Source organism: Tachysurus vachellii, chromosome 7 (genome assembly GCF_030014155.1).
Source record: "Tachysurus vachellii isolate PV-2020 chromosome 7, HZAU_Pvac_v1, whole genome shotgun sequence".
Lineage (NCBI taxonomy): Eukaryota > Metazoa > Chordata > Actinopteri > Siluriformes > Bagridae > Tachysurus > Tachysurus vachellii.
In genome coordinates, this window is record NC_083466.1 from 24,716,284 (window position 1) to 24,788,372 (window position 72,089).

A 72,089-nucleotide genomic window follows, 5' to 3' on the forward strand; every position below is an offset into this window, starting at 1 on the left:
TAGTTTAGTTTTTACATTAAATATATATATATATATATATATATATATATATATATATATATATATATATATATATATATATATATTTTTTTTTTTTTTTACATTATTCCACTTCACTGAGCTCTGCTGGGAATTATATAGACTTTTGTCATTTTATCTTATCAAAAATGATGCACAGTTTAAACAAAATTAAACGTTGACCAAAAGGGTTTTAGAGTCTTAACTTCTGTACTACTGTACTGCTAAAAAAAAACATATATAATATTATATACAATAATAATTAAAAAAAAATTAAATAATAATTATATAATTATAGATATAATTATGTATCTATATACATAATTATATATATAAATATTTATATGTAATTATATATATATATATAACATTTGTATATTATATATAAAAAAAGCGCTGTAGGCTGCACATATATAGCTAAATATCTTTCAGAAAATGATATATATATATATATATATATATATATATATATATATATCATTTTCTGAAAGATATTTTCATAAAAACTTGTGTTTAGAATTAGTTTTTTGTTCAAATCTAAATACTGAATGTATTTCTTATCAAAACGTGTTTTAATTGTTTTTTGTTTAGTTTAGTTTTGACATTAAACTGTTTGAAATGTTCATAATTTCCATTTAGAATTATGGAGAGGCAATGAGGACTGTGCTCTTTGTGAAGGTCAGAAATATATATATATATTTTTATTTATTTACTTTTCTTGGTCATTGAATTTAATATGTGCCATTTCCCACTCTAACTGTCTTTATATTTGTTCTAAAATACTAGAAAAAATGTAAAAAGAAAAAGAAAGTCCTTTTTAGTAGAAGTGCACAAAATTTTGATGGGAAGTATAAATTAAATCAGAAATACATGCTAGCAAAAAAAAAAAAAAAACAAGAAATAAATAAGGCAAGAAAAGCAAAGTACTCTGAAGTAACTTACTGTATGTTTTCTACATAACACTATAGCATAATGCCACTTTGATTCATTTACCCTTTCCATGTGCACAGGTCAAAAACTATAAACCCAGAGTCTTCATAACAGTTGATGTGGTGGAAAAGACCCATCGCTGAAGTCCTGAATTTGAAGTCAATGTATTCGCCTGGATCTTTCCTGGCTATGTGAATCCATGTCTGTAGCAATAAAATCATAAAACCTATCATTAACAATTAAATGTATTTCATGTATAGACTATTAACTACATACATTTCACTTTAGTTTCTGAATCATTCAATATTGCAATAGGAGTCATTCATAATAACCTCAGATTTAGGGATTAAAGGTGAAATTTTTTTATTTTTTTTAGTTTCTGTTTTGTGTGTTTATAGTGTTATAACTCTATAACGAATTTGAATGCGAGTGGTGTCGTGACATTACACTGGTAATGTGAGTTAAATAAAAAGCTAAGAAGGTAGCTGAGGATTATTTTTACAGTTAAAGGCCAGAATGGATTTTGGATCTGTTCTCATTTACTGAAGTAAACAAAATTTTTCGTCTTAAATTGGTTCCAATTTTTATGAAATATCTGGATTTCTAAGGCAACTAACAATGCAAAATAAATATGAATGCTGAGACATGTATACTTTGTCAGAGAATTTCTAGAATTCTGATTATCAAAAGATTCTCGTGGTCCTACAAGTCCATCCCAAGAGACTCATGGCACAAAGCACACACACACACACACACACACACACACACACACACAATTTACAGATTCCAATCAGCCTACAGCACTTTTTTTTTACTAGTGGAAACCAAAGTACCAGTGGAAACCTCCAGAAGATGGGAATCGAACCCCTAACTTTAACCCCCAAGCCTTTGCGTTACATTGTTTTCTTGTTCTAAATACACTAAGTACCTAAGTACTACCTGATATGTAATATTTTGAATCTAATTACTCCTTTCTGCTCGTCGGATTCAAAGCAGTCCATGTAGTTGGATCCGCGGATGGCCCAGGCACCCAGGAACTTCAGCAGATTGATTCTGATGGGAGTCTCTACAAACACAAAGTAGTTCTCCGTCATCCCGAAGCTGAACAGAAGAACACAGACACACACACACACACACACATAAACACAGGGGGGGTTGTTATTAAGAGACTTGTCTCTTTTCTATATGAAATAATCCTAATGTTTTATAGTTGTTAGATCAGGCATATAATAATAATAATAATAATAATAATAATAATAATAATAATTGTTATAATCATAATGATCATAATAATCCTAATTATTATTATTACTATTATTAATGAACTTTAATTGAATGTTAACCTGTGCACGTAGGATGGTTTAAACCTCTCAGCGCTGGGAAACTGCACCACCACCTTGGATTTCTCAATAGGGTCCGATTTATCTGTGAACACATGCGTGTGCACACACACACACACACACACACACACACACACACACACACACACACAAACCTATTAGAAGTCACAAGTTGCGCATTAAAAGCTGAGCGTTTAAGAGCCAAGAATAGATCTCAGGATTGTTAACATTTTTGATAAATCCTCTTTGCTTTAAGAAGTGTAGAAATACACAATGGTGCAGTTATTCTGCATAAATCATCATGAATAATGTCACGATGTTGCTACAGTCTGATTGTTTTGTGTCTTATTGTACACATGTCCACACCTTCATTTCACTTCACTTCACTTCATACCTTCACTTCACACCTCACTTCACACCTTCACTTCACTTCACACCTTCACTTCACTTCACTTCATACCTTCACTTCACACCTCACTTCACACCTTCACTTCACTTCACACCTTCACTTCACTTCACTTCATACCTTCACTTCACACCTTCACTTCACTTCACTTCACTGCAAACCTTCACTTCACACCTTCACTTCACTTCACTTCACTTCACTTCACTTCACTTCACTGCAAACCTTCACTTCACTTTATTTCACTTCACTTCACACCTCACTTCACACCTTCACTTCACTTCACTTCACTTCACTTCACTTCACACCTTCACTTCACACCTTCACTTCACTTCACTTCACTTCACTTCACTTCACTTCACTGCAAACCTTCACTTCACTTCACACCTTCACTTCACTTTATTTCACTTCACTTCACACCTCACTTCACACCTTCACTTCACTTCACACCTTCACTTCACTTCACTTTATGTCACACCTTCACTTCACTTCACTTTCTGCATGTGAGGTAATTCACTTCAAATTCTGTTACCATTAATGAATAATTCAGATGATGCTATTCGGAGGTCAGTATATATGAGGTCTGGGTACCTTTCTGCTTTGGTGGGATCTGGATGATGTTGTAAGCCAGAGATGCTCCTTTCCCCATGCAGTTTCCGATGTTGTAGACAGTACCGTCTCTCTCGATGTGTGGATGAGCCGTGATTCCGTTTATATTGACATATTTACACATGTCCACCTTTCATTGTAGAAAGAAACAATACCACATGATGCTCATAGTGTAGACATGTGTGTTCTGTACTGAAACCCTGCTATTATTGTAGGGATGATTTATTTCTTTGTTGATTTCATAGAATACAGAATAGAAATGTCACCCAGATAAAGATCTAATATCTTCTCAGGGACATTTTCCTTAACACCGTCTTAAGTCTCTGGCTTCCTTATATTTAGTAATAAACTGAAATTCATAAATTTAATTGAAATGTTATGAATTAATTGATGTTTTTGTTTTATTACTGCAAAGCTGACAGAGCGTCAATGTCCATTATTATAAGCACTATATGCTACATAACATTTAAATTCAATTTAAATTGAATTTACTTGATATTTTTTCTGCCCTACAACTGCAAATCAAACCGTAATATGCCTAGAGAATAAAAACTATGAGGCATAGAACTTCACAGACCTACAACACTGCAAATAATTCTCCTCCTGGGCCACACGGTGGCGCTACGGTATTAAACTATTTATTTGTTTGTTTGTTTGTTTGTTTGTTTAATTAATCGTTTATTTAATAATTCATTTATTTAATTATTTATTCATTTATTTAATTGTTTATTTATTTATCTATTTATATATTGAATCATTTAATTAATTAATTAACTGTTTATTTAATCATGTAATCATTTATTTATTCATTTATTTAATCATTTATGTATTTATTTATTTACTCACTTATTTAATAATTTATTTATTTAATTATTAGCTTATTTATTTATTTATTTATTTATTTATTTATTTATTTATTTGTTAGTTTATTTATTTGTTTCTTTGCTTATTTATTTAATCATTTACTTATTTATTTATTTGATTCTTTGTTTATTTATTTATAGAAAAATTCCCTGTACTTTTGTACAGTGTGTGTACCTGTGTACCGTTTGTCACAGATTCAGGTATTTCAAAACTTTGATTTAAGACGAAGAAACAAACAAAAAATTTCTATTTCATGTCTGACTTCGTTTCCTAATTGCTAGTAAGGGTAACAAAATATAAGCCTTTTTTTTTTTTTTTTTTTTTTTTAAATAAATGCTATTTAAATAAATGTTCTCTTCATTTGGCATAGAATCAGCCTTCATGCTTTCAATATTTAATGATGTAAATTATAACGTTCAATGAACAGAAAATCCTATTTTTATCAGACAATAATTTAGCAGAAAAATTATACTAAGTCACAGTAAAGATTTATAGTTCTGTATGTTGCTATAATAATAAAGACCTGAGGGTAGTTATACTTATTTAGCAGGGTGAGTGGGCGGGGCATGTATGGTTGGGGGCGGGGCCTGGGTAAATTCTATGACAATGCAGAAGCCAACATTCTGTTTTGCTTATTCTTCTTAAACAAAAAGTTATCAAGAGTAACTCCTCCTGCACCAAAATCGGAGATGTCGTAGACTTCGTTCTGAAGTTTGTTGCTTTTACTTTTCTAAGCGATCCGTGTTCCGGTGCTCGTGGTACCAGGTCTCAAATCGGACTTTTTTGCTATAGACACCTATTATAAACTTTAAAGGTTTCGAGATATCTTTTTACCACAAAATGGACATGTGATATATCAAAACACTCAGGCCAATGAGGGGAACTGTGTCACGGGTATTCGGATAAAGTCACATGCTCTAATCCACTTGCCTCCAAAGGTATTGACACCGTAGCAGCCCACTAGGTTTCACAAACTTTCTGTCCACTTGCCTTCAAAAGTATCACCTACCCTTATGTCCATTCGCTTCTAAAAAACACAGACCTTTTCGAATACTTGCTTTGTCAAGCCAACATCAAAGTTTGTCATGACGAACTTTACAAATCTTGTTTTTTATTATTTTTTAAGAGGCTAGTGTTGGCGCCATTATCTTTTTGTCCAACTGTTACTGAATATTGAAAAGATTTTGTAGAATGCTGTGATTTTATAATGTCCTGTAGGCACATTGTTTAACCCGTTACCTTCTTTAATGTCTCCAACGTGTCCGGGTTCACTTTAGTTATGTAGTTAGTCTCTGTGACTGCGTAGAAGTCTTCTCCAATGGGGTAAACGTTGACCAGACAGTTATCTGTTACTTCGACACCCTTGAAGTAAGAGAAAAACCTGCACAAAATACACAAGGGTACAAACAATCCATGCATGGCCTTTATACGTGACAGAGATGAACAGATAGGAGTTTTACAAATATGAGGAAAGAATAAAACCTGGAGAAGATGTTCTTGCAGGGGTCTGGATAAGCGCATGTCCCAAATTCAGTGATTACAACACGGTTCTCTGTTATGGCACGGACGTAAGCATCTGTTTTAATGAACCTGTGAGTAAAGTAAACAGTTCTCTTGGCTCAGGAAATCTCTTTACACCACTTTACAAAATCAAACAAACAATTTATTTCTAATTTATATTTTCTCTCATTTCTCTTATTGAAATGTATAGATATATAGCTTTGCATATTATGGTAAATATTTATGGAATATAACACCTGGGGTCAAAATCAAATTTGTATTAGTCTTATACACAATCACTCTCACACCAACATGCAGCGAAAAGCTTTTTACAACTGTCAGTGTTGAAAAAATAAAATAAAACAAAAATAAAATAAAAATGATAAACCATCTATCCACCCATCCATCCACCCACAGATCCATCCACCCAACCATCCATCCATCCAATCCACCCATCCACCCACCCATCCACCCATCCATCCATCCATCCATCCATCCATCCACCCAACCATCCATCCATCCATCCATCCACCCAACCATCCACCCAACCATCCATCCATCCAATCCACCCATCCACCCACCCATCCACCCATCCATCCATCCATCCATCCACCCAACCATCCATCCATCCATCCATCCATCCACCCATCCACCCATCCACCCAACCATCCATCCATCCAATCCACCCATCCACCCTCCCATCCACCCATCCATCCAATCCACCCATCCACCCATCCATCCATCCATCCATCCACCCAACCATCCATCCATCCAATCCACCCGTCCATCCACCCATCCATCCATCCATCCATCCATCCATCCACCAGTCCATCCACCCAACCATCCATCCAATCCACCCATCCACCCACCCATCCATCCATCCACCAGTCCATCCACACATCCATCCATCCATCCATCCATCCACCAGTCCATCCACCCATCCATCCATCCATCCATCCATCCACCCAACCATCCATCCATCCAATCCACCCATCCACCCACCCATCCACCCATCCATCCATCCATCCACCAGTCCATCCACCCAACCATCCATCCAATCCACCCATCCACCCACCCATCCACCCATCCATCCATCCACCAGTCCATCCACACATCCATCCATCCATCCATCCATCCATCCACCAGTCCATCCACCCATCCACCCATCCATCCATCCATCCATCCATCCACCAGTCCATCCACACATCCATCCATGCATCCTTGTTCTAGTTTAGACATGCCAATCAGCTAACAGGGAACTGGAGTACACAGAGGAAACCCCCATGTAGGAATTTGTCAATTATTGCATTTTTATTTATTAATAAACAGCATGTCACACTGGGGGGTCTTCACCCTGTGTGTGTGTGTGTGTGTGTGTGTCCTATGATGGATTAAGTCCAGTGTGTCCTTTGCCTTGTGTTCCAAGTCCTCTGGGATAGACTCCAAGTTCCCTGTTACCCTGTGTTGATTAAACGCTACAGAAAATGGACGGCCAGATGGACACTTATTTCCAATTATCTATTTAATGTTGTTTCTGTTTATTTAACAAATTATGCTTATTAGTCAACAGTCAACAGTCAAGTCAAGAAGCTTTTATTGTCATGTCAACCATATATAGCTGTTGAGGTACATAGTGAAATGTACTGCCTCAGCTCTATATGGTTGAAATGACAATAAAAGCTTTGACTAAATTGACTAATAAGCATATTTTGCTAAATTTTGTTATTAGTCAAATTCCAAATGCTTTTGCCTCATCAGTAATAGTGTATAATGCTTTATTAATTTTTGTAAAATAAAATACAATACAATACTTTGTAAAAATAAAAAAATTTCATAGAAAATTGTAAACTAACCTGCGGAAGTAAGTGACCTGACCGTTGCTGAAATCAAACTTGTGCATCAGGGCTTGACCATCGAACAGATGATAGAAAGGTTCAGACCCGACCTCGAATAGGCCCGGACCCAGCCGGAGCAAACTTCCTCTGATAAACGATGGGATTCGACCTAAACACGATACAGCACTTTAGACCTCACGAAACATAAATAGCCTTGATCCTTAGGAATCAAGAATCAGTATTAAAAAAAAAAAAAGAAAAGTTAATAATTCTATAATTATCATTATATCACAGTCAACACACCAAGCACCAAGCACAATCTCCACCAGGTATCATTAACTAAACCATAATATTGGGAGACTTTGTGGCCTAATTATTTAGGATACATTCACATAACCTGTGTAAAGTGAAACAAAATATATATTTTTTTTTGTTTCTAAATCAGCTATGAAAACATGAATGAATGGATGAATAAGAGCTGTCAAGAAAATGTAAACAAATTAAATGTAAATGTAAAATGTATATATATATATATATATATATATATATATATATATATATATATATATATACATTTTACTAACTAAATTTCAGGATTTCATTCATTCATTCATCTTCTACCGCTTATCCGAACTACCTCGGGTCACGGGGAGCCTGTGCCTATCTCAGGCGTCATCGGGCATCAAGGCAGGATACACCCTGGACGGAGTGCCAACCCATCACAGGGCACACACACACACTCTCATTCACTCACGCAATCACACACTAGGGACAATTTTCCAGAGATGCCAATCAACCTACCATGCATGTCTTTGGACCGGGGGAGGAAACCGGAGTACCCGGAGGAAACCCCCGAGGCACGGGGAGAACATGCAAACTCCACACACACAAGGTGGAGGCGGGAATCGAACCCCGACCCTGGAGGTGTGAGGTGAACGTGCTAACCACTAAGCCACCGTGCATACATATATACATATATACATATATATATGTATATATGTATATATAATGAATTTTTATGAATGCATATTTTTTTACGGCTCTGCCTTATGGGTTAGAGACTGTAGCAGTGAGGAAAAGACATGAGGAAGAGATGGAGGTAGCAGAGATGAGGATGCTGAGGTTCTCTTTAGGAGTGACGAGAATGGACAGGATTAGGAACGAGCACATCAGAGGGACGGCTCAGGTTGGCTGTTTTAGGGACAAGGACAGAGAGGACAGATTGAGATGGTTTAGACATGTACAGAGGAGAAAGATGGTTATATTGGTAGAAGGATGTTGGAGATGGACCTGACAGGTACGAGGTCAAGAGGAGATTTATGGATGTGTTAAATGAGGACATGAAGGTGATTGGTGCAAGAGTAGAGGATGATGAGGATAGAGTTAGGTGGAAACTGATGATTCGCTGTGGTGAACCTTAACGAGAAAAGACCAACATAGAAGAAGAGATGCATAATTATATTTAATATATTATAGTTTTTACTTTTTTTTAGGGGATGATTAATGATTAATGAAAGTTGAGGCTGGGCTGGAATAATCTTTTTATATTCATTTTTTTTTATCCTGAAATGAAGAACAATAGGATCATTTTGGCGTGTGCATGACGCCAAACGCTAATTTTCGCCAAATGATATTTTAATATGCTATCTGTGAATGATATTCTAATAGATACAGAGACGCATTATTTAACATAAAACAACAACAACAATAATAATCCTGTAAAAAATTGAAAATAAAAGCTGAACGTACCAGTGACGGTCGCCGGAAGGGGTTCACTGAGCTCCTCCACAGTCTCAAAGATCTTCTTATAGTCTCCAGCAGGATGTTCAAAACTAAAAAGTGAATCGTTTAAAATTTATTTTCTCATGTTTCTTTTACCAAATATGAAAACCTAGCACATAAGAGTGCTCTAAGGATAAATTCTCATGCCTTTGTGGTTTGGTAATATTTATTAATGGTAATAATTCTTACATAATTATTACCATTAATAAATATTACCAAGCCACAAAGGCATGAGAATTTATCCTTAGAGATTTCTACAGTTTTTGTTTTCCATTGTTTTTGTACTAGCCAACAATCAACAATCATTTCTAATGTTATGTGAAGTTACTTATAATATTTTAGCAAAATACCACAAATTAATATAGAGTTATATAAACCACAGTGACCCTGACCGTGAAAATGTACTGTAAACAATTCCCTTTCTATTTTAGTGTGATTTATTTCTGAGCTGTTTGTTTTAACGGTTTAAGTTGATTTTGAAAAAAAAAAAAATTGGTGACCAAATAATATCTTTTACATTTGTATATATGTTTTTTTTTTTTGTTTTTTTTATTCATCTTCATTAACCACTTTTTCCTGGTCACTGGTCACGTATCTCGTCATATCCTGAGCTTGTCCTAGGAAGATGATCACAAGCTGAGAGAATTCGCCCTGGATGGGATGCCGGTCTAGCACAGAGCACCTTACATACAAACATTCACACCAAAGGGAAGTTTATCTTCCCCTATCCACCTAGGGTATGTTTTTAAGAAGTGGGAGGAAACTGGAGAACCCAGAGGAAACCAACACAACATGGTGAGAGAAAGAGAAACTCCATATAGACTTAAGATCGTATGGTGATGTCCAAATTTTATATAAAATATTGTACTGAGGATATTTGAGTACAACTGTTGACAAAGTGTATATTTTAAACACTAGTGTACTCGCTCAAGGAACTTACACACACACACACACACACACACATTTGGCAAGCAGAACATACTATTCAAGAATTATTTCAAAGAAAGCTAAAATAAATGACAAAAAACACTAAGAACAAGGGTGAGACCTAAAAAAGGTGTCTTGATGTAGCATTACTATGTACTGTACAGTTCTCTGTCAATACAATCCAGTGATAAAGTGCTAAACATCTATTTATCAAAAGCATACACACAGACACACAGACACATCAGCCGTACAAGAGTCCCAGTGCGACGACAGAGGCAGGTCCGAGTTCGCCGGCGCTTAAAGTTGGATCGATGTACAGTATGGATCGGTGATCAGGATAAAATCATAATGTGCACAAATATTAATACAACAGCACAAAATCACAAACATGGGAACACAATGTAAAAAAAAATCTTTTATCTATTATGATTTCCATGCAGATTCTCAACCGTGACCATTTTTTATTGCTGTGTGCAGACCACAAGCTCAACACCAATCACTGTCCTGAACAAATTTGAAAAAAAAAACGTATAAAACATCTTGTCAGGTTTCAACTCACCGACTGACCATGATTCTTCCCTCAGTAACACAGTCTGTGTGGTTTGGTATGTGCTCTGTCCTTCAGGGTGCTTCTTAGACCCAACAGCGACACTCTTTATAACTGCCCCTTCTTTCACATGCTACACTTCGGCTAACTCGGACTAATTACTAGGTTGGCAGAACAACGGTTTCTTTGTATCAAGACGTTGAGCTTCTGCTCACAATACCTGTGATGTCAAAGAGGATTTGCTGCCCAAAGTTGGGTCTATAGTTCTGAGGCTGTTGAAGGCGTGCGGATAAAGATACAAACACAACGCCGGGTTACAAAACAAGCTAATCACACATTACACAAAAAAACCCACCTCATTAATACTTTTACTTAAGACGTGAAAGCCACGATTTACGTTATTGCTTTATTTAAATATCTAAAACAAAAGATCCCTTCTATTATTTATTTATTTATTTATTTATTTATTTAGCCATAACAATGTAACTGTGTTTCTCTTAATGAGTCGTATCTACTGTAACTACTCATGTCATTCTAGGTAGTTTAACAAAATCCCATCAGTATTAGGAGCTTTTAATACATTAGGTTTTATATAAATCAGATATTTTATCTACAATTTTAAAGACAAACGTGTTTAAATGTGCTTTTGCGTTTCAAGAGCACGTGCAATCTTTGGCCATGAAGGTGACCATTGTTCTTCTGAGGGATTATTATTGTTTTCAATCCTCCTGGGAACAAGACTTTACTCCGTTTCCATGTTAATTATTCTACAGATATAGCTAATTTATAGATTTTGTATGATATGGTTTAGCTTTTGAACTGAGGTGAACAATATGTTCTCCAAACTTTAACCAATGTGCTTCAACAATGCATGGATCCTTTCAGACTTTAGCTGAATGTGTCCCACGGGACTAACGCCGCTCTGAGCAGTCGACCTGACCTTGACTCTAACCTCTACTTTAGAAGAGTTACCATGGATGCTGCTGTGCAGACTCCATCTGTCTTTGACAAGATTTGCCGAACAAAAGATGTTATTGTTATTTAAGCTACACAAAGCCTATTCATGCATCCTCCTTGTGTTAAGACTTATTCCATAAAACAAAACAAACAAAAATGGCGAATAAAATTACTCGTAACTAAACTGATTTTTGCCTCAAGTGGTGTTCATCGCTACTCGTGATATATTATCTTTAACAATTACACAAACTCATGCTGGCCTAAAAACTATCCCACGATGGATGGATATATAGATGTTTGGATAGGTATTAAAATAGTTGAATATTTAAATAGAGAGATCGATGGGTCGAAGGATGGATGGATGGAATAATTGAATGGTTAAATGAAGACTTACTGTAGATGGGTTGATGGATGAATAGATCGATGGATGGATGGATGGATGGATGGATGGATGGATGGATGGATGGATGGATGGATGGATGGATGAATAGATGGATGGATGTTGAAATAGTTGAATGGTTAAATGAAGACTTAGATGGGTTGATGGATGGATGGATGAAAAGATGGATGGATGGATGGATGGATGGATGGATGGATGGATGGAATAAATGAAAGGTTAAATGAAGACTTTGATGGGTTGATGGATGAATAAATTGATAAATAGATGGATGGATGGATGAATGGATGGATGGATGTTGAAATAGTTGAATGGTTAAATGAAGACTTAGATGGGTGGATGGATGGATGGATGGATGGATGGATGGATGGATGGATGGATGGATGGATGGATGGATGGATGGATGTTGAAATAGTTGAATGGGAAAATGGAGGGATGGATGGATACACCATCCCTGTAGGGATGTTTAGCCACTGCAGTACCCTTAGAACACATGACATTAAATACACAGAATAAATAAATCATAAATCATTCAATTCCACATTCCTTCATAACTGCACTTACTGTTAAGTCTTTTAACATTAATACTGCTTCATATTACTGTCTGATAATGAACTCATATAAGCACAAGATTGAAGCAGAAACATGTTGAATGATCTTCACTTTAACTTCAAATCCATTGTTCTATGTTTTTCACTTATGCAACCACACGAGGCAGTGAAACTGAGGCCGCCACACATAAGGGCCGCTGTTCTTTGAGCTAATAAAAGGAAGGATTTGCTTTGTTTAACATTCCTCAACAGCTTTGTATTATATGGAGGGTCCTTTCACAGTCATGTCAACATAAAACTTATTACCAGTGAGGGGGAGATATATATATATATATATATATATATATATATATATATATATATATATATATATATATATATATATTTATTTATTTATTAAAATTCGCATAAGTCGTGGCCTAATGGTTAGAGAGTTTGATTCCTAACCCTAAGGTTGTGGGTTTGAGTCTCGGGCCGGCAATACCACGACTGAGGTGCCCTTGAGCAAGGCACCGAACCCCCAACTGCTCCCTGGGTGCTGCAGCATAAATGACTGCCCACTGCTCAGGGTGTGTGTTCACGGTGTGTGTGTGTGTGTGTGTGTTCACTGCTGTGTGTGTGCACTTTGTATGGGTTAAATGCAGGGAACAAATTATGGGTCACCGTACTTAGCCGTATGTCACGTCACTTTAAAGGAAAATGTTTTTATTATTCAATGTTTTGAGAGTAAATTCAACAGTGTAACTACGGTATTAGTAGTTAACCCAAATTTGGGGTATTTTTAGTGTTACATAAAGTTATTAATTTAATAATGATTCTTTGTTTTTATACATCATGAATCAAGTCACATATTCTGCAATATATACTGTATATGAGACTAGTTCAAACTGATAGGAAGTTTGTGAGGTAACTCACAGTTTTATTGAGCAGACGAGCATCTCAACGGACAAAACGATTAGTCTAATAGGACCATGTTGGTTTCCACTCATGAACAAGAATCTGAGGCTCCATGGATGGAAGGACGGATGCTTACATGAATTAATGTTTAAATGAAGAAATGGTTAAATAGTAAAATGGTTGTCTGGATGGATGGTGTAATGAATAGATTGTTACATAATTGTTTAAAATGTTTAAAACCTTCCATCCATCCATCCATAAGCCAAATGGGCTACATTAGCCACAGGCTACATTGGTTTAGAAGTCCTAATATCTGTAAACCCTCCCTTTTTGTTGTGCTGTCATAGTTAGTCTTACCAGATTCCTGTCTGCACTTTGCACATAAAGTACAATGTCTTTAACCATCACATGATTACAAGCATACCTAATATTTCTCTCTCTCTCCCTCCCTCTCTTTCTGTTGAGCTATACGTGCCACTCTCTAGCTCCCAGTATTCTGAGTATCCATTGTGACTGATTTTTCTTCTCCGGACCTCCCTAATCCATCCTGACGCCCTACTCCTGGTAGCAGTCTCGTCGCTTGGTGGTGGACTCTGCTGGGGATAGATCTGCCTGGACAGCCCATAACCCATGGGATTGCTGTGGAAAAAAACACTTGGAGACAATCACATCATCTTTGAACTGCCATTGCAACAGTCAGGTCTTCATCAGTGAATATTTGAAGACTTTGGCAGAAAGGAATTAAAGGTGGGGTCTCAGATTTTTGAAAGCCAGTGTTGACATTTGAAATCACCAAAACAAACACGTCCCTAACCCAAATGGGTCCCACCCCTGTATCGATAGCTCCGCCTACACATACATACGTAACCCAGGCAACTAATGGAAAGAAATGTCTTTATCATAGCTGAAGGGAAGAACAATACGATTGCAGATAAACAAACAAGCAAAAATGACACACAAGCATAATCATGCAAAGGACAAAGGCATATATTAGTTCTGTGTAACAAAGCAAAACCAACGTTACTCACCTATCGAGAAGGAAAAAAGCGCCTCGGCGTCTTAAGTAAAGTTGGCCACATATTCACAGATTGGAGTTTCCCGAGTCAATAACTCCTGAGCTAAATGCTGTGGCACGGGGAGAACATGCAAACTCCACACACACAAGGCGGAGACGGGAATCAAACCCCCAACCCTGGAGATGTGAGGCGAACATGCTAACCACTAAGCCACCATGCCCCCCTGTTTAATGCCTTTCTCGAAAATATTCAAAACAATGTATTAACCTCAATTTTTAAACAAGGACTGTTTACTCTTTTTTTTGTCCCATTTCCCCTTTTCTATTCATCTTGGAAGTAGAAATCCTTTCTATTTTGATTAACAAAGATAACAGCCTTGGCAAACGTAATGTTTTTGGAAGACAGATTATTATTAGTCAAATGCCACACGACACCAGTCTACTTTTAAAGGACAAACATCAAACTGATAGAGCTGTTAAATTAGTTCAATTCTTCTCTCCAAAGCATCTGGCAATCCATGGAAGTGATTTAGATTCTTTATGTTAAGACTTCCGTAAAATATTTCGGAATAACCGTCACCGAAGACGATAATTATAATATCCAAAACAACTTTATAAATACATTTCTAAAAGCAAAAACTATTCTAAATAGCTGGACCCAAAGAGATATTTCAATATTTGGAAGAATTTTATTAACCAAGATGGAATTGCTCTCTAGATTTGTATACCCAGCCTCCTCACTGTCCATCCCTCCTCATTTAATAAAGGAATATAATAACAAAATCTTTAACTTTTTCTGGAAAAATAAGCGTCACTATATTAATAAAAACTGATTTGATTCATAGCTACGATTCATAAGAAGAAGGATTGAACGTTATAGACAACATTAGAAATAATGAACCATACAAACCAATGGTGTAGATCATTTCTTCCAAATACAAATAGCTTATGGTTTATAGTCTCGTCCTAGTTGGAGTTGTCCGAACTACCTCTTAAATGATCTGCTTTTCATCAGCAAGTACTTATGTGTTGGAAATTAGCTTTTTCCCAGAACTTCAGTCCTCATAAGACTTGCATCTGGAATTGTGCACCGTAATATGTTATGAAAACTGACTCAAGTACAATATTGTTTCTTTACTGGATTTGATGGACGGTAATGGGGATATTCTCAATTATTCTATACGGTGATAAATCTAATAAATTCTCAAAGGGATTCTTTCACACTATTCTGTGACTTTCTCCTTTTCATCTCAGTGTTTAGATAACTGCGCTATTAGAGATTATAAACGTAACAGCATGCACATTAGAAGGCCCTTCGTTGATAGACTCCATCCAAATCGGATCAGACGTCTCAATATCTTAAAAAATTTTCATTCAAAGGAGTTAAAGGGGATAAGAACGAATTATATTACCTTTCAAATATTTCCCAAAGTCAAAGACACTCGAATTTTTATTTATTTATTTATTTATTTTTTGTTGCGAGAACGGTATTGAAACCCCTGATCACATATAATTTTTTTTACAATGCAACTACTCAAAACTGTTTTGGTCTGAATTGTATAGCAACATTTCCTGCGTCAATATCAATCTGAGCCCAAAATGTAGATTTCTAAAAAAAAAAAAAAAAACAACAACAAAAAATTTCGTTTTAGAAATGAACTAAAAATTCTTGCTTCATCTCTCTGAACTTTGTTCAAATAAGAAAGCTATTGCAGTAGCTAATTTTATAGAGATAAGTAATCTCTAGCCTTTTGTACCCTTTGTGGTGATAATGTATTATTTACTTATTTAGCTAATTAATTTTTTTAATTTTATTATTAATTAATGGTGCTTGCAAAGCAACATTCTTACTATCCTGCATACTCTTCCGGACAAAACTTCGGCACAATGGTTGTCCCGCAGCTTTTGTCCTAGACCCATGAATGACATGTCAAATCGACCGGCTCATTGAGGAGAGGTGTGCTATGACTTTTCTAAGCGATCTGAGTACCAGTACTTCCAGTACCGGGTCTCAAAATGGCCTTTTTCCCCCATAGACTCCCATTATAAACTTTGGAGGTTTATAACTCGCCAAGCTTTCGAACTATCTACACCAAACTCGACCAGCTCCTTTAGGGTGATACTCTGAACAAACTTTTAAACTGGTGTACCGACTGGCCTTTCGGTTGTGCCGCAGCCCCGCCCACAATATATGCAAAATCAAAAAACTTTTTACAGCATGGACATGTGACATATCAAAACACTCAGAACAATGAGGGGAACTTCCTCACGTGTATTTTGATGATGTCACGTGATGTCACGTGTAGCCCCGCCCCCAAAATAAGCGAAATCAAAAAGCTAGCACAACATGGACGTGTCATATATCAAAACACTCAGCACGATGAGGGGAACTTGCCACGTGCAAGCACCATTCACATTTTCTTCAGGAAATGTACATTCTAGTTATTTTTTTTTTTATTACTGTTCATTTGTGTTATGTTGTATCTTCTAAATTACATTATTGTTCTTTTTTTTTTTTATTTCCCTCTAATTTATTTTTGTTAATATGGTTCACTTCGTGCCTGATTTGTTTGTATACTTGTTTGAATAATAAAATAATAATAAAACAAAATAAAAATTTAAAGCGCGCGGCCCTACTGACCTGATGACGCATTTCCGGTTTGTGTAGCTGAGGGAAGCTTCCGTTGTTCTTAGAGACGGTTGATGGACGCGCTCCGGCCTGCACTGCGGAGCTCAGCGCTATTTTGAGATCAAATTTTCGTCCCAGACTTTCGTCCCTTTTCCGAGGCGGCGTTTAAGATAATCTACTATTCGGGATTGTGATTTGTTTTTCTTTCTTTGAAGATGAGTTCCGGGACGAACGTCGTGCAGGTGACTAACGTGTCCCCGAGCACCACCTCGGAGCAAATGCGCACTCTGTTCGGTTTCCTGGGAACCGTCGAAGAGCTCAAACTGTTCCCTCCAGAGTGAGTAGAAAAATCCGCGAGAGGAAAATAAACGTTTATATCGAATAATATGTAACGTCTACTTTTCAATTCTTGCTGAATTATGCGGTGAAAATGCGTCAGTAGGTACAGGAGACGAGGAGCAGGCCGCGCTTTTTAGTCTGGTTAGCTTAGCGTAGGTTAGCTTAGCGTAGGTTAGCTTAGCGTAGGTTAGCTTAGCCTAGGTTAGCTTAGCCTAGGTTAGCTTAGCCTAGGTTAGCTTAGCGTAGGTTAGCCTAGCCTAGGTTAGCTTAGCGTAGGTTAGCTTAGCGTAGGTTAGCTTAGCGTAGGTTAGCTTAGCGTAGGTTAGCTTAGCGTAGGTTAGCTTGGCTAGCATGCTTACGGCCTAGCATTTTTTTTTTTTATTTTTAATATGTTAAACAATATTAATTTCACCAGTAAAACATTTGCACAATAAGGTGTTGGTTATTTTTTTTATTTATTTATTTATTCATTTCAGATTACAAGCTTGATATTTGTTTATTAAATAAGTGTTTTAATTGACGGTCGTTTCGATACGTTTCTATTTGTTTGCGTAAAAACCGCAACGTTCGAGGCGACGATGGGTAAAATAGTGTGTAAGTAAAATAAAAGATTTGAATAAAATAAAAGGAGAAAAGGCGTGTATGTTTTATAATAAAGTAAAGGGCGATTTTCCTTTATTTTAAGGGGCTCAAAATGCTAATCGAATTAATTGAATGGACTTTTTTAAATATCTTTTTTTTTTAAAGCAGTTTAACCAGGTATGGAAATTTTTCGTCTATGATTAAATATCATAATGTTATTATTAAATTAAAATAAAGTATTTCATGATTTCAGCTATTTGAACAAATTCGGTGTATTTTAGCTTCTTAAAATGTTGGTACAGAACTAATCGTTAGTGGAAATAAGTGTGTGTGGTGGTATATGATGAATGGCTTCCCATCCAGGGTGTATTCACACTTTGTGGCCCAGTGTTCCCGGGATAGATCTGCTGTAACTTCGACCATGATATAAAGAAACATTGATAATCGTTTTACACACACATACACTATCAAGTGCTAATAAATCAGCGTACAGGGTCCTAAAAATCTAACTCTGCTTTATTTATTTACGTTTTTTTTTTTTTGCTGTTGTGATAAGTGTCTTTACGCTAACTTTCAACCTTTTTTTGTGTTGCAGTGACTCCACCATGCCAGTGACTTCGCGCGTGTGCTTCGTGAGGTTTAACGAGCAGGAGTCGGTCGGCGTTTCCCAGCACCTTACAAACACGGTCTTTGTGGACAGGGCTCTTATAGTTGTGCCCTACGCAGAAGGTTGGTATCTCCCGCTATTCCGGCTCACGTCAGTCACGTGTTTCCTTTGGCAGACTGATGTACAGACACTAGGTTCTCTTCCACCAGTTGATTGTGAAATCTGCCCATAACATAACTGATGTCTCACCACTAATTTACACGACGATGAAAGTTCACGTTTCCTGCTCGCAGCCGAGTAACAGAAGCTTGCACACTGACTCATGCACTACAAGAAAATGCCCTTATAGATCAACAACATCTACACCGATCATTTTTCTTAATGGTCCATGGTGTGTATCGAGATTGTGAGTTATGGGATTCATGCAGCTAGGAGAGGGGTGAAAGTGGGCATGGCCACGCATGCGATGTCTGTTGTGTACACGTTGGACCTCTACAGCAAAACAGTTTATTCTGGTTGAACTTAAACTCAGCTTAACTTGAACGGGGACTCATTTAAACCCTTCACCTTAAAAAACTCCATAGGTCAATAGATTCTAGCTCTGCACAATTAACACTATCCTTTCTGAATTTGCTTCAAGAGCATGTCTGTCCTGTAACGATATAACTTATTAATATATACCATTAAAGTAAAATAGACATTTCCCTGTCAAGGATCTTCTACATTTTCCCCCCACAGAATATCCTGCATTTGATTTAGCTGTAACTTGTAATTTCTCTTTTCCTGTCAGCGAAACACAAATGTAATCACCCCGTCAGTTCAGTGTTAATAGCAGATTCATTCGCCATGTAAACACAGAAGAGCATATTTCGGTGTGCCGGACTCTTACCCTTTTTTTTTTTTTAAACAGTCGCATTGTTTTTTATACATACCTGGACAGAGGGACAGGATGTATACACTTGTAAACACCCCATTCTGCGGACGTGCTTTCGTGGGATCTTTACTGCTCTAACACATTCAGATCAATATGTGTGTGTATATATAAAGGGTTATTAAAGTTGCCAGTGTATCAGCAGGTCTACACCAGGATCTTGAACTTAAACTGACCAGGTACAAAAAAGGTACGAGGGGTCAAAACGGACAAACGCGCTCATGTTCATTATCCTGCTCATGTTTTTACGTCCCCCTCCCCACCACCACCAGTTCATCATTTTAGACTGTCTCCTATTAAAAATGTTCTCTTGTTTGTTTGTGTGTGGTTTTTGTAGTGGAGAAGGCAAACGCAGAGCCCCCTCCCTGAAGGCTGAAAGTGGTCCTCTCCCTGCCAACAGGCGACTGTAGGCAATTACAATACGCCAGCCGCCACACCTTTTTGCCCTCCCCCTTTTCTCTTCATGTTTCTTTCTCTTTAACTCTCTCTCTCTTTCTCTCTCTCTCTCTCTCGTTCTCTCTCACTCTCTCTCCTAGGTATATTATAATATGTACATTGTGCGTAGTTTGCCAACATCCACTATGCATAGCTCTCCGCATAAAACATTGTGGTTCTGTCAAACATTTCCTTTTTTCTTTAATTTATCTAGTAATATTATTATAAAAACCACTCAGGTGACTCCATATGGCTTGATTCAGACATTGTACATATAAAATATTAAGCTGTTTATTTTCTTTTTTTTTTCTTTCTTTCATCTTTCATATCAAATATACACATTATGGTAGGATTGGGTTTCCCTCAGGAATGAGATTAGCCTAAATAAATCGTTTTCACAGTTAGTGAAATGATGTGCTTTGTGATTTCACTAGGTGGACTCCACATAATGTAAAAGTCGGGTGTGATTTTCTTTCCTCTCTTTAACAGTGGTCTCTTGTTTTTGTTGTTGTGTTTTACAGTTCTTTTTCCTGGCTCTGCCAGTCCTGTTTACCAGGCCGTGCCCGAAAATGAAAATCGAAAATACAGCCCTACAGTTTTGTCTCCTGCAGCAATCTTTTCTAATGTGCTTGTTTTTTTTATTATTATTATCATTATTATTATAATTTTTGTTGTTGTGTTTTTTTTTTTTCTTTTTTTTTTTTTTGCTTGTCTGTTTTAAATGTGATCTCCTGTCAAGATTATTATTTTTTTCTACAAGTTCATTCATGTATAATGAAAAACATTGTGACTTATCCCCCCTGCGCGCACACAAATATTTCAGGCTTTTGTTGGGACTGTAGTTTATTTAAAAAATCTCTAAAGTATTTGCGTGTGTTATTGATGTAAGAGCACGTTAGCCTTGTGTGCTGTGGTCAGGCTAGCGTTCCAGTGAGATACCAGGTAAGGAAAGTCACCAGCAAAAGCCCACCACCCCCCAAAAAAAAAAGAAATCGTGACGTGCAATTGAATGTGTAGCCGTAACTCTTTATTTCTGTCAGTTATTCAGTCAAAAAAAATGACTTTGAAGCATTATTTACTGTTCATCGCCACAATCTCTGAAAGTGTTTTTGTGTTGTGTATCTCGATCTTTCTCTGTGTGCTTTTAGCGAAGCTGCCAACGTGAGTCGATTGTTCATAAAACGTCTATATGAAAAGTTGAAAGCACATCACCCGGAGAAGCCACTGTGCTCGCTCACGTTTGGTTCATGACTTAAATTACACGCGTCCAGGTGATAACATCTTGGCAGTAATAACTGCAGTAGTGTGTCTTTTTTTTTTTTTTTTTTTTTTTTTTTTTTTTTCTTTTTTTTTTTTTTAAATGAAATTTTCCCATCTTAGTTATAAGGGACAGCAATTTAAAAAAAAAAATCTAAAGATACCTAAAACGAGAAGAGACACAGGTGGTAATGCCATTTTGGAGGCGAGTATATTTATTGTCTGAATGCTCTGTATGTCTCTGTCTCTCCCCTTCTTGAGCTTGTCAGCCGTTTTTGTTTTGGGTTTTAATTCAAGCTTTCTTGATCTTGAAGGTGTGATCCCCGATGAGTCAAAAGCTTTGTCGCTGATGGCGCCTGCGAACGCCGTCGCCGGGCTTCTTCCAGGGGGAGGACTGCTGCCGACACCCAACCCTCTAGCATCGGTAACCTGCACTTTTTATTCGTACCCTGCGTAACGTTAGCTGAAGGATAAGGTTTTATATATCCGCTGTAACTTACACGTGATCAAAGGTTTGTGCTCCTTTGTCAACTGTGGAGATATTCCCACTTTGCTCCTCTAATAAGCTCCACTCTTGTGGGAAGGTTTTCCATTAGATGTTGGAGTGTGTTGCTGTGGGGATTTGTGTTCATTCAGCTGCATGAGCATTAGTGAGATCAGTCACTGATGCATATCTAAACATTACATAAGTCTGTAATAACTCCCTGGAAATCTGTTTCCCAGCTGGGTTTCTCAGTCCTGAACCACGTAATTGTGTTTTATATATCTATCAAGTTCTTTAAATCTTCCAGTTTCTTTGTACAAGTTAGGACAATATTTGGTATTTTAAGTCATTGTAATGTATTGACTTGTGTCCAGCGTCGCATGAGGACAACAATGAAGGCGTTTACTGTTTTTTGATTTGTTATTCCTCGCTCGTGCGTCTGTAAATATACACTAAGCCCTATGATGCTGGACTCGTGCGCCGTCCTGTATATTTATAGGCACGGTTGTCATTTTTACAACACCAAAGAGACCTCTGTTTTTGTTCTAGATGGGAGGCGGAGTTCTGGGTGCTCTCGGTGGTCCAGCCATGTTACCTGGAGCCGGCATGAACCCCCAGGTGAGTGCGGATCACTTCCCATTACCGTTCATTCATTTCATTTAGTCATACTTTCCTTTGTGTTTGCATCATGACTGAGGTTTTGGAGTTTTTATTTATTTATTTTTTTAATAGGCGCTCTCTGCCGATCAGATTCTGAAGCTGATGACCTCAGTGGATCCAAAGTAAGTCTGACTTGCTCGTTAGAGATCAGTCCACAAAGTAAACATGTAAACATGTGAGCTTTATCTCAGTGCGTTGTTACAGGATGAACCCGATGGCGGCAGGCATGGGTCTGAAGGCAGACGCTTCCAACAAGGAAATCGAGGAAGCCATGAAGAGAGTCCGAGAGGCCCAGTCCCTCATCTCTGCTGCGATTGAGCCCAGTAGTGAGTCTACGAGCCTCAAGCATAAAGGTTTTTTTCCCTGCGTTTGCTCAAGTGTAGAAATGGAAGTTATTCAAATTTGTTTTCCAGGTAAAAAAGACAGCAAGCGCAAGCATTCTCGCTCCAGATCCAGGTCTAGATCCCGACGCAGGAGATCCCGCTCTCGCTCCCGACACAGGTACACCTTAAATATGGAGTTTGTGTGGGCCATGTAACACATCCATGCATTTCTGTACTACATAATACATACGATATACTGTATATATTCATAAGCTTTCAGCAAGTGTCAATTAACTATTCATAAACAAGCTTTTATGGTTATATTTAAAGTTTTTATTTCTAAAAGTGCTCAATTAAATAATTTTGTCTGATTTGATCATTTTAAAGATTAAGTACAAATTTAAGATCAGCTGCTTTTTTTTTAGTCAGTTTGTAATTATTAGAGAAAATATTTGCAGTAACTCTGATTTCTCAGATACGAGTCAGTTCATCACAATATCAACATTTCCTCTGTTTTCCATGTTAAGGCTCTTAAAATGGGCCACTGTTCCTATATGTTGCATGTTTAGTTTTACATGAGGAGACGCTGCTTCTACATACCTGAAGTGATGTAAACGTTAAGCGAAACAATGAAATAATGTTCATCAAATCCAAACGTTAGCAGAAGAACAGAAGCAGTGTGTTTCTTCACGAGGCTGCTCGTCGAACGGCTTTTTGACTTTGAGACTTTAACTCCACAGGAGGTCCACCAGCAGGACTCGGAAACGCTCCCGGTCCCGCAGCCGCAGACGCTCCCGAAGCCCCAGGAGGAGGAGATCCCGCTCCAGAGACCGTGGCCGCCGCTCCGCCAGCAGATCCAGGTTAGAGCGCCACGCTACTAAACACATAGTGGTTTACTGATTTATACAAAGGCAAGATTGCCACGTGAAGGGAACTGATTTACTGAAGCACTAGAAATCGTCACTGATACATGACGTTTTTAACCTTCATAAAAGAGGCTTGTGTAAAAATGTAACACCGGCGCTGATCGTGTTCAGGACGTACACACGTCTTCAGCCTTGTTCAAAAATCCAGACAGCTATAAAAGAGGTAGTGAGTTGCTATCGGATGGTATTTATCATCATTCCAGATGTTTTAGTTATTAAATATCCGAGTTAGTCATTATTTATAGACAAGATGATGTTAGTCTTGTGAGACTATAAAGTAATACTCTATTAGAGAGGCTCCTTTAGTCGTCCTGCCTGCGGGATCTCGCTTTCCTGTTTGTTTGTCGCCCATGTCAGCATTGATCTCTGCTCTCGTCTGAGGAAACGACAAGCCAAATAAATGAATAACTGACTGATTCACAGGCTGCTGTCTGATCTTTTTGTTCAGAGCTTTACCTCTCAGATCGATTAATCTTCTACTAAAGCTTCTGCTTTTCACTTGGCGAAGCGTTAAGTATCCGGAGCAGAGTCGCTGCTTTGCTTCCTCCGACCCTTAAATACAGCAAGCAGCAGCAGCAGCTTTCAACATGAGGCGGCGTCTTTATTTGGGAGGCATCAGACATGTGCGTCAATAATAAAAAGATCAGAAACTCCTGCCTTGATACAGTATAAAGGATTTAATGTTGTAAATATAAGGAGTGCTTTTATTTTCTTTAGTCTGGATGCAGGGCTGTTTTTATTTTGCTTGTTGAGGCCTTTTCAAGGACTGGATTTATTGTTGCTAGGTAACATGACAGGAAGGAAGCTTCGAAAGAACAATTTTGCACATTTCCTGTCAGGGATTTCAGTTAGAACATGAAAGTGCTGCATTTAATAACGTACTGTATTAGCACGGGCCTCTCATCGCTCTGAAACACACCTGACTAATACCAACGTAAGGGTTTTAAAAACGAAGGTGACGCAGAGGGAACTGGCCTCACGGTCCTCACGCTTAAGACTTGGTAAAGTCAGTTATAAAGATCACAATGAAAAAGTGAAAGTGATTCTCTCTCATTCCCAGGGACAGAAAAAAAGAGGACAAAGACAAGAAACGCTCTAAAACACCTCCAAAGAGCTACAGCACCGCCAGGAGATCTAGAAGCACGAGCCGGTAAATGTTTTAACCTTAACAATCTCCTCATATTTTCCATTGCTTCATGCTTAGCTTTAATGCTCTACAGGTCAGACTCGCGCCAAGCTCATCTGTCTCACTGATCTGTTTTGTTTATTATTTGGTTTTAAAACATTACAGTCAGTGTTGTTCAGATGTGAAAGGGTGTGTAGAGATGTGTAGCTCATGTGTACATCATAACTCCTAAACCTCTACTCCATCTGGACCATGTTTCTAGTATTATCAGAAGTAGCAGCGTTTATCGCCACTGCCGTTTCACGTCCGTGTCTGCTCTGTTTTTATTCACCGTAGGAGACGAAAGAGGAGCGTTAGCCGATCTCCTCGAAGATCTCCCAAGAGAAGATCCAGGACACCGTCGCCAAGGCGGTGAGATTCATTCACACCATTATATCGTTTTCCTTTTCTTTATTGTTTGTGTTTAACTTTAAAAATTCTCATTAATTTAACCCTGCCTCGTGTGAGCGTGGCTTACAGTAACGTTTCAAAATATTTGCCTCTCGCCCCATCTTTGATATTCCTAATATTTCCTCATGTAAACTGTATCTCATGGTTGCTTTCTCACACAGACACAAGAAGGAGAAGAAGAGAGACCGGGAACGAGAGAAGGACCGAGAGCGTGATCGCGACAGGAGGTCTGACCACCGAGAGCGGGATCGCGACGAGTCCGAGCGCTCCTCTAACAAGAAGAAAAAGAGCAAAGATAAGGAGAGAGAGCGGACGTCCGATAGCGAGAAGCGAGACGTGAAGGTACGGTCACGACCCTCTCTGGTTACTGTACAAATCTGATGCAATGCAACGTTCAGAGACTGCTGTAAGACACCGTACCAGTCCGTCCGATTGAACTACTGTGCTGAGTACCGAGGATTCGATGATGAGGTCCGATAGATGATCATCGGATCAGATGAAACTAGTCGTTCGCTCGGCAAAAGAAAAAAAATATAACCAGAAATGAAGTAGTGTGTAGTTTGTACAGATGCACCGTGTCTGATTTGTGTTTAACTAGACAGTGGATGATGTACAGCAGTTTAAGCTCAGGGTGATGCCTGGGGTGAGCGAACCGAGCTGCTGTGATTAGCCTGAACTGCGTAGATCCAACAGTTTCCTCTAAGCAGGATGTTCTTGCTGATGCCTGACTGTTCTCATTAGAGCAAAAACAAGCGTTGTTACTCTGTGCAAGTGTATGTGAGCTGTAAGTGAGGAATAAGTGTTGTACTCGTGTAAACGTCGGTCGCTGCTTTAACCGTTGCAGGTGACTCGAGACTATGACGAGGAGGAACAGGGATACGACAGCGAGAAGGAACGCGAGGCAAAGTATTCCGACGATTCTGGTTCCTCTCCCGCACGCTACGAAGGCGACAGCGCCAAGCACACGCCTAAACAGGCCAAGCAGAACGGAGACGACCACAACGAAGAACAGGACATGGACGTGAGCGACTGAGAGCCACGAAGACACCCGACGAACTTTGAACGAACCGTATCATGATTTGCTTTACCCTCGTGGTCGTCTCTCCTTCTTTAATAACCTCAGAGTTTAACATTTAACTGTTTCTCCTCTTCATCAGCCACGTGAGCGTTTAATGCGATTTGGGTTCAATAACACAAAGTAGCCTGTGTTTCCTTTCCATCCTGTTTTGCTCTTTAAAAGGGAAGGATCGTTCATTTGTCGCTGTTTGTTTTCGGTCTCTTCGTTGCTTCCCTTTTGGCTCAGCAATTGACAAATAGCTATTTTTTGTTGTTGTTTTTTTCTTTCTTAATACCATGTCTACAAGACTGTTTAACGTCCACGGATCTCTTGGAGAAAGTTTTTGCCCCCCTCCCCTTTTCCATTTATCATTTTGATACCGATCTTTGCCGTAATTGTCATTTTAAATAGAACATGTACATGATTAGTGCTTTATATTCCTAGACTTCATATTCAGTAGATGATCATCCTGGAGTTGGAATTTTTTATACTGTAAATAAACTCGCTTGAGTCAAACATGTTTCAGACTTATTTTTTTTTTCCTTCAGCCGTCCATTTTATTCACGTCAAAGGGAACACGGCGTAAAAACATTTTACTGTTTGTATGGTGTGACATTTGAGCGTTACATACCCAAAATTTTGATCTAGACAGATTCGAACTAACCAAGTTAGACAATTTAAATGTTTGTGGGAAGAAAACATGAACGTGAATGAAAACCACGTGTGTGTGAGGAGAAATGTGTCCACCCAAACACTCGTGCTCAGGATTGAACATAAAACTGAAACATAATGGACTTCAACCTTTCAGCCAAATGCCCAGGGTTTCCAGGAGAGGTTCCTCATCCATCCACCACAACCCTGATCAGTCACTGCAGATAATAAATAAATAAATAAATAAATACACTCCTGACCAGAATTATAAGACTGGGTGAAACATCCCAAGTATTTGCATTTCGCGCTGGTCCCTTGGTCAAGAGGGAGGCTCCATCATGATCTTGACATGCTTTTTCCTTCAATGGGGAAAAAGCACCCCCAGATCATGATGGAGCCTCCTCTACTGTGCCGGGTAGAAAACACCTCCAGAGGGATCTCCTTGTCATGTCAGTATCTTTGGAAGCCATCACGACCATCCAGGTTAAATTTTTTCTTGTCCGAGAATAAAACTTTCTTCCATTTTTTTTTTTTTGTGTCCCATGTTTGGTGCTCTCTTGCAAATGCCAAACAGTTATGGTTATCGGGCTGCAGTCAGCATCAGTAAGGGCTTCATTTGGGTCAAGGATCGGCCTTTGTCTTTACAGGACGCCAGTCGGATCCTCCGGCTCAGTGCAGGTGACATTTTTTGGGGTTTACCACTTGATTATTTTGTCCCATAACTCTCAGTATCTTTTAAGAAATTTAAAATGACTGTCTTACTGCGTCCAACTTCGGCAGCGACGGCGCGTTGCGAGAGCCGTTGCTCGTTGCAGCTCAACAATCCACATACGTTCGAAAACAGAAAGCCTTTTTGCATTTGCCATCAGGAGATCATGACAGTGTGTCTGACCGTATCACAATGACATTAAAGCCATATTTTAACTTTTGATAAGCTGATTGATGACCAGCCTGTTTGAGTTAAATGCAGTTTTCAATAAGTAAGTAAGTAAAGTTTATTTCTATAGCACATTTATCACAGCAGAGCTGACCAAAGTGCTGAACAAAGTCAAAATCTAAACATAAAAATAAACAAAACAGATGATACAATAAAACAATAGAACATAGACAAAATCCGATTAAAATGCCCGGGAATAAAAATATGTTTTCAACTTCACTTTAAAAGTTGTACTTGAAGGTGCAAGGCGATTGTCCAGTGGAAGTTGGTTCCAGAGACGGGGGGCCGCAATAGAAAAAGCCCTATCACCCTTCGTTTTTAAGCGTGAACGAGGGACAACCAAGAGAGCTCTATCGATAAATTTCCTACTCTATTTTTTGTCTCTTTTGGCATTTTGAAGAATAAATTACAACCTGGTTACGATCCACCAGTGTGAAGTGTGAGTACATGTAATATTTTACCTGGTCTTAAGATTTTGTTCAGGAGTGTATATTGTGTATGTGCTGCACCTCCCCAACAATGTTTTCTTTTATTGATTTTCCAATAAAACTAACCATAACCAATAACCAAATAACAAGAATTGTATCACCAAAAGGAGAATAAATGACAAAAACCTTCCAAATATGTTGATCAAAACAGCAGTAATTAAAATAAAACAAAACCTTATTACATGCATCCTCTTATTTCTTAAGGAAATCATTTAAAGGTGCCCACATCTCTTCAAATTGCCGTACTTTACGCCTTGTAATGTACGTTAACGTCTCTAAAGTAACACGCATTGCCATCTCCTTGATCCAAGAGTATGCGGAAGATATTTCAGTCTCTCTCCAACTCAAAGCAATCATCCTCCTGGCCTGCAGAAGGCCAAAGTCAATAAGAGACCTCTGACTGTTATTGACAGAAAGATGATCTGGGTATAATATCCCCAGAATACAAAGTTTTGCAATGCACGGTATTTGAGTTTTTGTGATGTTACTTAGGATACTGACAACCATTTTCCAAAAATGTACCAATTTAGGGCACTCCCATACACAATGAATTAAAGTTCCCTTCTCAATGAAACATTTCACACGTGTCTGGAATGTCCGGGGACCGTTTGTTAAGCGTTTCAGGGGTTATATATGTCCTATATGTCCTCATCAACCATTTATGTTGCAATAACTTCATTCTTGTATTAATCGTTTGTATTTCAGCTTTTAATCATGCTTGTGACCACTCAGTTTCCTCGATATCCTCTTTAATATCCAAACTCCAAGCCCTCATTCTATCTTTACTGGATTCCTTTTGATATGAGATAAGTGTAGCATATAATATAGAAATTTGGTGCTTCCCATGTTCATGTTTAATCATAATATTCTCCAAACAAGACAGCGGCGTTTCCCGAAGGGCATCACAATGCTTTGATGAAATAAAATGTTTCAATTGTAAGAACTTAAAAAAAATGTTTATGAGGTATTGAATATTTCAGGGGGGGCACGGGGGCTTAGTGGTTAGCACGTTCGCCTCACACCTCCAGGGTTGGGGGTTCGATTCCCGCCTCCACCTTGTGTGTGTGGAGTTTGCATGTTCTCCCCGTGCCTCGGGGGTTTCCTCTGGGTACTCCGGTTTCCTGCCCGGTCCAAAGACATGCATGGTAGGTTGATTGTCATCTCTGGAAAATTGTCCGTAGTGTGTGATTGCGTGAGTGAATGAGAGTGTGTGTGTGTGTGCCCTGTGATGGGTTGGCACTCCGTCCAGGGTGTATCCTGCCTTGATGCCCGATGACGCCTGAGATAGGCACAGGCTCCCCGTGACCCGAGGTAGTTCGGATAAGCGGTAGAAAATGAGTGTGTGAGAGAGTGAATATCTCAGACTCAGGTCATTAAATGTTAACAGAATGCCTTTGTCATATAAATCTCCATTTTTTTGCACACCTCTACCAGCCCAAACCTTATATGTGATGCACCTTATTAAAAACACTACACTAATACTTTTTACTCTTAAACCATCTACAATTCTTCATGGCATGGATTCAACAAGATGTTACAAACATTTCTTTGAGATTCTGATTCATATTGAAAATCTATGATGAGGGAGAACCTGCAGATTTTGAAGGAGCCCTTTCATGTTGTGAAGCTCCCGGTCTACCACATCCCACAGGTGTTCTCCCGAGGCAGATTGTACCAGCTCCAGTTGTGTTCCACGTCCATTTCCACACTCCATGTGGTGTTTAAGGACAACAAGCTCCTAATCAATACACAATTATCAGACTGTATCTGACTGTGGAAAGGACATTATTCATAACAACACTCTGGTGTTTATAACAGGTTATAATCACACCCTTCAGTGTCACCTAAATGAGGATGAGGTTCACTTTTGAGTCTGGTTCCTCTCGAGGTTTCTTCCTCTTCCATCTAAGGGAGTTTTATCTCACCACAGTCCAAACCAGACTGTTTTCCAGTCCAGTTTCAGAGAGTCTGTACTGAGTCCATTCTCAGAGTGATGTTCCATACAGACAAACAGACAGACAGATAGATAGATAGATAGATAGATAGATAGATAGATAGATAGATAGATAGATAGATAGATAGATAGATAGAGACATACAGGCAGATTGATAGATAGATAGATAGATAGATAGATAGATAGATAGATAGATAGATAGATAGATAGATAGATAGATAGATAGACAGGTAGAGACAGACAGGCAGATTGATAGAGACATACAGACAGACATACATACAGACAGACAGACAGATAGATAGATAGATAGATAGATAGATAGATAGATAGATAGATAGACAGGTAGAGACAGACAGGCAGATTGATAGAGACATACAGACAGACAGACAGACAGACAGACAGATAGCTAGATAGACAGACAGACAGACAGACAGACAGACAGACAGACAGACAGACAGATAGCTAGATAGACAGCCAGCCAGCCAGATAGAGACAGACAGGCAGGCAGATTGATAGATAGAGACAGATAGACAGACAAGATAGATAGATGGTCGGATGAGGACTTTTATTTTGAAAACGAAAAACAAAACGCAAAAAAATGAAATATTATTAAGGGGAAAAACGACTTAAATATATGATTAAAAATTAAGTGTAGCCTTGAAATATTCTTAATTGTATTTTTCTATTACATGACATTTATTATCACCAGTAAACCGGTCTCGGTGACATAATAACATAATTTAGACTCTTAACGTAAAATATCTTTTTTTTTATTAAAAGAAAATAAATAAATAAAAGAGCTATGAATGTAATTAATTAAATACCCCAACAAAAGCCAACAGTTTCTGCCCGCGCACTAATAAATAAATAAATAAATAAATAAATAAAATCAACAACAACAAAACGAAACCCGAATCAGACCTCGGCGTCTGAAAGTGACGTCACTTCCCTGCGCCCACAGCCTAAGAGCGAGCTGGATGTTAGTTAGCGACGATATTTTGGAGCTAACGCTTTAAGTCATGGCGTCTAAAGCAGCGAAAGGTAAAAAGGTGGTGAATCAGGATGAACTGCGGCGGCTGATGAGGGAGAAGCAGAAGCAGAAGCAGGGCGAGAGACAGAAACGTGTGGAGTCTCCGTACGCTAAGTACAACAGCCTGGGACACCTGAGCTGTGTGCTGTGTAACATACAGGTCAGGGGACACATCCTGTGGCAGGCTCATGTCCTCAGTAAACAGCACAAAGACAAAGTCTCAGAGCTCAAGGGCTCTCACAACAACCCACAAACATCCACACTGAAGAGGAAAGCTGCAGAAGCAGAAGTGCATGATGGGAAAAAGCCTAAAGCATCAGGGGCTGATGTTGTTGTCCAGGGTAAGACTGCTGGACCAGGACCAGGGCTCGTACTTCTGGCTGGACAATACGATGACAAAGACGACGACGACGATCAATCAGCTAATTCAAGTAAAGGTCCAGCTGATGTAAAGCAGCCGGATCCTGCATCTGATGGACAACTTCCTGCTGATTTCTTCGACAGCAGCGTCCCCGAGATCCCGTCCGTCCCGTCCGCGTCTCACTCGGGATCGATCTCCAAAGCCGAGGTTGAGAAACCCGTAGAGAAGAAGGACAGCATGGCGGAGACGATTCCCGAAGGCTTCTTCGACGATCCGGTCCGAGACGCCAAGGTGCGAAACGTCGACACTCCGAAAGACCATTTGGACAAGGAGTGGGAGGAGTTTCAGAAGGAAATGCGCGCGGTGAGCAACGTCTCCGAGGCCATCGTGGCCGAAGAGGACGAGGAAGGGCGCCTGGAGAGGCAGATCGACGAAATCGACGAGCAGATCGAGTGCCTGCGCAGAGTCGAGGTGTTGCGCACCAAACGGGAAGCCGTCAAGGACAAGATGATGACGAAAGAGCGTCGTCTTTCAGGAAGTGGTGGTGGTGATGGAGAAGAGGAGGAGGAAGATGAGGAAGAACTGATGAACGTGTTGGGCAGAGACTGGAGAGCCAAAGGAGCGCTCGCGTAGCGTCAGGTCTCTCCGCACTGCTCTGATTTGTCTCAGTGATGTGATTTAGAGCTCAGGTTGTTCTTACTGTCTGACTCTTGGCTTACAGTTCGATATTAAATATTGTGGCTTCACATTATGGGAATTTTCACAGTGTAGACGACAGACATGATTGTAGCATCACAGCAGTTTCAGTTTTCCAGCTCAGAGCGAGTGTGTAAGTAAGTTGTGATGAGTAAAAGCTCAACAGTAACCTGATTTTACCCTCTGGATGAATTTCTGTAGTAACAACTCAAAAACGAAAAAAAAAGAAAATCTGTGATAAACTACATCTATGTTGTCTTTTGTAAAATAAATATTTTCACTCTATTGACTCCTCAATTCACCTCAGCGCTGTAACTCTGTGAGCTACTCGTTCCGTATCCCTGCTGCACTACACACGTCTGCTGAGGCTCGAGCTTACTTAACGTGGAACGTAGTATAAACACACGACGGACGAACTACTGTAAAATATTTATTACCGTATCCTGACGTTTTATTGAGGACGTGTGATCGTGAGCGTGTTTACGTCTCTCACATACGTACGTCGGCGTGAACGTGTGACGACAAGAATCGGTCGTTTATTAACGCAACATAAAAGTCCAGCCTGAGCCTCAGCCCACAGACAGGAGGCACCCGTACACCTTCACAGTGTGATTCATACACTACGAATGCATGTAGTATGGCAAACTAGCTATGTTTACAATCTTATAAGCCTTTCATAATATTCAGACTCAACTAGAATCGAGAGCTAAGATCGGAGACTCCTTTCTAAAGCTGGTTTATGTGAATGGTCTGCTGTGGAAGTCCATGTATAAGATGTTACTATAGAAACAAGTTTTAATATATACTGTAGCTGTGATTTGTCTTGCAGCTGGAACTGCTCTCAGACCTTCAGTTATAGAAAATGAATCCTTTTGACTCCTGTTCGTCGCTCATTATAAAACACAAACACCAGAAAAGCACAGAAGAGAAAAGAAAAGACGACAAGCTTGTTTGGATAAATTAGGCCTTTATACATGTTACGTTCAAAAGCAACATGCCGAGCATAAGTGCGTTCATTCGTTCATTATGCTGAATATTTTACACCAGCAGGTTCCCTGAACCAGTCCTTCACATAATCATTTATTAACACAGGAAACGGATAAAAGTCCAGCCTGAGCGTCGGCTCACGTTCAGGACGTACCTGTACTGCACCTTTACCGCGTGAAACGGTTCTGCGGCTGTGATGCTGACGCTCGGGCGACTACATGATTCATACGCTATATTTACATTACTAAACGAGGGGTGTACAAACTTTTGTATATTGAGCTCCAGATAGAGAAATAATAATAATAATAATAATAATAATAATAATAATAATAAAAGTCCTGCTCTCCTCTCACTCAATAGTCCTGTTCCTTCATTAGAACCGGTGACTCTGGCTATGTGCGGTGTGTGTGTCTTTGTGATGAACACAATTTTTAAACATTGTAAAACCACTGATCTGCAATACGACCATGCTACAGATTTACACATCTATATTTCAGGGGTCTTCTGATGATGATGATGATGATGATGATGACAGACACAGAGCACATAGCTCCACCCCTGACCTTCCTTAAAAGGCTCCTCCCCCTACATTAACCTAATGTTTGTAGAATTAATACCATTAACATTTCCCAGATGGAAAAGAGCTGTTTTGTACACACACACACACACACACACACTCGCACACACAAAGCAGTAAGTACTTCTTAGGATTGTTTAAAGTTTGTACACCCCTGGTTTAAGGTGATTGGAATGTGTGTGTGTGTGTGTGTGTGAGTGAGAGAAAGACGTTAGCATTAAAAATGAGATACATCCGTAAATCAGTGTTTCGTTCGCTACCTGTTAAAGTCAACGTTCACCTTAAACAGCATCAATAGCTAGAGCTCCAGACCAAAATAAAGAGAAGGATAAAAGAGAGGAAGAAGAAGGTAGCAACAAACATGTTTAAAAAAAAATAATAAAATGAGGTCAATCAACATAACAGGGAGGACGAGTGACTGAAATCTCTCACTCTGGTCACACTTCTGACTGAATTATTTATCCTCAGTGATGTTAATCTCGGAGTCTTGGGTTTGGAGCTGTGGCTATTAAGTGATGGTTTAGGATGAAGTATCGCTTTTTCTTTTTCGTGTTAAAACTTGTCCCTAAAACATTACTGCAGGATACACACAGTAACACATCTTATAACCTTAAGAGTAATATATTTATATATTATTGCTACATTTTGCTAAATACACAATGTCTTCTATCACTTCCTCACCGCCTCCCAGGGAACACCTACAAAATGAAAAGGAATGTGTCTGGATCCTATACAGCGTTTAAAAGGGTGTAAATCTGGGCTTGTGTCAAAGTAACCGACGTGAAGCTCTTATGCACCGTGTTCTGATTACGTATTCACAAGCATATTTACACCTTGGTGATTAGTAAGAAAGTCTCCAGAGCGCTTCATCGGAGGTCCATCGGAGTGCGGTGGACGGTTTTAAAACTGATCTGCGGTCGCTGAAACATGATGCTGACTCCTGCGAGGTCGTGTCTTTAAATCTCTCCAATACTGGCTTACAGAAATGGAAAAAAAACCAAAAACAAACAAACAAACAAACAAACAAACAAATCAAGGTGCAGCAGCCATGTTAGCCACCGTTAAAACAGTTCACACCGAAAGCGGCGCGTCGTCCTCCGTCTCAGTCTTAATGTTCTTCACGCCACCGGCTGCACGGTTACTGATTTGTTAACAGTTTCCTCAGAGAGAAGCGGCAGCCCGAAGCTCCTCCAGCGTGTACCTGTGGTCCTGATCCGTGTCGAACGGCTTGAGGAGACAGGAATCCGGAGTGGAAGCGCCGAAGATCTTCCTCAGCTCCTCGTACGTTACGCCTTCGGAGTTGTCCTCCAGCCTGGCACGCATGAGCTTCTCCAAAGCTGAGAGAACAGAACGAGGAGATTGATGGACAAGTTAAACATACAGATTACACAAAAGTCTCTGACCGTGTTTCCTTCAATCCTGACAGGTGCTCCAGTCCCTGCTGCAGATAGAACAGGATATACTGTAGGAATAGTGTCATGTTTACTGATGAACAGTGTCGGCTTTCCACCAGACACACCGTTTTAGTGTAGAGGCCAAATATGCTTTATCCCCCCTGACCTGTTGCTGTAATATCTTTGACTTGGATGTTATAAGTCACACTGAGTTCCTAAAGCCACTGGAAAAAGATAAAAGGTGGTTTATCAGCGTTTCTGCAGGGTTTAATCAGTCAAATTTAAGACTTTTTAAGACCTTTTTATGACCATTATGATTTGAATTTATGACCTACACAAATTACGATAAATAACTTCAGTCATTAAAATTCCTTTCAAAAGTCTTTATTATTGACTTTCATTGAAAGTAACAAGTTTTATTATTTAAAGAGTAATTCTATTATTATAGTATTCAACACCCACAGGACCTCCGCTTTCAGTGTGGAGGTTGATCCGAAACCAGTGTGTGTGACACTGGATGCGACAGAAACGGAATCCCGCGCTGTACTTGGACCGGGTAACGTTAGTGACGGAGCCGAACAAAACTGACGGATCGCCTGCACCCGCTGCAGGCCTTTTACAGCAACGATATGCTTTTCCGACTTTGCATGCGACTTCAAGGCTTTTATGCCTAAACAGCTCCAACGTCTTCTTACACCGAGTGCAATAGGCTTGATACCGATTGTTAGCAACGGGCTCAAGCGTGGGTGGTATCACACCCAGATTCCTCATACAGAACTACAACAGGCCAAACAAATGAATGCCATTGCCGCCGCGAGCGCATTTTGATTGAAGAACAAATTAATGGACGAGCAGATCAATTTAAGACGTGGCTAAATGTTTTTTATGACCTTGTATGGAAAATTGGGACGTTTTAATGTCTTTTTATGGCCTTAAATTCTTATTGTTAAATTTATGAATATTTATGACTTTTTATGACCCCGCGGAAACCCTGTTTATTAATGTTTTTGCTTAAACGGCAAACAAACATCTTCGCTTAAATTCTCTACTGGTGCAGTTTTACGGAATAAAAACTCACACGTTCATGAACTATTTCCGTACAACACGTGACTGTTGAAACCTCGACTCCGGTTGGTCAGAAGGAGTCGATTCGTTTTTATATGACAGCAGTTTTGACTGTAGGTTGGTTTGTTATAGAGGCTCGTACGGCCGACACAAACCCATACGGATAAAAAGGAAGGTGTCTAAAAAGTAAAAGACAGATTTGCCTGTCAGTGTGTAACAGTGATGGGTTGTGAGCAGATATACGGAGTCTTACGTCCCTCAAAATTCCAGTGTGTGTGTTCATTTCAGGAGGCGTTTGGTGTTTTGTACTGCGGGCGACAGGCGTTGTGTCAAATTTACATTTGCATAATAAACAGGTTTCTGTCTTACGTAAAGAACAGAAGGCTAGAAGAAACAAGCTGGGTGTGAACAAATGAAGCTTTTGCTCTCTCAAAGCGGAGCATCACAACACAACACAAAGTGAATTAAAAGTAAAATACAGTGTACGTTATTCACATTATTGTTGCGTTTATTTTAAGAAGAAAATAAATCATTGTTGAGAACCGATGGATGCACTATATGGTCAAAAGTATGTGCACCCTGACCATCACACAAACAAGTCTGGAGCACAATATTGTATCGCATGTTCCAATTCTCCTTCACTACAGCCCAGACCTCCTCACCAAACACGACACGAAGGTTCTTGTAGCTAAAGGAACACTAATCTCCTCAGTCCTAGGGTTGCAAAATTCTGGGAATTTTCAAGTCTGGAAACTTTCCATGGGAATTAAAGGGAATATATATGGGAATTAACGGGAATATATGGGAATTAACGGGAATATATGGGAATTAACGGGAATATATGGGAATTAACGGGAATATATGGGAACAAATTGGGAGTTGCCTATAACAAGGAACTTAAATGTAGTTTAAAAAAATCTTGCAGCATAATTTTGTTTAAAACAACAAGATTTAATGCAAGTTGAATTTGTACCCTGCTTTCCTCGGTCAATTGCACACGTCACACTTCTTACTGGAGGGCCATTGAGGCCAAACCCCCTGCATGTACTTGCATTCTTCCATAACATGCACAGTAACACTTCATTTTAGGGACATTTAACTAGTTGCTTATTAGCATGAATATTAATAGAATATTGGCTATTTATTGGTACTTATTAAGCACATATTAATGCCTTATTCTGCATTACCTAATTCTACATTCTTAATTGTACCCAATACCTAAACTTAATAACTACCTTACTAACTCTTAATAAGCAGTAAATTAGGAGTGTTACACATACACAGATAATTTGATGACCCCCCCCACACACTCACTCCCCCCTGAAATAAAAAAATTTCCTCCATATATCACTTAAGGAGGAGATTCACCTCCATTTTCCAGGCCTTGACTACCACAGAAGCAGAGACCTAATAAACTTGAGAAAAAATGCTCCATTTTACATTTTGATTGAGACTTTTTTTTAGAAGGCCAAGGGTGGGGGAATGTTTTCATTTTACAGCAGTCATAGGAAAATATGTTTATTACAGTTATTAAGTTTATTACAAGCCTAATAATGTTTATTATGCTTTTGTGTTACTCAATGAAAGAATCAATTAAAGTTCTACTTACAATTAAATCAGTCAAGACGTCATTTTTAAAATTTGTATTACCTTTCATGTACGTCTGCTTATGACCAAACAAAATGTTTATTTATGTTTGTAAATGATATAGTTTATATACATTTCCCTATATTTCCAAATAATTCCCATAAATTCCCATAAATTCCTGTAAAGTTTCCAATTTTGAATATTCCCAAAATTCCCCAAATTAAGTTCCCGCGGAAAGTTTCCGGAAATTTACCGGAATCTTTCCGCCCCTTTGCAACCCTACACAGTCCACGTACCTTTGGCCGTCTAGTGTGTATAGCAGTGTATGAAAGGTGTCACAAACGATACCTTCAGCAGAGTTGACTCCAGGAAACGTGAGAGTTTGTGGTGGAACGTCCTTTTCCCTATTGGACAGGTTCTTGCTGAGAAAGCGCCGATGGCGAGAGTTGACAGAACTTGAAGATGTCGTAGAGCCTTAAGGTAAAAAGATGATCTGAGTGAGATTTTAAAGACAAGGCAATCAGCACAATAAATACAACAGACAATAGAAAAAAAAAGGGTCCGTACTGCTGTCATCTGCTGTTCCTTCATTCACAGTTCTGCTGTTGGCATCCTGAGCCACTGGCAACAAAACGGCCTTAATAAGGAATAAAAGAAACACAGTTTTGAGATACTTGTACACATACATCTGTTAAATAAATTAGTCCGTAGTCTGGGCTAAAAGCTAACATTGTAAGAATTCAAGACACAGTTTTAGTCCTAGTGCCGTCGTAGGAAAATAATCAACAATGACTGCAATGTGAATGAACCGGACACAAAGCTAAATAGTTTCCCAGAACATCACATCCCGATGTGTTTTATTGTTCTTATACCACAGCGATTTCCTGTTTTCACGTCTTAAAGATTGTCGTGTAGGTTCTATTCACTTACAGTTACGTTTAATGTTGGGGAATAAACAATCTGAGACAAACTAGTTCCTGTTATCAACACTATTAATCGACACCTTCGGAGGAATCAGAATCCGGAATTCAGCAGCGCTGAAGCTGAACCTCTAAAAATGATTTCCTTACCTTTTCGCTGTTCTGTTTGTTTTCTCCTTTCTTCTGGTCCTCGATTAGAATCTGCATCATCTTTACGTCGTGCTGAACACTAGTAAGTGTGCTTCCTATTGTGGCAACACTCTGTAGGGGAAGGAAACAAAAAAATAAATAAGGAAATGGGGGGAAAAAAAGGAGGAGGAGGAAAAGAAAAAAAAACATTTTTAGAAGCACAAAAACATTTCTTGAGGTGAGATGATTAGTGACTTGACTCGAGCAGGTTTGTACCTTCTGGAGCTCCTCTACGGTTGTTGGGAGGGTAATTAAATCTGATGCTGATTTAATGTTGGCCTTCAGGTGGTTTACAGCAGAGTCCAGCGTGCTTATCTTCACAGAGAAAATAATTATTCATTAAACATATCACTGTGACTTGGGTGCAAGACAGTCTGTCGCTGTTGCTATGAGATAGTGATCACGGTAATAATGAACAAATGAAACGCTTCATAACATTTGAAGGTGCTTGAAGGAGTCATAAAGCGATAACCCAGTTCCCTGCATGTAAAAAAACCTGTTGGAACTAATATAGCTGACTACGGAGTTATATGGGTCAGAAATAGGGGTGAAACCATTGGACAATTTGGACTGTACTGGTGTTGAATCCTTAAGAATCAAACAGCAGACTGAATGCGTCACATTCTGTGGAATCATCAAATATCGAATCGATGCCTAAAGAATCACATCAGATTCTGTTTTAGTGGTAAATTTGAATCGTTGCCTCCAAACTGATTCAAAATTGCACCATAACAGACTCGGTCATACGTCAAATATCCTTAGAACTTAAAAAGCAAAATCAGGGTTAAACTCTGACAGGATCTGACAGGAGGTTTTGGTGTTATGATACCGCATGCCAGTGCTTATGTACACATAAATTTGGTTCAGTAATGCTTGACAGTACGTCCACGTGTACGTGTTTCGGTCACAAACTCATTCAGATTAAGAAAACTGAGCCAATAAGAGGGAAACAGGGTGAAACTGAAAGAAAGGAAGGAGCTGTAAATTATGCATGGGAGTGCACTACTGAGATGCAGCGTAATATGATCATATGCATTAAGAGAAAATCAGTTCGATAAGACGCCATTAACCTGAACTACATCGCCATCCCATGATATCGCGCTCGACACAGAAATCAGTCGCTGGTGCTTAAGCGTACCTTTCTGTTAATATCTGTAAGATTGGCCCATAATTTATTTAAGCCCTTGTCTCCGCTCTCGATGTCCTCCAGCGTCCTCTGTTTGGCCTTCAGATCCTCGTTCAGCTTCGGTATTTCGTGTGAAGATGCCTTCTGACTTGACTCCACTGTTAACGTAAGCAGGAAAATCGGTAAAACCTTCACGTTGAAACAGAGTGATCTCTCTAGCTGAACAGCTCGGCAGCCTTACGTTAAAACGCTTGCATTTTAAGTGTAACTTTAAACCTGGTACGGATCAATAACACATGGGATGTATTAAGAGTAAAACAAGTGTAGTGGAAGTGGAACGCACTGGTGCGCAGTTTCTCCTTGAGCGAATCCAAGTCTTCTTTAAGTGCAATCTGCATCCATATGAGTCCAGCACACGCCATGAGACACGCGGCCAGGACGATGAACACACACAGGGGGTAGCACACGGAGCAGCACTGAGCCGAACCCCTGCATGATTGAGAGAGAGAGAGAGAGAGAGAGAGAGAGAGAGAGAGAGAGAGAGAGAGAGAGAGAGAGAGAGAGAAGGAGAAAGAGAAAGAGAGAAACATACACACGTCAGTTAGTCAGCACAAACCAACCTCCATTTTAATCCTTATCTCCGTATTTATTACAGAATTACGGTTAACTGCACACTTCACATGTTTAACAACTATCTCCGTTCATTCACCTCTCTGTCATTTCATGCAAAAGGTCGGTGCAAAAGTTTGCACACCCTACAGCAAAATGTATTCGTAGAATACAATTTAGTGAGCAAGGTTTTGCAAATGTTGTTATTTTCCTGAAGTAAAGCTCAGTGCTCAGTCAGACTGTTAATATTGGAAGACATATGGAAGAAACAGTTTTAGATTCTAACAGGTTTACTTTTAGTCCTCCCTGAATGGACACAACGGCAAGATCACGTTTATGATGCTGTTCACTGTCTGTGAAGCTGTTGCTTGTGGAGATATTGAGTTGTAACACAGTAAAGAGGCTTTCTCTCTTCCTGTATATGATGATGATGATGATGATGATTAACTGAAGTAGTACTTGAAGAGCTAGGAATGTATTATGTTGTGTAATTACTGTGCTGTGTGTAGTCAAGTTAAATAACATTTGGACATTTGTTTAAATTGACTGTCATTTTGAATTAAAATTGAATAAATAATAAAAGCTCGTAGTGCAGACTTTCAGCTTTGAGTACTACGGCTCTTTTTATGTGGTTCCTGTCTTTTTTAAGCGCGTTATTCCTTCACCTACAGAAGCTCTAGAGTTGAATGCATGCATGGCATTTTCCTTTGCAATCTGTTGCTTTCAACTCTCAATATGCAGTCACTACCAGCGCTGGAACAAATACCGAAACAAACCCATGTGGTGTGCTGTGTCCGAACCAGCTGTTTGTCTGGCGAGCCCTGAACACTAAGAGACCTGGAAGATGACGGAAAACAACTGTGGTGGGTGACAGAAGAAGTCTGTCCCTGGTGAAGAAAACCCCTTCACAACAGCTGGCTGGATCAATAACATCCACCAGAGTCAAAGTCAAGACTTGATCGGAACAACAAAAACAGCAGGTTTACTGCAAGATCGTTCGAGTTTAATAAAGGAAGAAAAATCCACCATTTTATGTATCACCATATCGTGGTACGTGGGGCGTGTGGTAGCCTAGTGGTTTAGGTGTTGGGCTACCAATCAGAAGGTTGTGGGCTCGATCCACCAAGCTGACAACGTTGAGTCCCTGAGCGAGGCTTAATTGTCAAGTCAAGTAGCTTTTATTGTCATTTCAACCATATACAGCTGTTGCAGTACACAGTGAAATGAGACAACGTTTCTTCAGGATCAGGGTGTTACATAAAACAAAGACAGGGCTAAGGACTTAGTAAGCAGTCCTAGATACATAAAGTGCAACTGTGCAACCTGGTGCAAACAGTGCAGGACAAGACAAACAAGACAAGTGCATTAATTATTGTTTATTGAGATAATGTAATCTATCTGGATATAAGGGCGTCTTCTAAATGTTGAAAATGTAAATATCGTGTGGAACAGCCTCGAACTGTTATACTGTATACCGTTCGATTAACTTCACAATCAACCTAAGACCCCGATCACCTGACCTGAACACAAACAAACACACACTTCGCTGTCTGAAGCCACCAAGACAGTGCCTTAAAATCAAGAGCAGATATAAAAGTACTTTGACCTCGTGTCTGTGTGTGTGTGTGTGTGTACGTGTATATGTATGTGTGTGTATACATGTATATGTGGGCATGTGAGTAGCCTAGTGGTTAAGGTGCGTGGCTACCAAATGGAAGGTTGTGTGTTCGATCCCAGGACCACCAAGCTGCCACTGTTGGGCCCCTGAGCAAGGCCCTTAACCCTCAATTGCACAAAAATGAGATAATGTATGTCGCTCTGGATAAGGGCGTCTGCCAAATGCTGTAATGTAATATGTATGTGTGTGTGTGTGTGTGTGTGTGTGTTATATCTACTTGCGGAAAGCCCCCGGACTGAGGCTGAGACTCCTGAACTCCTCGTCGTCCTCTTCCCCGGAGCTGGAGACGCTCTCGGTGTCCGTGTCCCCCGCGTCCCCCCGCAGCAGTAGCCGGTGTCCGGAGCTCTTCTTCGGCTTCTTGCGCTTCCCGTCCCCGAGTCCGATCAACGCGTTGAGCTCCTTGCGCTTCTTCATCTTCTTCTGCGGGGTCAGCAGTGGCCCCGATCCCGGCTTCAAGCCCACTAGATCCAGCGTTTTCTCCAGACTCGTCACTCGGTGATTAATATTTAAACACACAAACACCGAGTTTTATTCAATTCTCCCTCACCTGAGCTTCGAGTGTCAGCACATCACACACCTGTCTGTGTCTCTGTAATGTAATAACCCCTAATAATACCCTAATAACCCCGTTAATAACCCCCTCACCGCCGGCGGGTGATGAAATGGCAGTTATTTAACGGCAGTTAGCTGAGTGACTTGTTAGCAGTTAGCTAAGTGAGTTAGCAGCTAAGTCGGCTAGCTGGCGTCTGCTTTAAAACGGTCCGGTGCGGTACATTATTTATTATTGTTATTATTATTTTAATATAAAACTTCACACCGACGTGTGTGTAATTGTTATGTATTGTCGACGATGTTGAAAAAATGAAAATAAAAATAAATGATAATAAAGATTAAAAATCACCGCTTCATTTTTCCGCTGAACGTTTCTGGTGCACAACAACAGCGGTGCGGGGTGACGTCACACCGGGGCTTTTAAAGCAGGTGTTATGGCGAGCGGAAGTACTGTTCGATACAGACAAAATAAAGGTCTTATAAACGAACAGCTTTATTATTATTATTATTCATTCATTCATCTACTACCGCTTATCCGAACTACCTCGGGTCACGGGGAGCCTGTGCCTATCTCAGGTGTCATTGGGCATCAAGGCAGGATACACCCTGGACGGAGTGCCAACCCATCGCAGGGCACACACACACACACACACACACACACTCATTCACACACTAGGGACAATTTTTCAGAGATGCCAATCAACCTACCATGGACCGGGGGACCATGAACCTTCTTTGGACCGGGGGAGGAAACCGGAGTACCCGGAGGAAACCCCCAAGGTACGGGGAGAACATGCTAACGCCACACACACAAGGTGGAGGCGGGAATCGAACCCCAGCCCTGGAGGTGTGAGGCGAACGTGCTAACCAGTAAGCCACCGTGGTGAGGAAAAACACCCTTGAATGGTAAAGGAAGAAACCTTGAGAGGAACCGGACTCAAAGGGGAACCTCATCCTCATATGGGTGACACTGGACTCCAAAATCTTATGGCACGGAAGACGATCGAAGCTGGTACAATTTCTGGATGCCTCGGGATGGGTAGAAAGAGAGAAGCAGTGGAGAGGAATTAACATAGCTGCTGTTAATAATACTACTACAAATAATAATAATAATAATAATAATAATAATAATAATAATAATAATAATAAATTTCAGTTTTTGGTGTAGTCCACATGGGAAATTTTGCTTTAAAGTTTAAGTTCTTTATTTGTGTGTTATATAGTATTTATACCACAGTTTGGGGGAATACTCGAATGTGATTGGTCAAAAAAGGTGAGCAATACTTTTGTTTAATTGCTCAGGTAGTTCTGGCTGTAATAAGAACAACACTTGTTCATTCTTATCTATGCAAACATTACAGAGCAACATAACCACCACCAGTATCATCAGCATCAATAATGACACCACCACTAAGGACAACACCACTAACATCAACAACATCAGCAATAATAACATTACCACCAACAAGTAATACAATCACAAGTTAGATTAATAATAAACCACAATTTATTTAAAAAAATATGTTTATTTATTATTAGTTAATGCTGCCAATGTCGCCTAAAACACCAAAAATCCTAATGACGTATATAAATATTGTTGCTGATATTGTTATTGCTACGATGAAAAATGTTCATATAAATAGTATATAATAACAATAATAACTTAATAATGAATAATAAGTAAAAATGTGACTAATTAGTGCTGTTAATAATATATTAATTATACTACTACTACCTCTACAACTTCAATAATAATAATAATAATAATAATAATAATAATAATAATGTTGAATAAGAATAATGTTGCTGTTAAATCAATAAAATAAAACATGTAACATTTGCAATGACAATTCCAAACCTCTCACTTTGTTACGTTAGCCAACCCGATGTCACATGTCCTTGGTTTGAGGTTGAAGCTAAAAGAAGCCTGAATTTCTCAAATACTGAATTATTGATGTCTGAAATATTGAGAAGTATCCGAGAACCAGGATCTTGTTTCTTTTCAGTCTGAAGCACATTCAATGGATCAAGTTTCAGTCTGTCTGTTACTGTCACTCAACCCAATAATATACAGAAAGACACAGACAACATTGACAAGGTTAAAGAAAACGTATTACGCTTTCAGGCACAAATCTACATTTAGCAGAAATGCAGTACTGCACATCACCCAGTGAAGCATGGTGGTGGTAGCATCATGATATCAAGCAGAACATCTTGTTTACATGGAGTCATGCTTGTGCCATTTACTTTTTTTTTTAGTTTATTAAAAGATTTACTGATGTCTCTACGTGTTCTACGTGTGTTTTTTTATGTTGAACCTTTGCATTTGTACCTTTGCAGAACAGATTATTTTATTTGCATACTAGTTAAATTCAGTCAACTAATTATGATTCTAGTGCTTATTTAAGCATTTCACAGAAACAGAGGCAAATACTACTGTAAAGTTTAAAACGCACACACACACACACACACACACACACACACACACACACACACGTTTATATTGCGGCCTTTTTTTTTACCTCGATTCTTGATATTGCAAGAATCTTGATGGTATTACATTTTCATATTTAATAACGTTCAAGGGGTTGAATATTTATGCAATACACTGTAAGGCAGTCAGAGCACATCTACATGCAAACCAGTGGTGGTTCTAGGATTTTTCTGTAACAGGGGCCATTAAGGGGCCACATGTTACATTCAGGGGCCAAGTACAGGGTACATTCAAGCACACAAAGTAATGTATTCAGTATGGTGCAAATACATTTCGGCAGTCGTTCCTTTTTCTAAGGCTCGAGTGCCGCCAATTGTTTGGGGGTGGAATTGCATCTGTGATCGTTGTGAAAAATTCTCCGGTTGCTCTTCTCGTCGACGATTGATGGAACGGGGGCCAATCAGGGGCCAATCAGATTTCAGCAGGGGCCAGGGCCTCTGTAGCCCCGCCTCTAGAACCGCCCCTGATGCAAACTATCCACAAAACAAACCTTTAAATGACAATCATTAAAACTTCTAGTGGTTTAGAATCAGAGAGCCAATAGGTAGGATTGCTAAATGTATAACAAGAACCTAAAAGTGACTGAAAGTCAAATCCGTGTCCATCAAAAAAAAAACCTGAAAACACGACCACGCTAACGTCGAAGATCCGCAAACAGCGGAAAAACGTCTGAGAGAAACCACGACACATTATAATTACCAAACTTGTGTCGAATCTGTGACAAAGTCCATAAGGAAAAACAACAGCAGTGAAAGAGGGAAAACAGAACAAACAGAGTATAATTCCTAAATTGCAGGAGGCATAAATGCTTTTTCTAGCCATCTGGAAGCGTATAAACTGTTTAAGAGAAATGACATTAAAGTGTGATGGCTGTGTCGCCAGCTGGCTGAAATAAACTAAACAAGTAATGAACTCAAAATCATCCTAAACTAAATAACCAGCACAGCAGATGTTTTGAAACCCAAGTTAGCAATTTAGGCATTAAAGTAGATGTGAGAATAAAGCAAAGTCACAGTTTGCGGTATCATATTGCAGAGTCTGGAGATTAAAGTGTGGAGTTAAATGTAAGCTTTGCTTTAGCTTTGACTGTGTCTCAGACATGCAGAAGTGGTTTTAGTAATCAGGTTTAAATGGGTTTTAAATGTATATTGGTTGCGTGAACGCTTTCATATTCCTGTGAATAATTAATCTCCATCCAGATATAATCCCTACACTCACGGAACGACCTCGGGGTAAACAGGGTCTCTGATTAGAGTTGATCTCAGTTGATGTTTAGGTCTGATGTAAAGCAGACTGTTTACTGTTGCTGTTGAAAAGTGATTCTCAATTCTGATTGGTCAGGAGTCCAAGTTCCAGCTGCAATGCAAATCACAGGTTTGTAATCAATCAATCAATCAATCAATGTATTAATTTACTTTTAATATTTATTTATGTTTAATATGTATTTTGTAATATTTATGCTGTAATATTTATTTATTTATTTATATTATTTATATTATTTTTTAAAATTCGGTACAACTTACAAATACAGTTGGACTGTATGGACTTTGTGGAGCTTTCCGTAAGGAGATGTTTTTTCCAATCTTATGAACGGAAGGAAATGAGGTGGTTTTCCAAAGTTTCTCAATGTGAGAGAGACAAGCTTCAACTTTCTGTTTTTTTTTTTGTATTTGTAATAGCTGTGTGTGAGTGTGTTTGTGTGTGTTCGTTCGTTCTCTGCGTTTAACCCATCCAAAGTTCACACACACAGCAGTGAACACACACACACCGTGAACACACACCCGGAGCAGTGGGCAGCCATTTATGCTGCGGCGCCCAGGGAGCAGTTGGGGAGGTTCGGTGCCTTGCTCAAAGGCACCTCAGTCATGGTATTGTCGACCCGAGACTCGAACCCACAACCTTAGGGTTAGGAGTCAAACTCTCTAATCATTAGGCCACAACTTCCCCGTGTGTGTGTGTGTGTGTGTGTGTGTGTGTGTGTGGGTGTGTGTTTGTTTTTCCTATTAACTTCAGTAGAAAATAAAGGCTGGTAAAAAACAACAACATACAACATAAGTATTAACAGTTTTATAGACTTTCCACAACGTTAACTATGAATGGATATAATTTGCTGTGGTATACAGTAAGGCAAACAAAGCAGCGTTATGTAAAAGTAACTCTGCTTCACATCAGGACATATCACACTGATTATTTTCCTATAACAGTATGCTCCCAAGTATTTTATCACCTACTTATTCAAAATAATTGGGTTAAAAGACCAATTCAGTACAGAACCATGCAACATTTTATGCTTATATATATCTATATTTTTAATTTCCTGCTACATTATGCTGGTTAACAACATCATGTCATTTATATTCAGTCTGTTCCTGGAGTTATGTGTAGTTATTACTCATACTGAATCTGTAGTTTTACCCTATTTTAATAACTGTAATACGTTTACTGAACAGCAGATGGCAGCAGAGCACAGAAAACAAACCCTTATTTGTAATATAATCCATCCATCCATTTTTTGTACCTATACAGAGTCATGGGAAGCCTGGATTATATTTTTGTAACCCAAAATGTGTAAACCTTTAGTGTTTATAGCCAAAACAAATGATGCAATTAAGTAATAAACCCAAGAGTGCGATGTAAATACAGGAATGGCGCAAGTAGCTTAATTATCTACATTTCTCTTCTTAATAGCTTGAAAAATCTTTTCAAGAAAAGCACTCGTATAAAATTACACGCCGCATTAACCGTTAAACGCAAAAATAATATTCGTCATGGCTCGCTCTTTTACTGAATGAGATTTTAGCTGGATATCACTGCTGATTTATTCACTGCACTTTATTTTTCTTTTGGAAAATGAATAACTGAGGTGCATGAGGTAATGTAGGACGCAGTACACCACAGAGATACTTTTGGCCTGCATAGTGGCCTACATTATCCAGTACCTAAAAGTGTACAAGAAATAGTTTACAGTTTGGACTGGGTTCAATATGTGTAGCATGAATCATATACTGTAGTCAAGTCAAGTCAAGTCAAGAAGCTTTTATTGTCATTTTATCCATATATATCTGTTGCAGTACACAGTGAAATGAGACAACGTTTCTCCAGGACCACGATGCTACGTAAAACAAACACAGAGCTAAGGACTTAGTAAGTATTTACATTTACAGCATTTAGCAGACACTCTTATCCAGAGTTACTTACATTTTTATTTCAGTTTATACACCTAAGAAACTGAGGGTTAAGGGCCTTGCTCAGGGGCCCAGCAGTGGCAGCTTGGTGGACCTAGGATTCGAACCAATGACCTTCCGATCAGTAGTCGAACGCATTAACCACTGAGCTACCACACCCCTACATAAGTAGTTCCTAGCCACATAAAGTGCATCTGTGCAACCTGGTGCAAACAGTGCAGGACAAAAGACAAGAAGACAGTGCAGGACAACAATACAAGACATTACACAAAAGACAATACACAAAAACAGCACCGACCAGTGTAAATACTGAATGTTCAGTCAATATCGCGTGTACAGAAATACCGGAATGAGCACATTAGTATAATAGCAGCAGTTACAGTACCTGAGGTATTGTAAAGTATTGCGCAAAACAGCAATCGACTGAAATGTGAAAGACAGCATGTGCAAAGATAATATAGCATATTATCTTAACTCTTTTTTTCTTTTCTGGTCTGATCTATTGCGTCGATATCCAGCATCGAATGTCTTTGTCATGTCTCGCTCCACAGTGGTGGTTAAGAAGCTCATATGAATATACAGTATTCACAAAAAGCAAAACAAACAAACAAAAAAATCCTATTTTTTTAGCCAGATTGAAAATGTCCCATAATCCGAGTTCCGTTCTGCCAGCAGACTGGATTAAATAGTATTATTTTTAAGTATAATATAAGTTCACTTGTAATGCATCATTCGACTCCTGAAGACAAATAGATCATGTGACATATACAATTAAACTGGGATATATTTTATTAGTGTGCATTCACTTTTTCTTCTTCACAAACGCTTGTCTTTTGTGTTGTGTTTATATTTTCTTCTTCGTTGAAGTTATCCACTCACTCATTTTAACAGGTTCAGTTAAATATCTGCTCAGAGGAGATACTCGGGTCTCTGTGTCCCCCAGTGAGAGAAAAAAACAAATGATATGGACCACCAGTCTGGAGAAGAAGTACCTGTCAGTCACTGGCTGTGAATTCGAAGCGTTCAGATCTTCAGTCCTTGTGTTTGTGTGTGTTTGTGTGTGTGTGTGTGTGTGTGTGTGTGTGTGTGCTAGCGGTAGGTACACTGAATTCAACATTTTCATCCAGTTACCTTCCACCAAAATCCTTCACTGTACCTTTAAAAGGTGCAGAAGTGTCCGCAAAATATTATTTATGCTTGTCATAACGAACTTGCGCTCACACACTCACACCCACACACAATCTATTCCCCCAGTAATACCAGCAGCAGTTCGTTGACAGTGACAGCGGTGATGCATGTGCTAAGTGGGTGTCCTCACTCTGTCAGCGCTCAGGTTCAGCTCTTTCGAACGCTCCCTACGGCGAGCTTCTGCGGCAGCGAGCTTTATCTCGTCTCAGCCAGAATCTATCAGAGCTCTGTGGGGGTGGTAGCTCCTGAAAGCCCTTTATAAATCCAATCTGTGATAGCTTTCACTGAAGTGTTTATTAAAAAAACGAACACCCAACAAAGCTCAAGGCTCTGGCAAAGCCTCCACAGCAGGACATGGTCTGTTCAAAAAAACGTCTCTGACGTGCCTTCATCATTTCTTTTTTTTTTTTTGAGGGATGGAGGAGGAGGAGGAGGAGGAAATGGATGATGATGATGATGATGAGGAGGAGGAGGAGGAGGATGCAGACAACGAGGTCGATGTGGTGGGGGAGGCATCTGATTAAGCACAAACACTTGTTTTCACACTTTGTTCACCACAGGGGTCCTTTTAGGCTCCTCGAGACTGATTCCTGTGTTTGGCAGACGTGGGAGAGGAAGTACTCAAGTGTCTGTGATGAATAGAAACCGCAAGGCTGGATTGCTAATTAAAATGCTTTTATCTGATGTGCATGTAGATTATCACAGACCGGGTGGCATGTCAGGCCTTTTCCCGGGGCTACACGCACGCCACCTTTCCGAGCCTCGTAACCTTTGGCACTGATTAAGTCTGCATCATGATGTACTGTGTGGATCAACTGGGGTGCAGCTTACAGGCTCATTAATTCCTCTTATAGCACACTCCTGAATTCTCAAACCTGATTGGTCAAACGGTATCGAGGAACTTCAAACTCTACAAATGAATTCATTAATTCATTAACAGTATTAATATTTCATTTTTTCATAAATAAGAATATTATAATGAATAATATTTCATTCGAATATATTTTTGATAGTTTATTGTAAATAAAATTCTGTTTTTGAAATAGTTAAACAAATGATGTAAATACTTCATATAATAATATGATGTAAATACTTCATATAATTTTATTTCATTAAGGGTTGTAATATTTAAAATGTCATTAATTAAATGATAAATAATAATTCTTATTATATTTCATATTTATTTATGCATGCTAATAATAGTGCATATTTAGTTATAATAATAATAATAATAATAATAATAATAATAATAATAATAATAATAATAATAATTCCAAAAGGCATGTTATAGGCATGAGATAGAAATACAGTAAAAAATTCATTAGACCTTGGCTTTGGAAGTTCACCAAAAGACAAGGCTCATGTCTGGATAGAATAGTAGAAAGCTCTTCTTCTTCTTCTTCTTCTTCTTCTTCTTCTTCTTCTTCTTCATCTTCATCTTCTTTTTCTTCTTGTTCTTTTTTTTTTTTTTTTTTTTTTTTTTTAACACTTAACATGTCTAACTATTATAAGGAACAAATCCACACTTACTTCTCTGTTCTCTCATGAGGCTTTGCAAACAAAAAATAGCTATTAAGGGAAAAAAAAATCATCAAAACATTTTTCCATTTCAAAATAAGTCAGCATTAGAAATCAGATGTTATTCAATACATATAAAAAAAAATCTACTGTTTTGTAAAAGCCTTTCGTCTTTGTTCCTACAAAATATGACCACCTTGGGGTGCTGTGTGTTCATAAAATAACCTCACCGCCTCAGAGAGTAGTGTAATATAGCACACACACACACACACACTCACTTCTGCACGTTTTCTTTCACACTGGCTAGATTTCATTTCTGATGCAGGACAAGTTTGCTTTGAGACCAGTGAACAGTGTTAGGACGTTGAGTTATGAAACGTGTCTGTGAGTTAGAACAGACGTGAATGATGAATCTGTGACTTGTCATTCGGCATCAGGTGAGATGATGAGACGTCACAGAGGCGTTACTGCTCCATCACAATTCTTATTCAAATCATAACAGCGACTGTAGGGGAGGGGCAGCAGGGTGCAGTGAGGTAAGGGGGTGGGGGATGGGTATGAGGGTATATCAAGGGTTTCGTGTTTCTGTAAAGCACATTATCCGATTAATAAATGATTCTGAGGTAAAAATCCTCATAAATACGGCCGATTAACAGAAACAATTACGGATTAATTCAAGTTAAGCAATTCTATTCAAATGTATTACCACTTATCTAACTGTGCTGAGGAAAAAAATAAATAAAAAGCTCAGACTGATTATATCTACTGTGTAAAATTGAAATTTCATTCCTAATTATACTCTCACTTTTCTTTGATTATCATCTAATCCTCTGACCGACGAAGTGTCCCGACAACGGCACGAACGATCCGTTCGCCTTTTAATATCTCTCAAATGCGTCTGATGCAAATGCTAATGTGTTTGGTCGTAGGCTGGATGTTTAATGATGTAAAAAAAAAAGTCATCCTTGGTCATTTGCTGTTAAAGGAACAAGAACGTAGCAATAGCCAACATGTTTTGAATTCAATTCGATAGTTTTATTCAGCTCAGCGCGTTCTTGTGCTTATTATTCTTCAACTCATATGCAGTGCTGTGGGCTGTTTTTTTTTTTTTTTTTTTTTTTTTTAAAAACTTTGCATACAGATGCTTTGTCAAAAACCTGTTAAGGCACAATAATGAAAAGAAAAACCGTATCCTTGGGGCTCTGTAGACGTACGCTGTTGGCCTTCATGGAGCTACATTATGCTCAATGACCTGTCTTGCTTTTCTCACTGTTTCTCACTTTGCATATGATTGCATTTTGTTGTGACTGTATGTAAAATAACGCCAGCTCTCCAGATGATACCTTGATGTCTGTCCTGTTGAACGTTATGGCATTTAATATGAATCAGATTAAAGTGACATCGTTTTAACACTTTTCACTCTTGTAATAGTTGAGTTTTAACCCTGAGTAAATTAAATCCTGGGTTATTTTAGAGCTTTACACACTGAGATTAACCCCCGGTTATTGTCTCTGTTTTTAACTCAGGTAGAGGACAGTTTTACACGTGTACTTTAAAAGAGGGCTTATGAAGTCATGGCCTAATGGTTAGAGAGTCTGACTCCTAACCCTAAGGTTGTGGGTTCGAGTCTCGGGCCGGCCATGACTGAGGTGCGCTTGAGCAAGGCACCGAACCCCCCAACTGCTCCCCGGGCGCCGCAGCATAAATGACTGCTCTGGGTGTGTGTTCACGGTGTGTGTGTGTGTGTGTGTGGGTGTGTGTGTGTGTGTTCACTGCTGTTTGTTAAACACAGAGAACAAATTCGGAGTTTGGGTCACTGTACTTAGCCGTATGTCACGTCACTGAAGCTCTACTCTGAAGCAGGATCAGAACAACTGTTGCAGTGTTAGCGCCATATTGCGGTGTGAAACGTGTTCAGTGTGAAACCATGCAGTGTTACAGTGTTAGATACTTGACAACAGACGCACAATCACATGTTCAGCCTCATATCACATGCTTTATACAGTCACAGTAACCTCACGTGACCGTTGAGGGAAAAATAAAAAAATAATGTCAAACGGTGACGGAAAATACATCAATTTGTGTAAAGAGGTGACCGTTTTATTTTATTACAGTGCTCAGAAACGTCTGTTCAGGCCTAACTGGAACAGGAACTGACTGAAAAATTAGCGGAACCTGGATATCAACAAATACCTGATCAACTACACAACAAACATAAAAAGATGTAAATTATTGTTCGATTACGATCATATTATAAATAAGAGTCCTGGGACGAGCACGAGATCGTCTTAATGATTCCAGCAGCAGTTCTCAAGGTACAAATCTACAATGTTGCACTGGAGCGAAGGTAAGACTTTTTCTCTGAATTATTTTCTGGGTATTAGTGTGAAACTGTTCACAGCAGCCAAGAGTGAGTGACAAGCTCAGAATCTTCAAGCAGAAGAAGTATCAGGATGAATCAGGCAGATCCAGAGGAGTGAGATGAGCCACAACGGTATAATAGTTTCAGGATCAGGAACCGGCATCACATCAGGCAGCAGGAGTGCACATACGGCTCGACAGAGACACAGAGAGAGAGAGAGAGAGAGAGAGAGAGAGAGAGAGGATGGATTATTAGATATGCTTTTGACCTACAGGGCTATAAAAGTGTGTAGATTGTGAGAAAGTGTAAGCAGGCACTCTGGCAGGTCTAACTGTAACAGACAGAAGGTAACATAGGCATGAGGACACCCTGGGATATATTCAATTCAATTCAATTCAAGTTTATTTGTATAGCGCTTTTTACAATGGACATTGTCACAAAGCAGCTTTACAGAACATAAACATAAAACAAAAGATAAACATAAGGAGAAGTATAAAGAATTAATATAATAAAAATTCAAGATATATACAGTTCACAGTGTGTATGTATGTGTGTATGTGTATTTGTCCCCAATGAGCAAGTCTGAGGCTCAGGCAACAGTGGCAAGGAAAAACTCCCTTAGATTGGTAAAGGAAGAAACCTTGAGAGGAACCAGACTCAAGGGGAACCCATCCTCATATGGGTGACACTAGATGGTGTGGTTACAAATATACAAGTATCACAGAGTCCAACTGGAGCCGGTAGATCTGTAGATGTCTCAGGGTTCTCACAGAGTCAGCCTTGTCTCAGTGGAGGTCCAGAAATTTCAACGCACGGAAGACGATCTTAGCATGGGTGTCTCGGCATGGGTAGAAAAAGAGAAGAGAAGAGCAGTGCAGAGGGATTAACATATCTGCTGTTCATAAGAATGTGCAAGTCTAGTGTGATGGTGCACAATATTTATTTATGGGATGTATTATGTGTACGCCTGACTAAAGAGATGAGTTTTCAATCTACATTTAAACTGTGAAAGTGTGTCTGAGCCCCGAACACTATCAGGAAGACTATTCCAAAGTTTGGGAGCTAAATAAGAGAACGCTCTTCCGCCTTTAGTAGACTTAGATATTCTGGGGACTACCAGAAGTCCTGAGTTTTGTGATCTCAGAGAGCGTGAAGGATTGTAACGTGTTAGAAGACTAGTTAGATACATGGGAGCTAAACCATTAAGAGCCTTGTACGTAAGTAGCAGCAGTTTGTAGTCAATTCTAAACTTAACAGGTAGCCAGTGTAGAGATGATAAAATTGGGGTTATATGGTCATACTTTCTTGTCCTAGTGAGAACTCTGGCTGCTGCATTTTGGACTAACTGTAGCCTATTTATTAAAGATGCAGGACAACCACCTAGTAATGCATTACAATAGTCCAGTCTAGAGGTCATGAAAGCGTGAACTAGCTTCTCAGCATCAGATACAGACAGGATGTTTCTCAGCTTGGCAATATTTCTGAGGTGGAAGAAAGCTGTTTTTGTGGTTTGCGCGACGTGATTTTCAAAAGACAAGTTACTGTCTAATATAACACCCAGGTCTTTCACTGTCGAGCTACTAGTAACAGTACATCCCTCTAAATGGAAATTAAGTTGTGAGAGTTTCTGTGTACTAGTTTTTGGGCCTATAAGTAGTGTTTCTGTCTTATCAGAGTTTAACAACAGAAAGTTACAGCTCATCCAGTCTTTTATCTCTCTAAGGCATTGAGTTAATTTCGACAATTTAGTTATTTCATCTGGTTTTGAGGAGATGTATAACTGTGTGTCGTCGGCATAGCAATGGAAGCTAATCCCATGTCTTCTAATAATGTTCCCTAATGGAAGCATGTATATCGAGAAAAGCAGAGGTCCTAGAACTGATCCTTGAGGGACCCCATAATTAACTGGTAATAAGCTGGAGGATTCACCATTTAATTCTACAAAATGGTATCGATCAGAAAGGTAGGATCTAAACCAACTTAAAGCCTGTCCATGAATACCTGTGTAATTTTGTAAGCGATCTAGGAGAATGTTGTGATCTATAGTGTCGAATGCAGCACTAAGGTCAAGTAGAACTAATAGTGACATACAGTCTTGGTCCGAAGCTAAGAACAAGTCGTTTGTAACTTTAACAAGTGCAGTTTCTGTGCTATGATGGGGCCTGAAACCTGACTGAAACTCCTCGAGGATATTGTTCTCCTGTAAGAAGGAGCTCAGTTGAACAGACACAACCTTTTCTAGTATTTTAGACATAAACGGAAGGTGTGAAATCGGTCTGTAATTTGAAAGTCCATTAGGATCTAAATTAGGTTTCTTAATGAGTGGCCTAATAACTGCCAACTTGAAGGATTTAGGGACGTGACCTAAAGATAACGAGGAGTTAATAATATTAAGAAGAGGCTCACCGGCTTTATGTAACACTTCTTTCAGTAGTTTAGTTGGAATGGGGTCTAGTGAACAAGTTGTTGATTTAGCTGTAGTAATAAGTTTAACTAACTCTTCCTGACCTGTACTTGTAAAGCAATGTAGTTGTGTGTTTAGAACCTTAGGTGAGGCCGGGATGCTAGTTGCTCTTATGTGTTGAGCGTCGCCTATTTTATTCCTGATACTTTCGATTTTATCAGTGAAGAATCTCATAAAATCGTCACTACTGAACTGTGATGGAATTGTGTGTTCAGATTTTTGGTTTTTTGTTAGTCTAGCTACTGTGCTAAATAAAAACCTGGGATTGTTCTGGTTATTTTCTATGAGTTTGCTCAGGTGCTCAGCCCTGGCTGCTTTTAGAGCCTGTCTATAGCTGGACATACTTTCCTTATATGCAATTCTAAAAACCTCTAATTTAGTTTTTCTCCACTTTCGCTCGAGGTTACGGGTCTCTCTCTTGAGGGTGTGAGTATGACTATTATACCATGGTGCAAGCGTTTTATCTCTAACCTTCTGTAATCTGATTGGGGCAACAGTGTCTAGTGTGCTAGTGAATATAGCGCCTATGCTGTTAGTAATTTCATCTAGGTCGTCTGTGTTTAAGGGTGCAGTAAGAAGTCCAGACAGATCAGGCAGGTTATTTGTGAATCTGTCTTTAGTGGTCGGAATAATAGTTCTACCGAGACGATAACGTGGTGAAACGCAGTTAGCCTGTTCTACAGGTAGTGTGTACATTATGAGATAATGGTCTGTGATATCATCACTTTGAGGAATGATATCTATATCAGTGACATCTGTTCTGTGTGATATTATTAAATCTAGCGTATGATTACGACGGTGAGTTGCTCTAGTGACATTTTGTTTGAGCCCAAGTGAGTTTAGTAAGTCCATGAATGTGAGTCCTAGCGCATCATTTGTGTCGTCAACATGAATGTTAAAATCTCCTACAATTAATGCTTTATCAAAGCTAACCAGTAGGTCAGAAAGAAAATCTGTGAATTCTCTAAGAAAATCGGTGTAGGGCCCTGGTGGTCTATACACGGTCGCTAGCGCAAGAGACATCAGGGATTTTTGTTTCGTGTGCGATAGTGTAACATTAAGGACAAGCACTTCAAAAGACTTAAATCTATACTGTGTTCTCTGGGTAACAGTAAGGCAATCGTTAAAGATAGTGGCGACACCACCTCCACGACCAGTCTGTCGAGGCTCGTGCTTATAGATATAACCTGATGGTGTAGACTCATTTAGACCGATGTAGTCATTTGGTTTAATCCAGGTTTCGGTGAGGCATAATGCAGTAAGGCTATTGTCTGAGATTATTTCATTTATGATAAGTGCTTTGGGTGTAAGTGATCTAATGTTCAGAAGCCCAAATTTTAGGAACTGTTTTTGTTTGTTTCTTTGGCATTTTTCTGGTCTAATTACAGTAAGATTATTTCGAGAACGTCTTACATAATTACTTTTTAATCTCACTGCTCGGGGAACAGACACAGTTTCTATGGGGAGAGGTATGTGTGCAGTTGTATCGATGTGTTGAGGTGAAGGATGGCTATTGAAATTTAAATTTAAGGCGTAGCTTACCAGTCAGAAGGTGTGCAGCGCCCTGGAGATGTGGTCCGAGAGGATCTCCGCTCCAACTCTGCTGGGGTGCAGGCCGTCAGCGCGGAATAGCCTAGGACGCTCCCAGAAAACATTCCAGTTATCAATAAAGTGTAGATTCTGAGCCGGACACCATGACTGAAGCCATTCATTAAAAGCAAAAAGTCTACTAAACCTTTCAATTCCTCGCTGGTACGTTGGAAGTGGTCCGGACACGATGATCCTCGCCGTGGGCGCTGTGCTGCGAACCGTCTCCACCAGGGTCTTGAAGTCTCTCTTCAGGATCTCCGACTGCCTCAGGCTGGTGTCGTTCGAGCCGGCGTGAAGAACCACAGCTCCGGTGTTTCTGCTCACGACCCTAGGTACCTGTGCAGCGACATCAAGAACACGGGCACCAGGTAAGCAGTGAGTGCGAGCCTTACCTTTAGCCACAGTAGCACGGACGTGGCGGACGATGGAGTCTCCGATGATCACAGTGTCGCGGTCCGTCTCACGAAGGGGGGCGAAGCGGTTCCGGGTGGGGATCTCGAAGACCGGCGGTGGTGGAGGGGGAGAGGTCCTCGACCGGGGCCCGGCACGTGTCCTCCGCTGCTGCACCCAGGATCCGCGGTGCCCCGGCGCTGGAGTGAACTGCCCCTGGCCAGGCCACTTCCTGGGTGCGTTGGGCCTGGACAGAGAAACACACGGAGTAGAGGTGGAAGGAGTAGTGATTAAATGCCGGGAGTTTACCTGAGACCGGGGGGCTTCCAGCGCTGCTTTCCGCTCCCGCAGCTCGGCCTGCTTCACCTGTAGGTCGCGGATCTGCTTCTCCACAGCCTCCAGCTCCAGTTCCACCGAGTGCAGCTCGAATGTGTCCTCACCTGCACTCAAAGGCAGAGACGTAACCGACATGGTGTTATATAGTAAGAGCAACAGAGATAATTGATGTAAAAGGTGTACTAGCGGTACTCGGCTAACAGGCTAGTTATGCTAGCCGGCTAGAGGCGGACGCTGGGAAAACAAATAAATAGGATGTAACGATATCGAAATGTATATCGCGCGATTATTCTGGGTTTTAAGAAGTATTTGCAGATGGGAGACTTAGAGTTAGTGTGTAGTGTGTACTAGCAGAAGCGGGCTAATAGGCTAGCGGTGCTAACCAGCTAGCAGCGGGCGCTGGGAAAACAAATTAATAAAGATGTCAAAGGGTAAGGAGTTAGAGTTTAGCTCAAGATAAATCGCAATTGAGTAAAGATACTCAGCCAAGCAAACAAATGAAAGCGAGAGCTCCAAATCCGCTGCTGCTGCTGAAAACGCTGCTCATGCTACTTCACACCTCACACACACCTCACACCTCACAGATATAAAACCTCACGTCACTCCACAATCTACAAACCTGAGTTCTTTCTTTCTTTCTTTCTTTCTTTCTTTCTTTCTTTCTTTCTTTCTTTCTTTCTTTCTTTCTGTCTGTCTTTCTTTCTTTCTGTCTTTCTTTCTTTCTTTCCTTCCTTCCATCCATCCATCCATCCATCCATCCATCCATCTTTCTTACTTTCTTTCTTTCTTTCTTTCTTTCTTTCTTTCTTTCTTTCTTTCTTTCTGTCTGTCTGTCTGTCTTTCTTTCTTTCTGTCTTTCTTTCTTTCTGTCTGTCTGTCTTTCTTTCTTTCTGTCTTTCTTTCTGTCTTTCTTTCTTTCTTTCTTTCTTTCTTTCTTTCTTTCTTTCTTTCTTTCTTTCTTTCCTTCCTTCCATCCATCCATCCATCCATCCATCCATCCATCTTTCTTTCTTTCTTTCTTTCTTTCTTTCTTTCTTTCTTTCTTTCTTTCTGTCTTTCTTTCTATCTTTCTTTCTTTCTATCTTTCTTTCTTTCTTTCTTTCTTTCTTTCTTTCTTTCTTTCTTTCCTTCCTTCCATCCATCCATCCATCCATCCATCCATCTTTCTTTCTTTCTTTCTTTCTTTCTTTCTTTCTTTCTTTCTTTCTTTCTTTCTTTCTTTCTTTCTTTCTGTCTTTCTTTCTATCTTTCTTTCTTTCTTTCTTTCTATCTTTCTTTCTTTCTTTCTTTCTTTTTTTTTTCTTTCTTTCTTTCTTTCTTTCTTTCTTTCTTTCTTTCTTTCTTTCTTTCTTTCTTTCAGAAACAAGTCTTCAGGTATTTTGGCTCTGCATTACTTGGTTCTTCATTCCATGCCATCAGTCTCTATAACTCATGCACCAGGTGTTGGCTATGAGTGTAGACATGCGAACGCAAAGACGCGCCTCCATACAGTTTACTCTTTCACAACACCACCAACGCACTAACTTTTTGACTTTGTGCTATATTTACTTGCCTCAGACATCATTTTTGTACTTTGTCTGCATTTATACTTTTATACATTTGTTCTTTTTTTTATATATACCTTTAGATTTGCACATTAATTACCTACTTCAGATTATCTACATTTCTTAGTATTTATAAATATTTATACTTTGTCTATATTTATTTCCATCCCGAGATGCCTATATTTCTGCTTTGCACGTTATCTACCTACCTCAGTTGTCTACATTTGTCTGTATTGTTCTGGCTTTATTATATTTCTAATCTCACCTGGACTCTTTACCAAATGTCCCCTTGGGGATTAATAAAGTACTCTCTACACTCTACTCTCCTTCCTTATTGACTTACAGTTAAATGTGTCTTGTTAGTATTTGTTTTCTGTAACATCAGATGTAATGTACAGTACTGTGCAAAAGTTTTAGACAGGTGTGAAAAAATGCTGTAAACAAAGAATGCTTTCAAAAATGGAAGTGTTAAACATTTATATTCATAAATGAACAAAATGCAGTGAATGAACGAAAGAGAAATCTAAATCAAATCAGTACTTGGTGTGACCTCCCTTTGCCTTCAAAACAGCAGCAATTCTTCTAGATACACTCGCACACGGTTTTTGAAGGAACTCGGCTGGTAGGTTGTTCCAAACATCTTGGAGATCTAACCACAGATCTTCTGTGTATGTAAGCTTTCTCACATCCTTCTGTCTCTTCATGTAATCCCAGACACACTTGATGATGTTGAGATCAGGGCTCTATCTATCTATCTATCTATCTATCTATCTATCTATCTATCTATCTATCTATCTATCTATCTATCTATCTATCTATCTATCTATCTATCTACATTGATAAAAATGATAAAGGTTTAAATAAGGAAAAAAAAAGTTGCAGAATTTTTGTTTTGGAAAAAAAAGAGAAGGTTTTTACTGTGAGTATGATGTTGCAGGTCATATGACAATGCCAACATGGTAGATGTACTGTAGTATATTTAGATTATATTCTTACGACACACATATACTTATCACTGTACTGTTTCATACTGAATCAAAGATACAGGTTCCTAATTTGGATGCAGTAGGTCCTGAATCAAATGCGGTAGAAAACAAAAGAATGCAGTAGATCCTGAATAAAATTCAGTGAGTCCTGAATCGAATTCACTCATTCACTCACTCACTCACTCACTCACTCATCTTCTACCGCTTATCCGAACTACCTCGGGTCACGGGGAGCCTGTGCCTATCTCAGGCGTCATCGGGCATCAAGGCAGGATACACCATGGACGGAGTTGAATCGAATTCAGTAGGACACAAATCAAATGCATCAAAAGTTATTGAACCCAATGCAGTAGGTACTAAATTAAATGCAGGGGGTCCTGAAATCAATGCAATAGGTGCTGAATCAAATGCAGTAGGTTCTGAATTGAATGCAAAACGTTCTAAATTGAATGCAGTAAGTACTGAACCCAATGCAGTAGGTACTGAATCAGATAGAGTAGGTCCTAAATCGAATGCAATAGGAAACAAAACAAATGCAGCATGTAAATTGAATGTAGAAGCCACTGAATCAAATAGAGTAGGTCCTGAATCGAATGCAGTAGGTACTGAATCAGATAGAGTAGGTCCTGAATCGATTGTAGCCTGTACTGTCACAATCTTATTTTTCGCACACATATCATGTTTGCTGCTCGGAAAGCCAGACAATGCTATGGAGAGCATTATATCGGATGAACACAAGACTAGTACAGGATGAGTCTTCAAATTTCATGTTTGTAAAAGTAATTTCTAGCATTTTTATATTGATTATCAATATTATAACGAGACAGGTGCACAAGGCTCTGATTTCAGACTTGCTTAACAGATTTAGACATTTCTTTAGCCAAATCCAGCCATTGCAGCACCCTGAGTTGAGTCTCCATTCATATTGTGTGTTCTAGTAGTTCTTCTCGTAGCTTTGTGGTTTTGAAAGCATCTGGAATAATAGCAGAAAATAACTAGGCTGCCAATTGCAGCGGTTCCAGCTCAAGGCTTTATGGACTTTGAGGCATGCATGGCTACGGTTTAGTCTGATTAGGTTAGACTTTTGCAGGCAAAGTATTTTTGTTCCCACAATAATGCCTGATTCATCAATGTCAGGGTCAGGCGTACAAGCCCACAGCAATTGCGCTTTGATGAATTACTCCTGATCCAAATTGACATGCATGCCGAACACGGCCATGAACTATCTGCACATAGGCATCAAGCTCAATCATCCTGCTGCCGCTTTTGGAGAGATGAGCTAAGGCCCGTTCCTCACCTGAAGCCTCCCTGAAGGCATAGAATTAGCTGGGAACTAGACACTCCTGGAGAAAGGGCACATAAGAGTATCAGTCGTAATGTTGCACCGGGTTATGAGATGTGCTTTAGTGCTCATCGGAGAACCGTAGGCTGTTCTGTTGATGGAGGTTCATGAATTGAGGGCACGTCGGAGATTGCGAACTCTCCCCTCGGAGCCATAATCATTCATATTCTGCCTGATGCCCCTCACACTCGCAGGCACTAAGCTTTACTCATGCACACATAAACCCCTGTGTTTTACTCCGGCGTGAATGCAGACGGCGCTTTAATCCTCTGCAAGAGAAACACTCCAGTAGCCTTGATGTGGGGAGACAAAAGCTACAATAAAGTGTGCTGTGAAGATGAATCAGAGATTTTGTTTTCATTTCTATCCGCTGAGTTAGGTTCATCCGTTACATTTAAATTAAACCTGTTTTTCAGGCACTTCGGAAAAAAAAAAAGACACCAGGTCATTTGGTACCGAAAGTAAGAAAAGTCTGAAACGTCTTCAGATTCATCGTCTCTGTGAATAGCGTCTCACCTAAAAGATTACCTGCCATAACAGCCAGTGCTTAAATCCACACCAGCTTTTAAAACACTTCCAGTAACCACAAAGTGATGGATGCTTTCAGAATTCGGTTGCTGTGGTTTACATCATCTACACTGTGTCTTCCCTAAACTAGTTAGAATAAAAATGAAAGGAAAATTTTGCAAGCTGAGCAAATTGTGTGTTACAATGACAGCCGGAGTAATGGTAGAAAACCTCTTTTTATGTATACAGTATTATGTATAAGAGGAATAAAACATTTCGGAAAGCTGCTGTTTATGGAAAAATAACCAATGATTGGCTGGTGACTATTTTCCTACAACAGCTGATTGTATCAATTCATTAAAATAATCTTTTTATTGTTCTATTTAATATAAAGGCCTCATTCACCCCAGAGAAAAAAAAATCACTTTGCGAATGATTTGTTTATTTGTTTTTGCAAATATATTTTAAAAATCATGGTGGTCTGGGAACCCTAAGCAACCGCATATACCACAAAACAGCTTGGCCTCAGAGATGTTACAAACAGAAAACGTCACTGTATCTACAATTACGCGTGATTTTTACCTGTTTATGTGGAGCGTCCGCTGTATAAATTCCTGTGTGTGTGCATTAACTTTTTTCCTAGTAATGGATAATATGAAAGTAGACACTCAGGGCTTTAATAATTTGTAGTGTTTCATAAGTATTTCTGTGTCGTATCCAACCTACTAGGCGAAATCCTAAATCCTTACACCAATACAACATTTGTCTGACTGTATATTTGTAATCATACCCTCTAGTGTCACCCATATGAGGATGAGGTTCCCCTTTGAGTCTGGTTCCTCTCAAGGTTTCTTCCTTTACCAATCTAAGGTAGTTTTTCCTTGCCACTGCTGCCTGAGTCACCTCAGACTTGCTCATTGGGGATAAATACATATACATACATACATACACACTGTGAACTATATATATTTAGAATTTTTATTATATTAATTCTTTATATTACTCCTTATGTTTATCTTCTGTCCTATGTTTATGTTCTGTAAAGCTGCTTTGAGACAATGTCCATTGTAAAAAGCGCTATACAAATAAACTTGAATTGAATTGAATTGAATTGAATTGAATTTTAAGGTGGGGGGCACGGTGGCTTAGTGGTTAGCACGTTCGCCTCACACCTCCAGGGTTGGGGGTTCGATTCCCGCCTCCGCCTTGTGTGTGTGGAGTTTGCATGTTCTCCCCGTGCCTCAGGGGTTTCCTCCAGGTACTCCGGTTTCCTCCCCCGGTCCAAAGACATGCATGGTAGGTTGATTGGCATCTCTGGAAAATTGTCCGTAGTGTGTGATTGCGCGAGTGAATGAGAGTGTGTGTGTGTGCCCTGCGATGGGTTGGCACTCCGTCCAGGGTGTATCCTGCCTTGATGCCCGATGACGCCTGAGAAAGGCACAGGCTCCCCGTGACCCGAGGTAGTTCGGATAAGCGGTAGAAGATGAATGAATGAATGAATTTTAAGGTGTTTATCTTCATCCACTAAAACTCTGTGTATCAAACACGTCTCACACTGATACCCAACACTGATGAGTCCTTAAATCAGACTCACAGACAGAAAATCATTTATTTGTTTATACTGAATAAAAATGTCCCATAAGTTGATTTACCTGCAGATTGGACCACCAGTTTACTGGCAAAAATAAATATAAACCTGTGGTATAAATTAAAAATGAAACACCTTCGTCCCAATCATAGATTTGTGCTGTGGTACAAATCTGACAGAATTTTTACTAGTATAATATCATTTTTGAATTTTCCAGTAAATAAATTCGTCACGTTACAACATAAACTCTGTGTGTGATGAGACAGAGGAAACAATTTTGCTTTTTAATGGCGTTCGTGTCCAGCTTTGTGTGAAACTAGCCGCGTGAATACAGCATGTAGCCGAGCTGATATTTTCCAACAAAAGAGCAGACCGGTTTCCAATTCAAATTTAAATGAGTATTTTATTAGATTTCACATGAATCTTCTATATAAACAAATTTCAACCCCCAGACTGTATTTAAAGTCTTTTCTTAATAAAAACAGCCTCAGTGGACTTCTTTTATGTCAGTAAATAAAGAGCCTGCTCTCATAAAGCTGCCTCGGCTTCACTGATTGCAGAAGCCCAAGTTTAATATTCATTTATCATATAAAGAATTATAGAACTGTCACACTAGATATTTATGTTTTAAGTGTTATTTGGAGTCATACGATAGTGAGAACTTGCTTAATGCTTGCAGTTCCATAAGCAAACAACACAGGAAGAAAATCCCTCTCTTACCAGCCTCTCTTTCTTTCTGTCTTTGCAAATGCAAATTATTTTTAAAACATATCCACATTATTTGATGATTTTTTTTAAATAAATAAAAAATCTTCCAGTATTCTTACGCGCAGAAATTGTTAACAGTCGGGTCTAAGATCATTTCATTTCAATGACCATTTCTAGAAAATATTATTATTATTTAATTTATTATTTTCATTCTTATAATTCTATCATATTTTTGTTTCTTTTAACAAACATATTGCAATATTTCTGACTTGTAAGAAATTTACACTGTCTATCCCATATTATTATGTCGGCTTTGTAGAAGCCAACATTCTGTTTTCCTATTTAAGCTTAGACAAAAATTTATCAAGAGTAACTCCTCCTAGAGCTTTCGAGCCACATGAACCAAATTCGGATATTTTGTAGACCCTGGTCTGAAGTTTGTTGACTTTGTAGTTGTAGTTGACTTTTCTAAGCGATCCGAGTACCAGTACTTCCGGTACCGGGTCTCAAAGTGGCCTTTTTTCCCATAGACTCCCATTCTAAATTTTGGAGGTTTATAACTCGGCAAACTTTTGAACTATCTACACCAAACTTGGCCAGCTCCTTTAGGGTGATACTCTGAACAAACCTTTAAATTAGTGTACCGACTGGCCTTTCGGTTGTCCCGCAGCCCCGCCCCCAAAATATGCAAAATCAAAAAACTTTTTACAACATGGACATGTGACATATCAAAACACTCACAACAATGAGGGGAACTTCCTCAAGAATATTTCGGATGATGTCACATGCTCCTCTCCACTTACCTCCAAATGTTTTGGCACCCTAGCTTTCTATCTACTTGCTTCCAAAAGTAACATTGACCCTTATGTCCACTCGCCTCCGAAAAGCACTGGCCTTTGCAAATACTTGCATCGTCAAAGCCAACATCAAAGTTTGTCGCGACAAATTTTACAAATCTAGTTATTATTATTGGTATTATTATTCTTCTTCTTATTATTATTATTATTGATTTGTTTATCTATTTATTAATTTATTTGCATTTCATTTTGTGTAGAAAATTTGCAAAAATATTCCAGAGACAAGCCATATCGAGAATGACAAATAGTCTTTTACAGAGCTCAATAAATCAGGATAATGGTTTATGTTCAACTACAGAATCAGTCTAATGTGCTTTATATCTTAGATTTACTTTTTTAAAAAAAGGCCTGAAACTGACTGCAGATACAGTGGAGTGTAAAAGTATGAGACCAATTATTTTCAATTTAAATATTTAAATTACAAATTTAAATGATTTGAAATATTAAAAATGAATAAATATTTAATTATTTAAATGTTAGCAAATCTGTGCTATTGAGCAGTTTTTTTAATCCCATGTCAACCTTCCTGTTTCACAAGTGTCATCACATTCAATTCAATTTTATTTGTATAGCAGTTTTAACAATGGACATAACCTCAAGAAAATAAGAAATATAGTACAAAAAGTTGAAGATTAATATTAGACTTATGTTTAAATGTGTTTGTATTTATCCCTAATGAACAAGCCTGAGGTGACTGAGGTGACTGTGGTGAGGAAAAACTCCCTTAGATGGAAGAGGAAGAAACCTTGAGAGGAACCAGACTCAAAAGTCAACCTCATCCTCATTTGGGTGACACTGGAGTGTGTGATTATAAACTGTTATAAACACCAGAGAGTGTTATTATGAATAATGTCCTTGCTGTAGTCAGATACCAACAATTATGTATTGATTAGGAGCTTGTTGTCCTCAAACACCACATGGAGTTAGCATCTCCTCTTTAAATGTCCAAAATCTTTATAAAGCGGAACACACCCAGAGCTGATACAATCTCTAGATGACTTGGGATGACGTTTACACAATGACAAGAAGTACATATATTTCCAGACTGACCATATCATCAGCACACATAATCAACTACAAAGAACAACGATTCTGAACCCTCTAGTGTGAATATGCAAATTCTGCCTCTCTCACAAATACTGACACATTTCTCAGCATATTTATATATATATATATATATATATATATATATATATATATATATATATATATATATATATATATATATATATATATATATACTATCACTTGCCAAAATGATTTAAAAAAAACAATCAAACAATAATAGGTAACAGATTTCAAGTCTGTATCCCAAATTTTATTGGACGTGATTTCACTTAAAAATTTGGCAGCTGTTGGTTCAACACACATAAAAATGGAACCCAAGCAGAAAATCAAACATTTACATGAGAAAATAGAAAGAGATTTACAGACTGGTGACAAATTAAAGGGAAAAAAAAAACAAACCCAACATTAAGTATGGTTACTCTGTGCCACCACAAACTGCGGGAACAGCTTCAATGTGCCTTGGCTCCAATTCTACAAGTCTGTGGATATGTACTGAAGTGATGAACACCATTTTTCCAAAAGATTTTTTTCCTAAGTTGGTGTTTTGTCTGTTATGATGGTGATTGATGATGAGAACGCTGTCTAACACGTCGAGCTCCGCAAATCTTCTGACTGTGAAGCTCATAGCGTACTTGGATGGGGCATCTCAGTCAGCTGGGAAGAGGCCACGTCCCATCAGAGCAGAAATGTTTTAGGAATTTGATTGGTTTGAAGACTTTACTAATGATTTGCAGTTTTCTTTTAATAGTTGGCCATCTTTAGTCGTTCTTAAGTATTTCTGTGGAAAAATATCAAACGGATTTGTCTTTTTAACCAGGCACAATATACATTGTACGTTTTATCAGTTTTGACACAATACATGATTTTGCTGTTGCTAACAACTTTGGCATGGTGGCTAAACAGCGGGAGTTCGTCGTGATGTCTGAGCGGATAAAAGACGCCGAGCTGTCGGTTGTCACAATGAGTTTCTGACGATTTAATTGGCCAGTGTTTAGCTTGAGCAGTGTCACAATCCCAGATGTACCTCAGAAGCAGACTAAAAGCCAACAGCATCGGGAGTTAAATCCAATTCAGTGACTTTCACTAATATGTAAACATCGTCAGTGCTGCAAATTCAACTGGTGATTACCTAGCCATCGTTTCATACAAGTCCTAATAAATTCAAATCTAATTGCCAACTAGTTGTCAGTAAAAGAAGTTCAGAATTCTTCTGTACCACCTCTGGTTGAGGAGTCCACCAATGGGTCCTTCTCTTTTGTATGAAAATGTAGAACTTTTTTTAGAAATTGAGCAAATGATCAGAGATGATTAGTTTATTTCAGTCATATCAAAGGATTATTTCAAAGCAAGATTATCTACATTACGAAAGAATATCGTATCGTATAAAAAAATATATTATTATCCCTAGCATCGGACATCACTACAGCCGAATTCTGAAAAACAGACAAAATAAGTGAAATTGTTTTTTCTTTGGGTGAGCACGGTGGCTTAGTGGTTAGCATGTTCGCCTCACACCTCCAGGGTTGGGGGTTCGATTCCCGCCTCCACCTTGTGTGTGCGGAGTTTGCATGTTCTCCCCGTGCCTCAGGGGTTTCCTCCGGGTACTCCGGTTTCCTCCCCCGGTCCAAAGACATGCATGGTAGGTTGATTGGCATCTCTGGAAAATTGTCCGTAGTGTGTGATTGCGTGAGTGAATGAGAGTGTGTGTGTGTGTGCCCTGTGATGTGTTGGCACTCCGTCCAGGGTGTATCCTGCCTTGATGCCCAATGACGCCTGAGATAGGCACAGGCTCCCCGTGACCCGAGGTAGTTCGGATAAGCGGTAGAAAATGAATGAATGAATGAATGAATGTTTTTTCTTTTGTTTTTGACTCACTATGATTTCATTAAAACATTCTAGAAGTGTTTTGAATGTATTTTTTTAAACGTTTTCAAACATGGTGGTAAAAACAGTCAGGTTGCGTAAACGTGTTTTTTTTAAGTAATTTCCACACAAAGTGAATGCAAGTCTTTAATCAAGTTGCTGGATAGCTTAATGACACAGTGAAATGTGCACAAGTTAATCAGACACTCAGGAATTTATTTTTTTAAATGTCAGTGCCGCTTCTGCTCTACAGTCAAAATGACATCTTTCTTGCTTAGCCTTAGACTTTCCTTTCAAATCAATTCAAAATTTGACTCGTGACAGAGTGATGTACAAAACAGAAACAGATTTCCGTTCAGGAAAGTGTTCTGTAGTCTGTAGTATTTTACTATAGTGAAGTAAAGTAAAATGTCATCTTTTCACCATGGGATTGTTTATTATTCAACCCCAAAAAGTATTCTTAGCACTAACACCGTCACTGTGCGTACAGCGAAATCTGTGCATATAAATGGAGCTGTTTAAACCTTCACTTTTAATATCTTCATCCCACTGCCTGATTTATCCCATCACCAAAAATGATTGACACAGACAGGAAATGATGTCTGGCTGATGCCAGAAGGTAATTGGTCTATTATATGCTCGGCGGAGGTAAAAAGTAAGTGACAGCTGTCCGGTCCGTGTCGTACTGGCATAGCAAAACGCATAGCAAGTCACAAAAAAAGGCACTTATCTCTTTTGTTAACAACCGTGTTAATTTGAAGCAAAGTATTTAATATATCACTGATAGTAAATTGGCTAAAAGGGAAAAGAGGGACTTTAATTACAGGGCAGACTGGTGGAGAATAACAGAATCTGGCAGAGTAATCAGTTCAATTACCAGCGCAAGCGGCTCTGCCTTGGCCACTGATTCTTTCTAAGATAAAAGCTTTAATTGGAAATCTCTTCAGCCGGCTGTTAGGATCCCGTCTCCGCTACATTTAATATCCACTCTAAAGCCTTACAACTAAATTCCGGCGATGGATTTTTCATGGCAGTCAGTGATGATGGTGATGATAAAGACTGTGCTCCAGTGTACAATCTATTATTATCTACCTTCACACGATACCGATACAGTAAAATCTACAAACCTAGATTTGCATAATCAATTAATGCGATTGATGCACATTCACGCTTCGTTCTTTATTTGCACAAAAAATGGTGCCGATTATTTCATCAGGGCAGAAAGCTGACATTTTGGTTTATTTACTTTTTTTTTGTTGGAAAAATTAGATATGGTAGAAAATGCAGGGTGACAGGATCACTTAATCATCTGTAATCTATTCTAGAAGCTTTGATCTTTAGTATTATATTATTTTTGGTATAATATTTCCATTCATTTATCTTCTGTAACATCTTTATCCTGGGCAGGGTGGCAGTGGATCCAGAGCCTCTTACAGGAACTCTGGGTACAAGGCACAATCCACACACTGATTTACAACGACTAGACTATTTATCTTAGCCATTCTGTCTAGCGTGAAGGTTTTGGCAGGTGGTAGGAAACCAAAGACACCAAAGGAAACCCATATGGACATGGGGAGAACATGTGAAACCACACAGATGGTAACTTGCCCTCAGGATCGAAGCAGAGGAACTGTGAATCAGTACCGCTACCCATTGCACCATCAAGTGACCCGTACTTTATGTTTACAATTTTAACTTTGGAGGTTGGGGTCAGGGTCAGTCATGATACAGCACCACTGGAGCAGAGAGGTTTAAGGGCCTTGTTCAAGGGCCCAAAGTAGCAGCTTCGTAGTGCTGGAGCTTGAACCCAGATCCTCTGATCATCAATCCAGAGCCTTAACCACTTGAGCCAACACTGACCTTAAATGTATCTCACCCTTAACATTTACAACCTGTCAAGACCTAAACCAGGAACGAGACATCCCATTCCCGTTCAACTACAAGAAAATGTTCTAGTTTGTTTAGAAGAAAAACATGATATAAAGCAGGGATACTCAAGCCTTTTGTATTCAGCGACCCTTTTTAACTGTAAAATAAATTCCATGCTTTCTTACAGTACAGATTTTGTACATTATTTAAATGTTTGCCATAAAATATCGTCTAGTTATTTGAGTCATAGAAAAGTTTACATTGAAAACCTTCACCAACAGATTAGAAAACCGATGAATTGAAGGGACCATTGAAAAGTTATTTTGATTAACAGCTAATTTAATAATAAATAAAATCTTTTTCATCATGGTGGATTGTGATTTCCACCACATTTCTCATTGTGAATTTTACAGTACACTCAAGAGAGGTTAGTTAAATCTGAGAACTTTAAAGGTTCTTCGTCGTGTTCTCTCTGGTGAAAAGCCTTAAAGGTTAAGAGAAGAAAGAACTCTTAATTGTCTAATACACTCTTGAAGGAGAGAGAGGAGCGATGGTAATGTTGATGACAACAGTGACTATGATTATGATGATATTACTGATAACAATGATGACGATGATCTTTGTCTTTGGATGCCATTTATACATCTTCTTGAATCCATGTAGTCCTATACCATGTCATTTCCCCTAATTTGTCACTTGCACTTTACTGCCATCCTGCCTCATTATCTCTTCCTTGCACTATATCACTCAAAGCATCATTGCTATTTGCACTCTGTTTAAATGTTAACAGCATTTTTATGACTTTGTACTTGCACAATGACAATAAAGTTAGATATAATCTAATCTAATTTAACGATGGTGATAATAACGTTGGTGATGGCAATGGCAACGCATCGATTCTTACCGAAATGTAATGATTTTCATCAATGTGGTATTTTTTTCTTGACGATCCATCCCATTAAGCTCTACTCCTGTATATTTATAATATATATATATATATATATATATATATATATATATATATATATATATATATATATATATATATATA

The 72,089-nt window shown here is 39.0% G+C and overlaps 4 protein-coding genes across 4 annotated transcripts in view; 2 read left to right on the top strand and 2 right to left on the bottom strand.

The window, feature by feature from the left end:
• The window catches only part of rpe65a (retinoid isomerohydrolase RPE65 a), a 14,032-nt gene extending 3,024 nt beyond the window's left edge, over positions 1 to 11,008 (bottom strand). The window contains exons 1-9 of the mRNA XM_060875092.1: positions 10,768 to 11,008; positions 9,249 to 9,331; positions 7,518 to 7,668; positions 5,647 to 5,754; positions 5,404 to 5,545; positions 3,283 to 3,430; positions 2,292 to 2,373; positions 1,917 to 2,049; positions 1,012 to 1,151 (exon numbers count right to left, since the gene is read on the bottom strand). Coding sequence (XP_060731075.1) covers positions 1,012 to 1,151; positions 1,917 to 2,049; positions 2,292 to 2,373; positions 3,283 to 3,430; positions 5,404 to 5,545; positions 5,647 to 5,754; positions 7,518 to 7,668; positions 9,249 to 9,331; positions 10,768 to 10,778 — 998 coding nt within the window. The 5' untranslated portion in view covers positions 10,779 to 11,008. The remainder of the gene's footprint in view (positions 1 to 1,011; positions 1,152 to 1,916; positions 2,050 to 2,291; positions 2,374 to 3,282; positions 3,431 to 5,403; positions 5,546 to 5,646; positions 5,755 to 7,517; positions 7,669 to 9,248; positions 9,332 to 10,767) is intronic.
• A 6,225-nt stretch (positions 11,009 to 17,233) lies between these two features.
• LOC132848970 (serine/arginine-rich splicing factor 11-like) lies at positions 17,234 to 26,894 on the top strand. The gene is made up of 12 exons (XM_060875095.1): positions 17,234 to 17,538; positions 18,718 to 18,851; positions 21,667 to 21,776; positions 22,386 to 22,454; positions 22,569 to 22,618; positions 22,701 to 22,822; positions 22,910 to 22,997; positions 23,560 to 23,679; positions 24,806 to 24,895; positions 25,208 to 25,282; positions 25,483 to 25,663; positions 26,166 to 26,894. Exons 1-12 carry the CDS (start codon positions 17,417 to 17,419, stop codon positions 26,352 to 26,354), a joined length of 1,350 nt encoding a protein of 449 aa, XP_060731078.1. The 5' UTR covers positions 17,234 to 17,416; the 3' UTR covers positions 26,355 to 26,894.
• A 4,443-nt stretch (positions 26,895 to 31,337) lies between these two features.
• Positions 31,338 to 32,780, top strand: znf830 (zinc finger protein 830). The gene has a single exon (XM_060875096.1). The coding sequence runs from the start codon at positions 31,428 to 31,430 to the stop codon at positions 32,430 to 32,432; it is 1,005 nt and encodes a 334-aa protein (XP_060731079.1). The 5' UTR covers positions 31,338 to 31,427; the 3' UTR covers positions 32,433 to 32,780.
• A 1,881-nt stretch (positions 32,781 to 34,661) lies between these two features.
• Positions 34,662 to 43,583, bottom strand: efcab14 (EF-hand calcium binding domain 14). Its single transcript, XM_060875097.1, has 8 exons — positions 42,845 to 43,583; positions 40,684 to 40,829; positions 40,353 to 40,498; positions 39,431 to 39,529; positions 39,176 to 39,286; positions 38,673 to 38,742; positions 38,454 to 38,579; positions 34,662 to 35,396 (listed from the first exon to the last, which is right to left on the bottom strand). The coding sequence occupies exons 1-8, from the start codon at positions 43,039 to 43,041 to the stop codon at positions 35,221 to 35,223; spliced, it is 1,071 nt and encodes a 356-aa protein (XP_060731080.1). The 5' UTR covers positions 43,042 to 43,583; the 3' UTR covers positions 34,662 to 35,220.
• Positions 43,584 to 72,089: the final 28,506 nt, after the last annotated feature.

Coding starts and splice junctions, on each gene's coding strand:
- znf830 (XM_060875096.1), top strand. CDS start 31,428: ATGGCGTCTAAAGCAGCGAAAGGTAAAAAGGTGGTGAATCAGGATGAA.
- efcab14 (XM_060875097.1), bottom strand. CDS start 43,041: ATGAAGAAGCGCAAGGAGCTCAACGCGTTGATCGGACTCGGGGACGGG. Junction 38,580..38,672: donor AGGAACAGCAGATGACAGCA/GTACGGACCCTT, acceptor TTTTACCTTAAG/GCTCTACGACATCTTCAAGT. Junction 35,397..38,453: donor TGGAGTCAACTCTGCTGAAG/GTATCGTTTGTG, acceptor CTGTTCTCTCAG/CTTTGGAGAAGCTCATGCGT.
- LOC132848970 (XM_060875095.1), top strand. CDS start 17,417: ATGAGTTCCGGGACGAACGTCGTGCAGGTGACTAACGTGTCCCCGAGC. Junction 22,455..22,568: donor GAGCCGGCATGAACCCCCAG/GTGAGTGCGGAT, acceptor TTTTTTTAATAG/GCGCTCTCTGCCGATCAGAT. Junction 25,664..26,165: donor GCGAGAAGCGAGACGTGAAG/GTACGGTCACGA, acceptor TAACCGTTGCAG/GTGACTCGAGACTATGACGA.